The sequence below is a fragment of the Magnolia sinica genome, chromosome 17, assembly GCF_029962835.1.
Source record: "Magnolia sinica isolate HGM2019 chromosome 17, MsV1, whole genome shotgun sequence".
Lineage (NCBI taxonomy): Eukaryota > Viridiplantae > Streptophyta > Magnoliopsida > Magnoliales > Magnoliaceae > Magnolia > Magnolia sinica.
Window position 1 is genome coordinate 22181070 of NC_080589.1, and position 72089 is coordinate 22253158.

At 41.0% G+C, this 72089-nt stretch overlaps 3 protein-coding genes across 3 annotated transcripts; 2 read left to right on the top strand and 1 right to left on the bottom strand.

Annotated features, from left to right (window-relative positions):
• Positions 1–2523: 2523 nt before the first annotated feature.
• LOC131230653 (probable protein S-acyltransferase 17) lies at positions 2524–35104 on the bottom strand. Its single transcript, XM_058226549.1, has 10 exons — positions 34710–35104; positions 30435–30528; positions 28059–28153; positions 27459–27626; positions 27304–27376; positions 26778–26830; positions 4216–4307; positions 4080–4132; positions 3474–3599; positions 2524–3000 (listed from the first exon to the last, which is right to left on the bottom strand). The coding sequence occupies exons 1-10, from the start codon at positions 34856–34858 to the stop codon at positions 2728–2730; spliced, it is 1176 nt and encodes a 391-aa protein (XP_058082532.1). The 5' UTR covers positions 34859–35104; the 3' UTR covers positions 2524–2727.
• Positions 35105–52070: 16966 nt separating this feature from the next.
• On the top strand, positions 52071–53405 carry LOC131230459 (uncharacterized). Its single transcript, XM_058226383.1, has 3 exons — positions 52071–52341; positions 52812–52959; positions 53039–53405. Exons 1-3 carry the CDS (start codon positions 52071–52073, stop codon positions 53403–53405), a joined length of 786 nt encoding a protein of 261 aa, XP_058082366.1.
• Positions 53406–53726: 321 nt separating this feature from the next.
• Positions 53727–54437, top strand: LOC131230460 (uncharacterized). The gene has a single exon (XM_058226384.1). The coding sequence runs from the start codon at positions 53727–53729 to the stop codon at positions 54435–54437; it is 711 nt and encodes a 236-aa protein (XP_058082367.1).
• Positions 54438–72089: the final 17652 nt, after the last annotated feature.

Genomic DNA, 72089 nt, shown 5'->3' on the forward strand with positions numbered 1-72089 from the left:
AGTAGTGTAAAATATAGTGGGACAAATATAGCCATGATTTTGTATATCTGCCTAAACGATATTATCATGATAATATCAGGGTATTTGCAAAATCTGGTTAGCTGGTTTTAATTTTTTGCAATTTTATCACAAAAATATATTCAAAAGTTAAAAATAAATATTTTCTTACCTACACTTTCTCAATATTAAAATCATTTGATAATTTATAATATTTTCAGCGGGATTTTCCGGTAACATTGCGAGACAAACATAAATTTCTTTTTAAATCTCAGAAGAAATTGGCCAAGATTTGTTACAATGATCAGAAATTGCTTTGATTGCCCCAATAACCAAAGCATTATGGGGCCCACTAGGATGTAATTAGGTAACGTGCTCAAAAGTCTCCACAATCCCGACCTTTTAAGGGTTGTTTGGATGTAAAATTATAATTCAAATATAGGTTGTCCTCAATACTAAGCCCATTTACATATAAGAAATGAGAAAAATAAGAATAATCATTGCTAAAAGATGAAATAAATCGAAGATGACATATGCCACGTGCTAATGGGCTGGGGTGGCCCATTTGGCTTAGCCTGCTTTGGGTTAGGTTTGGGCTGAAATTCTAGGCCCAAAGGCCAAATCTAGGCCTAAAGCTTAAGCTGCATCCACGAGCCAGTTGGCCCAATCCAAACCTGTCCCAGCCAACCTATTTAAGGTGTCGAGGGCATTGCCAATATTATGCATGGTTGGGCACACCAAAGAAACAACCTAGAGCTTGCATAAAAGAGGACGGCTGGGGTCAGGCGCAAGCCATCATAATCATCATGGGCCAAGCTCTGGCTTGTTTTTTTGACCCATTATGGCCTGAGACATTAAAAATCATGGGGTGTGTTGCCCTGTTTGTTTTGGTCCATCATGAGTCCAGACCTTGGCCCATTTTGAACTTAGATCATTGACAACCTTATATGTTAATATGTGCATGTGCACCCTAAGTGTTACATGTATCACCATTCATCTTTAAGCTCCCCACATGTGCCACATGTGTCATAGTCCATCTTTACTCCCTATTTCAAGGCATTAGAAAAACTACAACAAAAAAGCTAGTCCATAACAACAAAACCTAGAAAGCTTATCCAAGACAGCAGGACCTAGACTATATCTATGACACAATTCTACATGCATCCAAATGTCATTTATCTTCTTCCTTCTTCTTCTTCTTCTTTAAATTTAAAATTTAAAAAGGGTTATGCAATGCTGTGAGTTTGGAAAGAGTGCAAGAGAAGCTAATGCAATGGAGGTGCAATGTGGATCAAAAATTGAAAAAATAAAGATTGTAGAAAAAACCCCAACAACTCACTAGCCAGGCACTACCGATGACAGCCCTCCTCTTACACCAAGTGGAACTAAAAGAAAATATTAAATCTGATTAAAAAAAAATAAAAAAAATCAGAATATCATTATGGGTTGTTACAAGTAAGGTGACATTTGTATAGACTAATGACAACTAAAGAAAATCCCAAACAATAGAAGATTACCAAAACATCTTCACATCCCATTGCAATCACACATGGCTTCCCTAAATTAGTCATAACTCACTCAAACAACTTTTGAATTGCATTATCTTGGGCTCCTTTAAACTCAATATGCTATTGAACAAGACCAATTTCCTTTCATTTTGACGTTGTTCGATGCCCAAAAATGTCCCAAAAATACAAAAGGCAAACTTGTTAATTCAGTCATGTCTCAATCTAACCATAAAAACCAAGTATTTTTAATGTCTTTTGGATTCCTATGATCGTGGCACACAGATGGGGGCAATTATCTTTAACAATTTTTACTACTAAAAGAAGGTTTTGAGGGTAGTAAGTATGAACCAAATACTGCATTTTGGTGCCTTTGTTGTTTAGTCAATGCATTTCAATCTTAACTGTCCATAGATCAGCTTCCCTTTAGATGAGATGGCCCCTGGTCTACTCATTACACAGGTGAGTGCTCCAAACCTCTATCCACAGAACAGTTATAAATTATAATCACTCGATTGATTGGATTTTTGGAAAAGAAGTATTATAATGCCAAGCTGACAATATGTTTGAAATTTCATCTTGCACAAGTGGAGCCATGCTTCAATGATCCAAAACATTAAGGCTGGTGTCACGTTAGATCCTATATTGTGGCTTTATCTTCTTTCTTAACCATTGTTTCCGATATGTGGACCTTTTCATCTGGGAGACTTTTATTGCATGGACTATTCAGTGTGGCCCATAACAATAGCAGTTTTGATCAGTGGACAATTTTGGCAATTCATCCCCAGCAAACTGAAACCTGGATGGTACTGTACACTTCCATCACCCAAACAATGGAATTCAGCCCATTATAGAATGGTTCAGATCAATGGTTATGCAGAAAAATGGACGATAGAGATGGCATACACATCCATTTTTGTCCATGTTGTTTGTACTGAAGATGATTTTCTATGGACAGTTCCATTCGGCTGAATGGCAATGGTTGAGAAGATCAAACAGAATCAAAGCGCTTCATTGAGAGTAGGCCAATTTCAAAATTTCAAAGGCTTCAAAATCTTTACATGTTCCATACCTCGGCACCCGCTTGCAGGTACCAATATCAGGCACATCTTAAGCAAATATTAAGAGTTGCCAACCAACCCACTTCTGTTCACTGAGATTATACACTACAAGAACTGATATCCGCATACAGACATACCCAAACAAGTAACTGCCTACAATTTTCTCATTTCAATTTCCTGTATAAAGATGACCGTCTCCCTGACAATGGGCACATGATCTCAAGAAGATTGCGGAAGGCTCCTCTATCATATATGTTATCCTTAACAACCACCTCTTTGTTCTTCAACGATGATCTTCGGAAAAACATCCTCCATTTGCTCTCCGGAGGCTTTCCTTCACCATTCATTGCATGAATACTAGCCTTCAAAGCTGCACTGCTAGCCTTCGCTTCATTTAACTTCATTTTCCAGCTTATGTAGTCTTGCCACTTGAAAGTCTGTAGTATCAATGAAAACTGCCATTAGAAAATTACCAAGGCAAGCAGGTCGCTATCAGGAACGACATGATCATCAACCCCAAGATATGCATATTATCCACATGAGTCTGCAAGGGTAGTCCATGGTTTGATGATCTAGATTGTTGATCTGTTGAACCTCATGGTGGATCCACCATGCCAAAATATATCCAAGATCAGAAGATCCTACTATACCATCTTGGGCCTTTTTCCACTGAATGGGGATATTTAATTTATTTTTCTTTTTAATTTTGAACCATCAAAAGGTTAGCATTGTCCCAAAGGGAGATCATTGTGCAGTTGTTTATCAATGGCAGGTTCCATCACATAAGTGGTTTGGATTGTGGATCCACGGGCCTCACTTATACAGTCTTGAGAGAAGAGGATACTTAAGCATATCCTTGGATAGATCATGTAATCCTTCATTCAACAAAGGTGAGGAGAAGGGGATTTACCTCATTTGTAGTCATGTTTGTAAGGCAAAGATGGGTGTGGTATCCAAAGAAGCCCACCAATAGCAGGGAAACTATGGCGAGGAACACCATTAGTAGTATCTGTGTGTTATGCGAACTCAATAGCCACTGGAATGCACAGAGATCATCATACACACATATCATCATTTAGGGAAAGAAGGAAAAAAAAAAGAACAAAGAAAAGATGTGCATTAAGCAACTATGAATATCGAATGCTCAAAGACTGCAGTGTGTGTACATCGCATTTTCTTAAACGAAGGTGACTCATCCACCATATGCATGGCCTGCACGTAAATCAATCCAGATCATCCAAATCATGACCCCTGCTGCGAATGGGAATGTATCTTGAAGTCTCAGTGATATGACACTCCTAACCATCCAACTGGCAGCCATCAATAGATGGCTACAAGAAACTGGTCATCATTCCAAATCCAAGGCCAGCATCAGATGTTCAAGATTGTCTGATCAGTGTGACCCTGGGGTTTCCAGAATCAATGGGGCCCACGACAGTCCAGATTGAAGTACACGTATGCCTTGTCAAAGGGCATGTGGGGGACGAACCAAAAAAATTCAGTGAATATTTCTCACCTGTACAACATGAGGAGATAAACTGTAGAACGAATTTTCGACGCCATAATAAACTGAAAATGAGAAGAAAAGTTTCTAATGATTAGATCTGTAAGCATGTCAGCAATAGATGTAGCCTGACTGCATATTGCATTACCTGTTAGAATTGAAATCACCTGGCGCTCTTTTAATTCACCAGCAAGAACCAACCCAAGGGTGATTGTTCCATATATACAAAGAAAGAAATGCCTGTAGAAAGGAAATCAAATAAATATATGGCTAATAACTGATAAGCCAACATGAACAAATATAGACAACATATGCATAAGAGAAATAAAGAATAACTGCAAAGTAACAAATATTTATGGTCAATAGCAAACATTTAATTTCTATTAAATCAAATAGCTTAAGAAAATATCTAATATATACTAACTAATGAAAGACATCTCTCCACAAAAGTAATAATCTCTGGTGTCTACTAATTAATGAAGGGACAAATACTCCTCCGTCCCTCCCTCCAAGTCATGATGTCCTCCTTCAATTACCCAAGTTGCAAGGAGCATCACTGAATGAGCAAGAAAGGTTTGATTTATCGTCCGAAATCAGTATGTATCAGACAACAAAAAGGGGACTTTAAAAAAGTTACCTCTAAGAAAGGATGATTTAAAGGAATTTAGGGATTTCGTTATGTTTTTGGAGATTATTTTCTAAAAGTGAACTGTTTTGGTAATTGCATTTGTTCATGTATAATATGGTTTTCATGTATCTTATGTCTTTATCATTTTCTGATGCAGTTATGTGGCTTTTGGTTGCACTACTTTGAGTTGCAATTGCTTGGTAACTGGAGTTTTTTTCTTCTTCTGAAGGATGACCAAAAGTTACTAAAAAGAAGATAACGCAAATATAGAAGACAGATTATGAGCGATCATCGGATTAATACAACAAAGATTCCAACCCCCACTAACTATCAATCACTTCCAGAAGACAATTGACAAAAAACCATAGAGGATTTGGCCCATTCAATTACAAGCCTCTTGCCCTTGAGGAAAACTTCGAAATGCCAACAAATGTTCCTGAAGGTTCCGTTGTTCCTTCATTCCAAATTGATGCAATAGTAGTGAGGGGAGGCAGCATCCACAGAGCCATCCTTTTCCTGCCACTGCTGCCAAAATGCTACATCTGGAAGGAGTTGCCAACCTAGCAAGGTATGACCCATTCCATCTGGAATAAGTCGAAAAACCTCCACTAGATCCTCATGGCACAGCAAAAATGAAGAAATAGATTACCAACGTCACATTGCAAAGGCATGAGATGCAGGCATTGGGAATAACACAATTCATTAAATTATCAGAAGTGAGCACTTTGTTTTTCCTCACTAATCAACCTATGTGATAGACCATTACATGGTGCCTGTGGGAGTTTTGTGCTCTGAGTATAGGTCCCAAGTTCTGACAGAGGGTTGCATCAGGTTCGCAGCCAGTGTGAAAGTTTTGCCATATCTTTTATCATGAATCATAATGTATTGTAATAGCATTTGTGTAGCTGACCTCAATTAGTTGGGATAAGGCTTAGATGATGCTGATGATGATGACAAGCCAGCTGAAAGCCAAGACACAAGGTAGGGCCAAGTACTTCAATATATGACAAAGAGAATTCCTAGGACCCTGGGAGGATTCAACACAAGCACATAGTAGAGAGATTTTACCAAAAAAATGTCCCTCCCTCCCTCCCTCTAAAGAAACCCTTTCAAATTGTAACAGATCCATGAGATTCCCCTTCATGAATCTATGGAAGAATTTAGGGCCTTTTAGGTTTCTGGTGTTTTTGGTTTCCACCAGAGAAATTCCCAGCATTTCCCAGGAAAATGTGATTAGCTATGTCTATTTCCTGGTTTTTTGTTTTCCACGGGATTTCCTAGCTTTTCCTGGGAATTCTCTCCCCAGATTTCTATGGAAATTCCCAGGAAAAGTTGGGAAAAGTTAGGGGGTGCTTGGTTGTTGGTGTATTTATTTCTTGGCTTAGCAACTCCCTAGTTTCTACAATTTGGGAGAAATTGATTTATTTTATTTTATTTTATTTTTTAAAATTTTTTTTCCCAAATCGGACCACCTACACTCGAATTTCGAAATTAGAGTGTATGTGATGATCATTTCATCAAATACTCCTAAATACTTCGAAATTAGTCTCAATTGACAGTTGGTTGGAGGAAAATTTCAAAAAAGAAAAGAAAAAAGGAGAACATGAAGAACCAATGGATATTGAAATCAAAGCTCCAACTCCATGATTTTTCATGTAAAACATGAAGAACCAATGGATTTATAATCATTTGACACTGATTTAACATAATTTCAACAAAAAAAAGGGATTGAAAATTGAAAAATGCTCACTGTATCGAACATGTAGGATATATTGGCACTACCTGTGCATTTCGAATCGCACAGGTGGGATACAAGATATATTGTGGGATATATTATCCGATATTGTCGATATTTAAAACATTGGTTATGATCATCTAATCAAAGTCACTTTTAAGAGGCATGTGTAATAAAGGTGGTCCCGCATGATAGACAGTCTGGATCACTAATGGCACTGCCTCTAATATCAATATGTACCATCAGTCTTCCTAGCAATTGATCAAATTGTTTAGAATCATCCAATCTTAGTCCATGGTAAAGCAAACTCTTGTCCCTCTAGGGCAGACTATCTCTGATCAAATCTGCTCACTAGAATCTTCCTTTCTATTTCTTGTCTCTTTTACAATGCCCTAAGTCGGTTCGTTTTATTTATTTATTTATTTTTTATTTTTTTAAAATGATAATAAGTTAACTTTATTGATTAAACTGTTAGACAATTGTCACAACAATTAAGAATACAATTGAGCCAAGCTAGCAACAAATCAAATTTACAATCCAAGCAACATTGCAACATTGAGACTTCATCAGTGTTTACATCCTTAACCCCGAAAATCCATTCTAAAACATTCCTCCTAGATTGCCCCAAAACATCTTCCCAAGGTCCCTATTTGTTGAGGATGCATCTTCGGTTTCATTCTTGCCAAATGTTCCACAAAATGGCAAGGATGAGGAGGCGCCAAGGGAGTTGCCAACTTTTGGGGACGGGGTTGTTGTTCCATGCCCAAAAAAGATCTACGACCAATCAGGGCATCACGCACTCTACTCGGAAGGACTTATGAAAGGTGGACCACACTTAATGCACAAAGGTAGAATGGATGAGTATGTGGTCGACTGACACCGTGTCGCATTTACACAATAAACATATTATGAAGGACCATAGATCTTCGCTGAAGATTGTCTATGGTTAAAATACAATTCCGCCCAACCAGCCATGTGAATGAAGCTACCTTTGGAGGAGCCCCCATAGAACCAGAAAATGTGGAAGTGCATGTCAGACCACATAGTATGGATACCTCCGTGCTGCAGGGATATGAGTGATGAGGAATAGGATGATTTCGTGCGCTTGTTATCTCTTTTGCAAACTGTGGAGCTGGCCTAAAGATCTATCGAATCTTTAGCTAGAGGTCAGACAAGTCCGAGAAGTCTTTGGTGAAGTCATACTAGTTTGCTTGCTCTTCCTCTAGCCTCTTCACTTACCTCTCACCTGGTCTTAAGGAGCTCCCTCAACGCTGGCGGCTTTTGTTTGCTAGTGGGGAAAAATAAGATATTGACGCGCAATATGGTGTTGCCTAATGCGTGCATAACATGCTCGAAGTGGAGGAAATAGTGGATCACCTGTTCATCCACTGTGCTTTTGCTAGGATCATTTGGTTCAGTATTTTTAATGAAGCATCCATTAGTTGGGCCATGAGAGACTGCAACATAATTGGCAGTGATCAAGAACAGAACGAGGAAGGCTATGTTGCATAATACGAATTCTTCTACCAATCGACGAAGAACAAAAATCAACTAATTATTGATATAGCAAATCTTTCATGTTGATTAGACCATGTGAATTTTGCCCCCGTCATAGGGTGATCGATAAGATCATGCTTCTCCACCCAATCGGAGAAATCTTTGTTATATTAACACCATTTAATTTTCATGATGTTATCTAATAACATTGAAATCACCTCCAATACACCACAACTTGGACCATCTGCTTTTAATGCGTCCAATTTCATCCAAAAAATCCATCTCCCTAGAATGTTCGAACTAGACTGAAACAAAGACCTACTGAAATTCATTACTAATTTCTTAAAGAGAATGGCTAACGAGAAGTTGCCCACACAATAGTCCACCTTAATAAAAACATCTGTCCAAGATCACCAATATTCCTCCTGATGCACCAACAATAATGATGGGGACATCAGAGGACCTACTCGGGTGTACCAGAGACGAAGATGACCACCCACATTAGTGTGACTTTCTTTGTGAATGGGAGACGAGTTCCAGATGGGGCCCGCCGGACAATTTTAAAGACCCCACATGCATTGGACGTGCATCAAGAAGATCCCACTTTGGGATGATGCATGTGGGCTGCTTAGGAGATCATTTTAGTCATATGATTTTTATTTCGTGTCTATCAGGCCGCAGAATCTTCATGATCTGGGCCCCTTGGACTCTGATATTGCTTCTTTTATATTTTTTGTTATTTTTAAGATTTATTTGAAGGCTGAGATTGATAATCAGTGTTTTAGTTTTCTTATTTTGGATGATGGGTCATTTCACTTAAATAAGTGGCATAGTTGTAATTATTTTGAATTTTGTTATTATAAAAGCATAAGGGAGTTAGGGGTCCAACCCTAGTGGTGCTATTGAGAAGAAAGAAAAATGAGAGAAGCTCTCTTGTGTGAAGGAATTTTCCTCCTTGTGTTTTAAGATTTGTGAGAAACCCTCCATTCCAATTGAATTGTGGAAGGGTAGAAGCTTTTTTGGTGGTGGATTCCCCGAGGTACATCCTTGCTCTTTTTCTTCTTCAAAAGGCATTCTTCTTATTCTCGTCTTCCTCTTTCCCCTTCCATTACAACCTTCTAAACCCATTAAAACCCCACTCAATCCTCCCTATCTTTCTTCTCCTTTACCTAGACATGCGTGGACTTGCATGTGCACACGCACGCACATGCGTCTGTACAGGCAAACATGTGTGGGCCCCCGTTTGGGTTCTTCCCTCTTTGATTTTCCTCCAAAACTCCATAATCCCTAGATTCTTTGAATCTCTAAAAACCCCATTCATAAATCTCCATTCATTAATACAAAACCCTAATGAAAATTTGTTTTTTTTTTTTGTGGAAGTTTCCCTAATCCAGAATTTTGGTTGCATAATTGTCTATTCATGTGGTTGTTGCACTACCCATGCTAGATTAGAAGTCCCTACTTCAAAGTGGCCCACTCTTAAATTATTTAATATTTTCGTGCACTGTGTATGTGATACCTAGGATCTTCGAGTTATAAATCTGAATTTCCGAATCTATTATGTGGATATGCTTGATTTTACATGTTGATTGTTGAAATTAATGTATAATTGATCTCTCATCTTGCATCCTAAGATAGTTTCTATTATCCTACATCAAATTTGGTATCAGAGACTAGGTCTAGAGTAGGGTAGGTGTTTGACAAAATTCCCTTATCCATAGTAGAGCATATAGGTCGTATATAGCTTGCTGAATTTTCTTATTTGCCTTGTTGAATTTTCTGCTTGGGTATTTTCGAAGTCCTATATTGCTGGAATTTTCAGATTTAGTGACTTTAAGACACCTAGTTGCTGAATTTTCAGTTTTAGCTTGATTAAAATCATTCTAGAGTTGTCTATAGGACTTAAGGTACTAAGGGTCATCATACATAGAACACGTGTTTCATATAGCATCACATTGATCGCCGTCAAATTTGATTTTTTTTTTTTTTTTGCACTGCATTCATCATATAGTACACATTCAGCTAGGTTGTCTCTCATTATGGTCGTTTTGTATATGCAAACACGAATAGATCGTGGTTTTGATCTATTCCCCACCATAAACTCGAATCAGATTGTCGAGGCTCTCGAAAAGATTAACCATCATTTGACGGTCATTAAGACACAATAAGACCACCGCCGTGCAATTGACTGCCAGCAACCAACGTATCATACGACTAGAGGTTACCTCTCACATACCCCTGTTACCAGGGAAGACCACCAATCTCAGGCAAGAGAGCCAGCGGATGAGGACCTAATTGAGCAAAGTCCAGTCCCAGTAGAACCCATTAGGCATCGTAATAGGAACTTTGGTTAGGGAGTAGGTCACGTAGGACCGCATATCCATGTACCCCGTAGAGAGTCGCAGGATTGTTACAACCTTGAGGAAATGGTTATGAAGAGCGTCAAAGTCGATGCTCCCAATTTTGATGGTCGCTTGAACCCGAAACATTTCCTTGACTGGCTAGTTAACATGGACCACTTCTTCGAGTAGCATGATATGTCAGATCGCTGTCGAGCGAGCTTCGCTAAGATGAAGTTCGCGAGTCAAGCCAAGTTGTTCTGGACCAATACAAAACGGAAGGCGGAGCGGCGTAGAGATGAACCCATTACATCATGGGTTGAGATAAAATAACTTCTTAAAGAAAAATGTCCCGCTCTCCTACCATGATCACCTTTTGGACCATTGGCAGTCCTTGAGGCAAGGGTCGATGTCTGTATCGGATTACATTGAGAAATTCGAGGAATACATGATGCGATGTGATGTTGATGAGTCTCCTGCTGTGACCCTATATCGTTTTAGGACAGGCCTTATAACAACCCTAAATTTTGGTGCATTAAAAAATTAAAATAAATATTTAAAGATTTTATTTTTAAATAAAAAATAAAAACAAGTCAATAGTTGAGTTGGTAGAGACATTCTTAATTAAGAGAGAGGTTTAGGGATCGATTCTTGAAGTAGTAATAATAAATTTTTTATCAAATGTCATTAAAAAAAATTCAAATTCAAGATAAAGGAGGATGTGCTCATCCTATCTTATCATGAGAAGTTTCTTTAAAAATGGATACGGAGAGGTTTCTGTTTAATAGAAAAAAAAAAAAATAGGAAGCCCTACAGAAAAAGGGAGAAGAGATTCTAAGAAGGCTTAATCAGGTAAGTGCCAACCTTCAGATCTTTTTAATTTTTTTACTATGTTGTTAATTTCTTCCCGATCTATACAATGGATGGTGTGGATCATCCACACGCCACACCATCCATTGTATAGGTGTGTAGAGAAAATTTTAATAAAATGACGCTTTTATGATTTCAAATCTGGTTAGTAATATTTTAGGAATAAATTGAATGGATGGAATCTGATTATGTTAAGATAGATCTGAACGGTTCATTTGATCTTAAGCACCAACAAATAACAGTGCCTTGAATTTCAGATCGATCTGACCGTCAGATGAGCCACACTAGTCAAATCTATAAATGTTTAATAAAGAAAGCTTAAATTTCTACTCAATTGATTGATATCACTTAGCATAAGAAGTCAAGATGGGCCATTGGTGTATATGTGGTTAGATCCACACAATTCATCCAATGTGTAGAGACAAGATATGCCAAGACCTCAAGAATCTGGATGATCCAATCATCCGGTGGGCCACCCAGATTAATTATTTGACATTTAATTTCAGGATCTTAAAAAGAAAATATAAATCTTGATAATTAAATTTAATAAACATATACTTTTAATTATTTGATCATTTAGGGTTTGGCCACTTAGGATGTATATCAAGGTGGGCCCCACCATGTAATAAAAATAGATGAATAATAATATCGTTGATATAATTGATAGGGCCTCAGAATTCAAACCAACCTAATTACATTGCGGAGCCTATATTACCAGACTCAGGTGAGTAACCTAACTTGTCTCATGATTTATTAAAATTAAAATAAATCGTTTGTGATTGTTTGATTGATTGATATACTAATTTGGGTATTTTGTTATGATAATTGTACGCTAAATTTATATGTGAATATTCTGATCAAGACAACTATGCCAAATATGAAAAATATTCATTTACATATCATCCATCATTCATTACATTTGCATAATGCATGGTCGATCCTAGGGGCATTCCTTGGAAGAAATGTTGATCCTGGTAAAGCGTTACCAGATGCGGGCTATGCTTAAGCCTACCGAAAGGTGGAAGCCTAACCAACGGGTGGATGCGGGTTGATGATCTCCAACCCAAGCAGATGAACGATCATCCCATCTGATGCATTCATACACCATTTGCATCCATATCATTATACATACATTTTTATGTTATTTTAATTGCTATGATTATGAACCATGCTGGGTTATTTCACTAAGCCTGGCTAACTTACCTTTTTATTCATGGAAAAACCGTATAGGAGTCATTAGCAGATGATGTGGCGCAAGAACCTGAAGGATCTACCGTACCTGAACAAAACTCATATGAAACGTGGTCATACTTATCTGAAAATGAAGTAGCAGCATTAGATCATTTCTGATTATGTGATTTATTTGTTAGCATAGTTTGATTAACGTATAATGTATATTGGTATTGATTTTGAGATTTTAAGAAATTATTTAGATTTATTTCATTAAAACAATGTTAGCATGGAATAAACATATTTGTAGTATGATGATATAATAAATGAATGATTTTTGACATTTATATTATTTTTAAGAATCGTCAAGATTTATATATGCCTGATTGATTGATGCTAAGTATTGTGTGTGTGTGATTGGAGTTGGGGTGAAACTTAGACTGAATGTAATTATCACCTCTGATTAAACTGATTATGGAATTAAGTCAGTACACTTTGTGTACGAGTTACGAACTGAAACTCGGGTCCTGAGGGTACACACTCTATACCAAGGTATCCCGTATCGGTATCGGTTGGCGTAACGGTGTCCTCCAAAACCGATACGGATACGGGGGCGTAACGGTGATACGGCGCAAAAAAAAATTTTTGCCAAAAAAATATGAAAAAATATGGATTAAATCCAGAATATTCTAAGCATTCCAAATATGCATTCATTTATAATTTGGAACATGTTTATGGTGGTGTAACGGTCCACTCTTTGGTGAGAAGTTGTATCGGACTGTCTGATGAATTTATGAACCAGATAACCTGAATTTGATCATATATTTAATTTTCTAACTATCTACTATCAATGATAGATATATTAGAATGAATGTAAAATGAAAATATCTTACATCAGGTGTTTGCAATTATTTTTGAGAAATTTCTCGAACATACCTGTGGTCCTGTGCAGTGTGGTGCACCATGCACGTGACTGTGATAGTGTAATTCCTGTCTGACCTGTCATCCATCCTCAAGTCAAGAATATTAAAAAAAATAATTAGTAGTGTCTGATATACTCCCCTGCAACTTGATTAAGGATTACTTGATTGGTTGTCTGGGGAGCTATTTTAAATACAAGTTCGGCAGTGTCAAGTGTGTACTCGCCTTGCAATAATACTGTTGTGAGCTGTCTGCTGCAACAAATACTTACCTTAACACAAATATATACTCACAAGTCACCACCAAAATGAAAATCTGCTTTTTTGTGGTTGCTCGACCTCCACATCATCGTCATCGTCACCATCAGGCTGAGGCTGTCCGATAGGTGTAGGTGCTACATATCCATAATATCCAGTGCCAGAAGGAAATACTAGATCAACGAAACTAGAGGATGACTGATCCTGACTAGGCAACGACTCTGACCCGGAATAAGGATATCTACCAGTGCCCGTCGAATAGCCATACTGGTGCCCATACTTAGGCTGTTGAGAATCTTGAGATTGAGAGTGCGTCTGCTGTGATGAGTAACTTGGATTTGGATCTGGATATCTATAATCATATGGATATTGATCAGGAGGGCTACTCCAACATGAATGTGATGGAACAGGCTCAGTATAACCATCATAATTCAATTCACCATAAGAATATCCATCATAATAACCAAGACCATGAGCTTGCTGATGTTCCCGGACTCAGTGCACCACTAGATGTACCCACCTCCCGTTGGCTGTATCGTGACTCGGTACACTCATAAGTCCGACCTCGTGTACCACCTCGTCTGTTCATCGACATCATGATCTGTAGGCCAGATAGGGCACGAGCAACACCAAGTGCCGGCACCGGGGCGGGGGTCATCGTCTTCATCCGACACGGCACGCTACCACCGCTCGTACTCTTTTGTTGATCTTGAGCCGTATCCATACGTGGCATAAACTGCCCCTCTTACTGGGACCAACACCTCGGCACGACTCTCTTGTTGCGCTCTGCGTATTTCTGGGTCATCAATTTCCAATTCTTCACTATCCTCTTCAATTTGTTTTTCCCTTGTTTCCAACCAAGGTAGAAGTGGGTCATCCTCATCATAAATATTATCCAAGTTTATTGGACAGTAGTCTCCGTCATCGACAGTTGTAATGCTCCTATGATGTCGTCGCATTCTTAGTTTTATATTGTAGTGCATGAAGACAAGTCTATCTAATGTTCTAGTCGATAATCTATTCCTATTCTTTGAATGAATGAGCGCAAAACAACTCCAATTCCTTTCGCAGCTAGAGGAAGATGTTGTCTGGCTCAAAACTTTTACTGTAATTTTTTGGAGAGCCTTCGTACTCTCTCAGAAATTAATCCACCATTCGGCCGGTTGCAATCTAGATACTGCATGATGTGCAAGAGCATCTCCAAAGCTACCAAGGCGATTTCCAAATGTATCTAATTCATTTAATGCCTTTATTTGCAGATCTAAGTCAGGCTCTAATCTCTTTATCACATTTTTTAGCCCGACACGAACTTCATCATCCGCAACAAATGATTGGGCATATCTATACCTAGGATTTAGGTAGTAACCATCTGCATGAAGATCGTGATGGAGTTGGTTTGTCCATCTCTTGTCGATCATCTTCCAATAAGTCTGCCAACTTCTACAATCACGTTGAATTGCAAGCTTTACCTTATCCATGGCATCATATATGAAGCCCATGGTAGGTGCTTCATCGGATTCAACAAGACGGAGTACCCTCATTAGTGGCTCCATCACCTTTAGGATCGCCTTGACCTTCTTCCAATATTTGTTGTCCCGTATGGTGTTCACAACTTCGACCGGTATTCCTGATGTCTTCTTCCCATGTTTTGTGTTGAGCCATTCTCGGGAAGCGAACATCTCACTCAACTCTTCTCTATGCTGGAATAAACTCTCTAATGCTATAAAGTTTGTTGCGAATCTAGTCGCCGCAGGCCTCAACAACTCTCGTCCTTTCGTAAACTTTCTCATTATTGCAACTACTTGATTATGGTTGTAAATAAACGTCGTCACTTCCCTTGCCCTTTCAACCATTTCCTTAACATTCTTTTTCTTCCCAATATCTTCCAATATAAGATCAATACAATGGGCAGCACATGGTGACCAAAAAAGATGTTTTCTCTTATACATCAACATATGTCCTGAAATCTTATATGTTGCTTCATTATCTGTCACAATCTGCACTATATTCTCCTCTCCAATCTTGTCCACAACTTTATCCATTAGTTCATTAATATAAGTAGAATTTTTGGTTGCCTCTGAGGCATCAATTGACTTGTGGTATATAGTTCCTAAGTGGCAGTATACCATGAAGTTGATCATGCTGCATCTAGGTTGGGCCAGTCCAACCATCACACATGATTGTGCATCCTCCGGCTTGCCATACGGGTTTAAAGGTAGCCACGTATGCTTTCACATCCGCATACTCTGCATCCTGTCCATTTTCCCTAATCTCCTTAGCCGTGGGAGCTTTTATTCCTTCCCCTGCTTCTGCTGCTGCATCAGCCAATATGGAGAATTGGCTGCGTTAAGAGGTATGTTGGCATGTATAAATAACTTTTCTTGCTCTACCTAATTTCTCAACGGAAGTTCTACTCCACATTTGTTTTATCTTCTTTTGTTTAGTTGATTCTTTCCTAAATAGGATTGGATCAATAGAGGGTCTTCTAGGCTCATTTACTTCTTCATCCAAACGTATAGGGGCATCATGTGAAGATGTCTGTCGTCGGCTCCCAAACATACGTCGTAACCCACCAAACCGACCCCCCCACTCCCACCCCCACCCCCACCTGCAGAAGCAGTTGCACTTTCAGTTGCACTCCCACTCCCACTCCCACTCCCCCCCCCCTGTATCACGCACTGACCCATGCGTGCCAAACATGCGGCGACGTTCTTCCTCTTCACGAGCTAGACGCAAGCTCTCTCCTAGCTATAGTAAGTTCTCGATCTGAATCTTCGTCAGAATCAATAATATCTTCATCACGAATGCCCATATATTCAGGACCAAACACTTCCTGTCGAGCTGCATCCAAAATATCATCTTTCTTCTTTTGTACAGCAGCACGTTTACCCTTCGACTCATCCAGACTAGCTTGCATCAACACATTTACCCTTCGACTCATCCAGACTAGCTTGCATTAAAAGCATTATCTCTTTCGGTAATTCCACCAATCACTAGTCTATCACAATACTTGCACTTCATTTGGTGCCTAGTACCACCAACCCTCTCACAATGTTGCCATCCAATATCATCACTTACTTGTTGTTGGCCAGACCCAGACATTTCTTTAGGCTTAGGTAGACACTAGATAATTAGATTTGAGTATGAGTGTATCTGTATGACCTATGTTAATAAAGATGATTTTATATTCTAACTAAACCCTAAGAAGCTCCAAGGCAAAACTGTCCAATATAAGCAAATAAAAACATAAAGTCACTAATTCGAAAATAGAAAAAAATTATAAAATGACACCCCAAATCTGTAAAATGCACATTAACATATTCTACCATGATTAACACATCATATGGCATGATTAAAACAGTAATACAACCATTAAAAATTGATTTTTCGAATTTTAAAAAAAGGGGCAAAATTCCTGCGTAAATAGAAAAAAATATTTAAAAAATATAAAATGGGACCCCAAATCTGTAAAATGCACATTAACATGTTCTACTATGATTAACACATCATATGAAGTGATTAAAGCAGCAAAACAATCATTAAAAATTGATTTTTCGAATTTTAAAAAAAGGGGCAAAATTCATGCGTAAATAGAAAAAAATATTTAAAAAATATAAAATGGGACCCCAAATCTGTAAAATGCACATTAACATGTTCTACTATGATTAACACATCATATGGAGTGATTAAAACAGCAAAACAATCATTAAAAATTGATTTTTTGATTTTTAAAAAAGGGGCAAAATTCATGCGTAAATAGAAAAAAATATTTAAAAAATATAAAATGGGACCCCAAATCTGTAAAATGCACATTAACATGTTCTACTATGATTAACACATCATATGGAGTGATTAAAACAGCAAAACAATCATTAAAAATTGATTTTTTGAATTTTAAAAAATTGGGGCAAAATTCATGCGTAAATAGAAAAAAATATTTAAAAATATAAAATGGGACCCCAAATCTGTAAAATGCAAATTAACATTTTCTACTATGATTAACACATCATATGAAGTGATTAAAACAGCAAAACAATCATTAAAAATTGATTTTTTGAATTTTAAAAAAAAGGGGCAAAATTCATGCGTAAATAGAAAAAAATATTAAAAAAATATTAAATGGCACCCCAAATCTGTAAAATGGATATTAACATGTTCTACTATGATTAACACATCATATGAGATAATTAAAACAGCAAAACATATTAAAAAAAGTATAAATACCTATTTTTGATAAATTTATGAAAAATGGCCCACCAAGCTTTGATTCAACAAAATCCGCCAATATAATGTGTTTTTTCCTCAAATACCCAGCCAAGGTTGGTCGAAATTAGCAGTAGAAGGAGTGAGAAGGAGTTTGGAAGCAAGAAGTTTCGAAAAAACATCAAAAACGGACCTTAAAATGCAAAAAAAAATGGCCGTTTTTCGACCGTTACGGGGCTGACCGTTACGGGTGACCGTTACGCCCGTATCGGCCGATACGGGTACAAAAATTGGTATCGGCCGATACGGCCCCGAATCGGGTAACGGTGCGTACCGTTACCGTTACGTATCGGCCGTATCGGCCGATACGTAACCGATTTGGCATTCCTTGCTCTATACTCGAATTTTGGGGCATGACAGGCTGACGCCCTGAGATTAGGCGTGAGCTCATCCCTTATGATGTTGGTACACTAGAGGAGGCCTACCTTAGAGTAGAGGAGCTTGAACGATACCTAGTGCAACTGACAATGAAGCGGTTTGGGTCTCGTGATTCCAGTGGCAGGGTTGCTCCTCAGGGAGCCAAACCTAACCTTGGAAGCCATACCGAAGCCCCAACTGGTGCTTCCACCTATAACAGAGATGTTAAACGTAAGTGTCTAGTCAGCACTAGTTGAAGGGAAGTGAGCACATGCGGTGTTTCCATTTCAATGGTTATGGTCACCTCGCAAAGGAATGCCCAAACAAAGAAATAGGTAAGGCTTTTATGATAGATGAGGCAAATGAGGATGACGAGGACAATTGCAACGTAGAGAAATATGAGCCTGATATTAGTGCCAGTGATGAGGAGTTTGATGATCAGGAGACCCACACTCTTGCAGTAGTCAGATGCGCCTTTGTCCAAGCTAAAGAAAATGATAATTGGCGCAGGAACACGATCTTTTACATTTATACCAAGTGTGGAGAAAAGAATTGTAAAGTGATCGTGGATAGTGGCAGTTGTGCCAACATGGTCTCTATTAGCACCGTGAGTTGACTGGGCTTGAAAGTAGAGTCTCACCCTCAGCCCTACAGAGTATCGTGGGTTGATGACTCCTCCATTCCGGTCTCATAGCGATGTTGTATCCCCATCCAGTTTGGGTCCTCATAAAAACAATCCTTTTGGTAGTTTGCATTAGATTTGAGTTGGGGAAGGGAAAAGTCATTTCCAAGTGTGCCCCTGGTATGTTGCACCTCCTCTCATTAACTGCCCTTAGTTTTTGCCCTTAAGTTCATTGGAATTACCTGACTACCCTCTGAAACTGCCGGATCACAAGACAGCTGACCCATCAGCTTTGCATTGGTCTCCATGATATTAGACACCTGCCCACGTCTTGAATGGAGTTTAAGAATTTGTTAATAGAACATGCTGCATGAACCAAACATAGCTAATTATAGTTGCATGATCACATCCAAGGTTTTGTTTTGTTTTGTTTTTTTTTGTTGTTTTTAAATTTTTTTTTTTTTTTTTTTATACGTGCACTCGCACCCCACAGACACCCACACACTCACACCCCACAGACACCCACGCACTCACACCACAGTGGGATTTCACCACAATGGGTACTCGAACCCATGACCTCATGTTGAAACTCTTGTGAGTCTACCACCGAGGCATGAGTAAGGACCCAACATCACATCCGGGGTCACTACTCAAAGAGCAGTTGTTAGCTCAGATGAATTGAGATCTCATTCAGTCATTCTCAATTGAGAGATGAAATCACCAAGGCTGTGTTGCTGCTTGCAAATTGCAACCAATGGTTGAGAAAATTGATTAACGTAACATAATGGAATGCAGAAACTGGAACTCATACATCACTTGTGAGATTTATGTCACAGACTCACAAGTAAATGAAAGCTACAAGCAAGACTTTAGGAACAAACTCAGTTAGTCCCAACTCGAAAATTCTTGTGCTTAATTGAGATGTTACATGTAAAAATACTGAGCTACATGCCAAACAGAAAAACAAAAAAAGAGCAAACGCAGACAAAAGAGGGGCTGCTGAGGAGGCAGACCGCCATTACACCCCTAAAAATGAAAAATCCTGGCTTAAAAGATCCTTGACATTAGAGGACAACTCAATCATAAGACGCTTGGCCCTAGAAGCTACAAAACCGGTCGGCGAGGAGTAATTCCTGAAACATCTGTTATTCCTTTCTCCCCAAACTGACCAGCAGACAACAAGAATAGACATCCTCCAAATGACTGTCTTCACCTTTCCTAGTTGAACGTCGTGCCACGCTTGAAGGAATTGAGTAACTTCACCTAGGAAATACCAAGAAAGATTAAAGTTGTTCATGATGTCAGCCCAAATGGCTTGGGTGAAGCGACAATGCAGTGGCAGATGATCGATAGTCTCTTCAAATTGCATGCAGCATAAGCAAATATTGGGGATGATCATCCCTCTCTTCCTCAGAGTGTCTACCGTTAATATTTTCTTTTTCCCTACTAGTCATCCAAAGGCAACGATTTTGGGAGGAGCAACATAATTCCACAGGAAAGAAAGATTTGGCTTAGGATCGGCCTGTTGAAAGTGAATATGGTTGTAAAGGGATCGAACCGAGAAGAGGGAAGATTTGTCTGGTTTCCAGAAAATGTTATCATCTGACGAAAGTGAGGGGGCTGCAGAGTAGAGAGTTTGAAGGAGATTAGTAAACTCTGGGATCTCCTAATCCTGAAACGCTCTTTTGCACGTAACATTCCAGATGATTTGCCCACCAACTTCAGAATAGTGATTAGCGACGAAAGATTTTTTGAAAGAGGCAATGTGGTAGGAGGTGGGGATTCTGATTTTAGGCGGGTGATCTCCGATCCATGTCTTCCCAAAAATGAATTTTAGTACCGTTGCCAAGCACAAAACTAACATTAGGAAGAACTTTCTGTTCCATTTTCATGATTCCCTGCCAGATATAAGAAACTTTATGTGAAGCCAAATGTTTAACCCACCAGCCCCCAATGGATGTGCCTACTTTCCTTTGATCATGGAGCTCCATAGACTGTCTTGATCTGCCGCTATACGCCAAATCCATTTTCCAAGAAGAGCTTGATTCATAACTTTCAAATCTTTAACTCCCGCTCCCCCATCAGCGAACCGAAGGCATACCTCTGACCATTTTAAAAGGTGAAACTTTTTCCGAACTTCCTTACCTTGCCATAAGAAATCCCGCCTCGCTTTATCAATAGCTTCTCTAACTGGGGTCGGACAAATGAGGAGTGACATGAAGTAAATCGGAAGATTGGAGAGGGTAGATTTTATCAGTGTTAGACGGCCGCCTAAGGAGAGGTATCGACTCTTCCATCTAGAGAGGTACGATTGGACTCTAAAAATCACTTTGTCCCAAATGGATATTGGGGGATGACCAGGACAAAGCGGTAAGCCGACAAAATAAGACGGCAATGAATCCACTGCACAACCGAATAATTGAGCGAAACTTTCGACTTCCGATCTTTCCATGTTTATCCCGAAAATTTTGGATTTAGCCAAATTCACCTTTAAACCGGAAATAGCTTGGAAGCAACGGATAGAAGTTCGAAGATTGGCCACCTTCTCGACCGAGGCTTCAGAAAAAATTAGAGAATCATCAGCATACTGTATGTGTGTGATAGGCCTTGGCATCCCTTTGATGTGAATCCCTTGAAGAATGCCCTCATCTTGCCCTCTTTGAAGCATTTTGGACAAAGCCTCGCCTACCATGAGAAATAAGAAGGGACAGAGAGGATCTCCCTGTCTCAAACCTCTAGAACTTTTGAAGAATCCTTTTGGGGAGCCGTTTAATAGTATGGAAAAGTAGGCTGATCCGGTGCACTGACGTATCCACCCTCTCCATTTCTCTCCAAATCCCATCCGCTGTAGCATATATTGTAAGAAGTCCCAGTCCACATGATCATAGGCTTTTTCGATGTCCAGATTACAAATAATATGATTCCGACCCGATTTGATGCTCGCATCCAGAACTTCGTTCGCACTGAGGGCTGCATCTACGATCTGCCTGCCTGCAATAAACGCACTCTGGTTTTCTGAAATAAGCTGCCCCATTACCTTTGACAGACGTGAAGCCAGAACCTTGGCCAGGATCTTGTAAGGCCCCCCTAGTAAGCTAATGGGCCTGAAATCTTTAGGAGCAGCTGCACCCGTCATTTTAGGAATCAAGGCTATAAAGGTAGCTCCTAAGCTAATTGAGATTCTGCTTCTGTTGTGAAATTCATTGAACCATTCCAAAATATCAGCCTTGATGACCTCCCAAAAGTGAGAAAAGAAAGAGATCGGGAAGCCATCCGGGCCCGGGGCTTTGTCCGCCCCTAAGGAATCGACAGCCTGTTTAATTTCTTCAACAGAAAAAGGAGCCTCCAAAGATACCGATTCCTCCGCTGAGATAGCATTAAATTGGATACCATTGAGCTTAGGCCTGCACCATTCTTCTCCCTTGAGAAGGGACCTAAAATAGGCAATCATTTCCTTTGCAATTTCATCTTTGTCTTCTTTTCGAATTCCGTTCACCAAAATACTGAAAATTCTGTTATTTGAAGCATGCATATTAGCCATTGAATGGAAGAATCGAGTGTTCCTGTCGCCTTCCTTTAACCACTTCAGACGAGCCTTTTGTTTCCACGAGATTTCTTTTTGAAGGGGACTATTAGAAATGCCTTGAATCAGCTGAATTCTTCTGGCCTGTAACTCAGGAGCAAGAGGGCAATTTTCCGCCTGGGCATTGAGGACCGACAATTCTGCTATTAGCCTGTCTGTAACCTGATCCTGATTCCGAGATTCTCTAATATGCCATTGTTTTATCTCTTTCTTTAGCAACTTTAATTTAGATGACAATCTGAAGTTTGCTGAGCCGTTGACTTGGAAATTTGTCCACCAATCAACAACCATTTCGGAGAAACCCTTTGTTTTCAACCACGATAGATCAAAACAGAAGGGCTTTGGCCCCCAATTTTGCTCCTCCACAGTAAGTAATATGGGGCAATGGTCTGACGTAGTTCTGGGGAGAATAGATTGAGAATTAAGAGGAAATTGATGTATCCAATCTGAAGAGATTAAAAACCTGTCCAATCTACTCATCGAAGGAATCTCTCCCGTTAGACCAAGTGAATCGTGCCCCCAGGAGAGGAAGATCCACCAGTTCCTCTTCTTCAATCCAAGAAGAGAAGATTTTCATGGCTGGGGAAACTATTCTGCCGTGTGATTTTTCATTGACATTTCTGATGATGTTGAAATCCTCTGCAATACAGCAGGCTCCTAAGAATTTCTGCCTCGAGTTTGAAAGTTCTTTCCAGAAAGACGCCCTGTCCCCTTCCTAATTAGGCCCATAGACTGAGGAGAAAAGGCAGACAAAACCTGAAGAAATATGTTGAAGAACAACTGAAACCGAGAAATTACCGCTCCAACTGTTAAGGGCTTGCCAACATGACGACTTCCTAGCTATAAGGATACCACCAGCATTGCCGAGAGAATTTTTTGCCGCCCATTTCACATCTACCTACCTCCAAAGAGTTCCCATCAAACTATCGTCCCACTTGCTACACTTGGTTTCCTGAAAACAGAGAATCTCAGGTTTGTATCTGGAGTAGGAATCCCTAATAATTCTTCTTTTTTGTTTAGACCCCACCCCCCTCACATTCCATGAAATCAACTTCATTTAGAAACAGAACTTCCCCAAACGCCCTGGTTGGAGGTCCTTTTTGAAGGAGTATCTGTGAATCTTTGGCCTGATAGAAGTCTTTGCAATTCCCTGTTTGAGCGGGGAGTTGATTTGAAACCTCTGGGAGATTTGTGTGTTGCGAGGGGTCTTCCGCTGGCCTCGACACATTGGAATAGAGCTATAAAATCCTCCGGACGATCTCCAAAGGAGAGCCCAAGAGATCTGCCCACACAACCCAAAGCGTCTCTGATCCATTTCTTACTGTGAATCTCGTCTACTAGGTGTATATTTCCCGGGTCTGATATCTGTTGAGGGTTAATTCCGTCTGAAACCTGTTCCACTCCCGCACAAGATCGCAGAGGTTCAGCTTCTATGATCTCTAGATCTGGGTGCTCTTGGAATAAGTCGAGAAGACCATGGTCTGACCAGTTACAGGGTGAAGAAGGAGGAGAGGATCTGACCGAAATCTAAGAAGGCGGGTTGTCGGAGCAGTACGATCCTTGTTCTAGTTCAGGGTAATCGAATCTATATGTCGACTTCGTCGGAGAAGATCGGGAAGTGGAAGGGGAACGTTGGGAGTGATCGTTGAAAGGGATGATGGCATCTGTGGGGACTGGACGAATTAGTAAAAGGCTTTCTTGTGCAAGCGGGTATGAAATGGTGGGGAGATTAAGGTTTAACAACTTCGGGTGTAATAAAGTAGACCCAGAGAAGTGAGGACCTGACACTGAAATACCCGTTATCGGTGTAGCTGTATCGGATTCGGCTCTGATACCTGAATGAAGGAGAGAATTATCCGCAGACCCCGCTAACCGTGAAACGGGTTCTGGTCCATTACCCGAATCCGGGTGCACAATATCCGCACTGTTGCCCGAATGAGGCTTAACATTTAACGCTAAATCGCCACGCGCTGCAACAACTGAATGAGCACTGCGAGATGGATGGTGTAGATTAATTCCCGAAGTCGAGGCAGCTACTCTCTCTGAACAAGTAGCTGAGGTACCGCCACCTGTCGCGAGATCAGGGATTTCGACTATCCCGCGATTGCTGTTCTGACGAGAAACACTGTCCCGGGCGGCTGGCAATAACTCTTCCTGACAGAGCCCTATTGCTAGCTCTGGTGGTCTGTGGGAGCATGGCAACTGTGCATCTCCGTTCTCAGCTCCGGCCTGTATAGACCTATCTGAATCACAAGGAAGATCTCTGGTACGCCATGGATCACCCCGTGTCGGGATGGGGATCCTCTAACCTCTTGTTGGACTGGGGGTAAGATTTCCCGGTTTTTGACGATCACACCTGGGGGGACGGAAGAGATTCTACCCCGCCATAGATCTCCCCACCGCGGTTGAAGTGATTCTTGACTTTTGGATCGGAAGGTCGATTGAAATTTCTCCCACGATGATAGAGATGTGGTTGGGAAGAGGCGTACCTTTCCTTCTATTAATGCAAACTCAAATCACTCCCATTTCTACTCCCCGTTTTGTTTTTAGGTCTAATTCCACAAGGGAGCCGAGGCTGGCTGCAACCGCGTGGAAGAACTCTTCATTCCACAGTTCGATAGGGACTCCCCAAACCAGGACCCAAACGTCCTCAGTTCTGAATGAGCTGAAATTATTCCAGGGTTTCACCTCCTTCACAGGCCCGTCCCTATGGATCGCATGTGTCATGTAAATGGTAGGAATAGCCTTAAAAAATGTTCTAACACTAGCTTCCATGGCATAGACAGCTCACTGTTTGACATGTAAGTAGGGAAGACATTACATCCATCGTTGATTTGGGATAAACAAACCTGCCATTTTTTTGAGTGATAAGACATTTCTCATTTTAGGTTTTGAAAAGCTTGGGCTTGCCTATGCTAATAGATAGAAGGGGCCTTGTTTTCTGCTGTTACTTCTTTTGATCGGAGAAGAATATCTTTGAACAATGAGTTTTGTAATTGACGAGTGCGGCCTAGAGAATTCTCTTTAATTGGCAATGGATTTAATGGAGGGGCTTTTGCTACAGATCGCCGATCAGGGTCAAATCTGGCTCTTTGAACCAGCATCTTTTCCCCTCCGAAGCTCTGTCCATGCAACATCTCAACTGCCCGAGACATTTCAGCTTCGGATCCCATCCTGATTAAGGCGAATCCTCTATATTCGCCGGTTTTCTTGTTTCGGGGCATGATTACGTCCATGACTGCGCCTGCCCTTCCAAACACTCTCTCGAGGTTGAGGGGATACCAACCGATCGGATAACCTTTTACAAAGAGAGTGGGGAAAATTGATTAACGTAACATAATGGAATGCAGAAACTGGAACTCATACATCACTTGTGAGATTTATGTCACAGACTCACAAGTAAATGAAAGCTACAAGCAAGACTTTAGGAACAAACTCAGTTAGTCCCAACTCGAAAATTCTTGTGCTTAATTGAGATGTTACATGTAAAAATACTGAGCTACATGCCAAACACTCAGTAGCTAAGTTGGTAGGGGCAAACCCTTGTCATAGGTCTCAAGTTCCGCTGATGCACTGCTCTTGGTACGGCAGAAGTGATATATGATCCACTAAAAATAATAATAACAAGCTGTTCACTTCCTATCATGGTTCTGTTTGCATTACTGGGACCATCATCATAAGCATCATTCATGAACCTTTTTCTAGTGATTAACATTAGAGGTTGGTTTTGATTCATGGCCAGGCTTTGGCATGCACATGCTTTCAAATATCAGCTGTAAGAGGAACATTCACTTCCAAAGTCAAAGAAAATAGCAGTACAAACCTGTAAGCACTGCTAGTGATTTTGGATGGTCAATAAGTTGCGATGGGCAGGGACTGGGCCTAGGCCTAGGTCAAAGAAAATCAAATTTTTGAATAGCACTGGCCTGAAGACCTGGTCTGACTAGGTCAAATTCAGACCCAGGCACATTGCCAGGCCTAACCAATTTCAAGAAACCAAAACTGGCAATATGCTTTTGCTCACAAAATACTTTGGGATATTGCATAAGTTGCAGAGAAATAGAAAATGGAAGTAAGAATATGTAATATGAGGTGACAATGATATGAAAGAATTGCAGCCATGTCCATTTGTGTCATTTCTAAATGATACAAGCACATCATCATCTTACAATTAATTGGGGTCAACTACCTGAATCCCATTCCGTCTACATGAATGCAAGTACATCAAATTTTATTTTATTTTATTTAAAAAGAAAAAGGGAAAAAGAAAAGAAAACACCTTACTGTTTAAACTCAGATACCATAGATTTGTTTTTCCTGCTGAAGGTTAACTATAGGGCAATGGATATAGCCACTCACGGAATAATGTTCTCTTGCTCATAAAAGATATAGGTAAAAGAAATTTCAATTGAAACATAGAATCGTTGATACAAAACGAATGCTATCTAAGGAAAAAAACAGTACTCACCAGAGAAGAAAAGCCATGAAATATCGGATATTTTTCTCCCCAATGCAATTATTCTGCAATAATGAATAATAAGTTGGATAATATGACAAGAAGTCTTGCCAATTCCACATATGCCTTCACATACAGGTGAATGTGCCAACATGCACTGGATGTGCAACATCCAACTCACTCACAGGTGTGCCCAGAGTATAGCTTTGGCCCAAATTCAGCCCAGTCCGCACATCACATGGATCACACAAGTATGTCAAATTTGGATGATTGGTCCTTTTTAAACTGTCCATTTTTCTTCCTAAATGTGTGGTCCACCTGGTGAAGAGAATGCCTGATTTCTGAACAATATAACTACCCAGTGGGACCAACCAAACCAGCAGCTTGGATCTCACACATGCATGTCCTCTTATGTGTCCAGGTGCAGGTAGAAAGGTACACATGGAATTAGCAAACTCTTAACAGAGCCCACCAATTGCCTAGATGGGGTTCAGCAGGAACCTACTAAAAGAAACAAATACAAAGGAAAGAGGCCAACCATCCATCCGCAGTGGTGGTCAAATCGAGCAACACAACGATCACATATGCGGCAGTGTTTGGACCTAGCAGGTCTAAATTTAACACAAGTCCATTAGAAAATGAGAATATGAGAGTTCGAAGAGAACTGTATAACTTGCAAAAGTAATAGAACACCTCAGAATCTTGCAAGTTGAACATTCTTTCTCCGTAAATATGATATTGTCATAGGGATAAGCAGAGAGGTATTCAGAAACATTCTCGGCCTTAACAGTTCCTGGATCAGAAAAGCTAGTCAATAGAAAGAGGAGAACACCCACACCAACTGCCAAGAAGCTTGTGTACCTGCAACAACGTATTATGCCTAAGGAAATTCTGAAAGATATTGATTAAATGATTGTAATGGTTTTGACTGTTAAGAAGAGGTGAGTTTGCATGCGATTGACGCTTGAGAAATATGATAATTACCAGGGAGAGTGCTCTCCCCAAACGTGCCAATGTGGTATGTGTTTGGGTAATCTGGATCATTCATCTGGTGGGCCCCACAATGTATGTTCCATGGCTGAAAAGCCAGGCTCTTTTCTCATCAGGTGGCCATACGTGGATGAAAAAATCGGCAATTAATAAAATTGACAATGGTTCATGTTGTGGTACACGTGATCCACCTGATTACCAGGTTGAATTTCAGGCCCCAGAGGGTGGGCCAAATCTAATAAGCAGCCCAAAAAGTGCATACATGTGCCATATTCAAAATCCTATTCATGATTAATACAGTACCTGTGCACTCCACTAAGATAATAACCAGGAATATAGCTGAAGGATGACTTCACAATTAAAAAATAAGTAACTCCAATTATGGCCAGATATATGATCTGTGAAGAAAAAAAAATAAAAATCAGAATAAGGTCCACTAGGGAAATAGTTTGATTCTGACTAGGAATAAGCAAGAATATTAGTAATGAAACCACAAGTACTGTAGAGAGATGAATTCATGTGTATTAGTGTGTCTATGTGTGTATATATGTCGTCATGTGGAGTACCATACTCCTCTATTCCTAATGCTCTAGTGCTAGTCTCTCTTAGGGCTAACAAGAGTGTTCTTGCCTTAATCCTCTCTCTTTCTTCTCCTTTTTGGATTCTCTTTCTCTTCCTAACATCAAAATTTCCTCCCTCCTTCCTTTCTACTTGGTATCATGTCCAAGTTTCCATGCTGACCACAACCGGCTGAATGCTGACATCATCAGGCCATGTGGATGATGTCATCTCCTTAGGGCCAAGGGTTCCCTTGATGGGGGGAAATTTCTATACCATCTGGTAGAGTATAATTTTACAAGACTTCTGGTTTTTTTTTTTTTTTTATTCCACAAAATTTGGAGAGTTTTCTCAGATTTACAGAAAAGTTTGTAAAAAAAATAATCCCAGATTCCTAGTTCAAAGGTTATTTGTGGAAGTTAGATTTGCAACACTGATCTGGTCCATATGACTTCTTACAACAAGTCAGAAGTAATTTCACCTCAATCCGTTGGGGTTTGAGAACTTTGGAGTTTTTCTCCTCTATGTAGCCACCTAGCCCATTTCTGCATGTGTTTTTTTTTTTTTTTTTTTTTTTTTTTTTTGGTTAACAGAATGGTCAATTACAATGTGTTTTTGAAGGTGGCCTATTACGACCCCAGATCGCATAACAGGTCACGTTGTTACCATTATGTAACAACCGTAATTAATTTTGCATACCTTGCTCGAAGGGGTGGCAATGGCTAGGATTAGTCTGCCCCAGGCTAGGCCCAAGCTCTGCCCAACACTTAAGACCTAAGGCCAAAGCCTATCATGGGCCCGGTATGCCCATGCTCAAGCTCGAAAAAAATTGGTTAGGATTGGGCCCGACTAGACCCGAAAATTAATAAAATCCCTATTCTCCACTTGCATGCTCCTAATATATCCATTGATCAATTGGGTCACACATGCTCAAAGAAATAGAAATTTTAGAGGAATGAAATCAATGGTCTACTTTCAAGATGGATGGATTGCCTAACCAAGGATTGGAATGGCATATTCTTGGGATATAACACATGTACAAATACAGCTGGGTTGGGCTAAAATGACTTGAGCAAAAGCCCAACACATAAAATGTTTGGGTGCCCAAGTCCAACCCACGAGCCAAGATGGGGCCGGGTTGAGCTCCTCGGGTCAGGTGGGCATCCCAGTCCATTGCCACCCCAACACCAGTGCCACTTGCCAGGGACCCACTATCAAGAAAAATAGTTCCAAGGGTCTTTTAAGTTCCAGTTACATCACATATCAGCACATGACATGACTCTGAAACTCATTTCATGTTTTACAACTACTACTCTTGCAAGCAATTCATCTCCTAAACATAATTTCTCAGAACATAAACAATACATGCCAGCCCATAGCATACATGTGAGAAAAATAGAATAAAATGAGAAGCACATGACGATACAATGACAAACTCCACAGAGTTGAGCAAAATCAAACGGCTACTTAACCACAGAGTCTGCCATCATGGAGAAGGGCGTGTAAAGTGTTATTTGGTGCAAAACAAGGATCCAACTGTCAGACGCTAGTGAGCCAAAAAACAATAAATAAGAAAAAGTGACATGCTAGTTATCTAAGCAAATTGGCAACAGCTACAGCTCTGGCCAGATAGAGCTTCTCTTTCACAGAACTCACAATTTAACAGGTTCCCAAAGTAAGTTTTTGAAACAAAACATGAGCAAACAACTTGTTTGAATAATATGTTTCCATATCAAACCAGGGTAACTAGACATATTGGATCGCACTCACCAACACGTAGTAGCATTGCATACAAGCTTATAACACAGTACTATGCAGATGTATCCGGCACTCCCCATTCAAAATCATTTAACCCTTCATTCTCCTATTAGATATTTGCTGGAAGTTTTCATCTACAATGCGCTAGCATTTACTTAAAAAACAAAAGAAATCCATAGTTTTTATATCATATAGAACAAAATGATTTTAAAAAAATAAATGAACAAAAAGGATAGTTGTAATAGTACAGGCCATTAAACTGTCAAGGACAGAGAAAAGCAACACCACCGGAATATTTAAATGGATGTTCTACAATATCTTCTAGAAAGCAATATAGAAATGCATGACTTGTTCATTACACACCTGTAAGATTGGATTCGGCCGATCACAACAATAATTCTCAACAGAGAGGATTGCATTTCTGCCTTTGGAACCACATATAACCACTGCAAATCGTCTGTACCAATGAGAAGGAGAATTAAGGCATGCACCACCATACACAAACTTGCAAAGGAAACAAAATAATATAACATAACAAATATAGAATTCATGCCCCATTGTAGTTACAGAGAAACACGACAAACCTGAGAGGCAAGTCTTTAGGCTTCTACATACATGATAAAAAGAGAGCCATAGTTTGCATTCAACAAAAAACACGCTTGCGCACATACACGTGTGTGTACACACACAAGGGGACTGATAAAAACAGACCAGACTGGATGAGGACAGAAATTTGAAGGGACTTATTGTGACCTGCAGCAGGGAACCGCCATATGCAAACAAAACAGCTAAAACTCATGCAACTGGTTCCAGCCGTACAGCCCAACTGAACAACCTAATGAATTTTTCAGTTCAGACAGCTTCTAACAAATAAAAGAGGATGCCCTATCAATTAAGGAAATCTATAGGAGTCAACCCACATAAAAAGATTGTCTACTTACACCTTTGACTGCAAAGTTTGCCTCTCTACGAATTAAACTAAATCATGACCATTGTTGTCATATGCGACCACATATGCGCATATCCAGATGCAAATCGCATATGTGATCATGACACATATGCAATTGCATACGTGGCATGAGCGAAAATATGCGATTGCATATGCGATGTATGCAATCGCATACAGCATATGCAATCGCATATTGGCCATGGCACGTTGAATTTTTATTTTTATTTTTTTGCCAAAAAAAAAAAAACAACATTTTGCCTATAAAAAGGCTTCCAAATCTCCTCAATTTGCAATATTCTCACGCCAAAACTCTCTTACTCTATTTTTCTCTTACATTTCTTAATTACTAGTGGTCTTAATCTCTCTCTCTCTCTCTCTCTCTCTCTCTCTCTCTCTCTCTCTCTCTTGTATTTCCTACTTCCAAGTGATGTTAATCTCTCTCTCCTACATTCCCTCTCTCTTGGAAGTTGGGAGATCAAGATTCAAGCACTTCCAAGTTTCAAGGAAGATAGCTTGTTGATTTTCTACAATAATAAATAAATTGCTTGTTGATTTTGTTGTTACTTCTTGTTAACTATATTGTTAAATGTGGATGACTTGATGTTTAATTGATTTTATCTCTCTCAAATGTATTTTAAATATGTAAAATTAGTTATCTATTAACTTAGAAAAGTTCTCCTTAGTTTTTTTTATATTTTTTTACATTTTTTGATCTATATATATATATATATATATTTATTTATTTTTTTCAAAAAAAATAATAATATGCGATTGCATATGTGCATAGGCATATGCGATTGCACATGATTGCATATGTGATTCGACAACATTGATCATGACAACAAGGACAAGAACCCTTCAACCTCATTCACTCTGAAATAACGCTTCCAAAGGCATTGCTTAGATCCTGCAACCCACGAAAGGGCACTTTTTGAGTCGCCTTCAATGATAACCCTTTCCAAGGATTCAAGAGAGGCAAACAACTACTGCTACCCAGTTTCTTCCGCCAGGTTGGACTCCCCCACCACAGGGGGTGGAGAAGACAAGCCTAGGATGCCCATGGTCATCTTTAACAATAACCCCCAAACCCAAGCACCCTGGATTCCCACTGAACTTGCATTAACATTAAGCTTCCATCAACCTGCAGTGGAAGCACCCAACTAGAATCTAGATAGATGCCTCATATATATATATATATATATATATATATATATATATAGAGAGAGAGAGAGAGAGAGAGAGAGAGAGAGAGATATATTCATTCAAATTTTCACTCTAGAATCTATCTAGATCTGTCATGTGGAGACGTCTGCTTCTAAATATTTTTGAAATTTGGCCCCCATCAATGTGGAGAGACTTTATCTTCTCCTTGATGCTAATCACAAAAGAAAACAAAGCCTTGCAAGTTTTTATTTCCTCTCCTTCCAAATACCCAGAGGATAGCATGGGGAAGCATCACAAAATTCTGCCTCTGGCCTTGAACAGGCCAGCACCTCCAACCTTTAGAAAGGTTGGGTATTTTTCTCAAATGTACCCATGTATAATTTTAAAAAGATTCAGGAAAATTTGATGTGTGTCATGAGCCATCACACAATGGAGGAAAAGATGGACAGCTGTTTCTTCATCATTTCATTCCATATTCCCGAAGGACCAGTTGTTTTATTCAGCTGCCAAACAAACTCCCCAATGTTGATGCACATTCAGGAAGAGCCAAACACTTAGTGTGCGACTCCTTGAGGAAGCCTTCAGCAGAGAATCTCCATTCAAAGAAGAAGCCGAAAGCCATTTATCCATTTCGCAAGCTGGCATCCAGATTTCATTAAGAATCTCAAGAGCTCCTCAACTATCAGAATTACATGATCCCAAAGGTTCCTTCTAAATTGAAGCCTCCACACTACTTTACCCCCACTAGAAGCGAATCCTTTCCCTATTTCCAACCCAAAAGCTGTAGCAATCTTTTAACATATTCCCAACCACTCGTTACTTAGATGACAATAATGAATTGCCGAAAGATCATATCACTCCAATAAATACCACAACAAATATTAAAGCATATTGATCCATAATGCCACATTAACATAAGTACATAGAATTGGCAAAACTGAAAATAATTTATTCTGACATTGGAATGAGTCCTAACTTTGTCAGCACTCAGCACAGCATACCATAGAAAACAGAGAAAAAAAATTATCTTAGAATTAAATCACCAGCAACAATTGCATGTAATGGCATATAAGTAAAACACTAGATAAAACTGGTGTCTAACCATCGAGTTACAATACAGTCTCAGATGCATTTGGGCACTAAAGAGACAAAAATAACATGGAATTATGTATAAGTAAAACAACAAATGAAACCGTATTTTAGCTATTGATTTATCACAAAATACAAGCCCTTGGAATCATTCTATACATCAATCTAGTATAGCCAACTCCAAAATATTGAAAATAACAATTTAGGTAATCCACTACAAACTGTATACTATAGATTCCCGAAAAACAGCTTTAATGAGTATAACCATGGAAAGAGCAATGATCTGACAATCCACACCCCCTTAATTGAAGCCAAACCCACTCTTCCCAAACCCATAAAAGATTTCACGGAAAGTTATGTAAAAAAATGAAAAGAAAAGAAAGAAAGGGGCCAATTCAGAACAAATGTTCAAAAATTAGGAGTCATTTTCAAATTCTATGAATTTTAAGGTTAAAAAAACACACAACTTTTACAAGCAAACTCACTTAATATGACCTTCAAAACCCATAAAAAGTTGCATCAAGATATAAAATAAATAAATACTTTCAGAGACAGTAATTCTGTCCACAAGTTCTATGAGTTTTGAGGTAAAAATGAAAAATCATTTCCAAGCCAAGCCCACTCCATATCTCCTTGAAACAGACAAAAATCCCATCAAAATTTAAACAATAAAAATAAATTGGAAAACTCAGAAATGAACTCCGCACACTATAATTTGTCCACTAATTTTGTGAATTTTCAGGTAAATTAGAAAAAACAAATCCGTAATAACTGACATTCACAAACAATAAACAACCTAAAATTCTGCAAGTTTTCAGGTGAAACAAAAAAACAAAAAAGGCATATCGAATTACCTCTAAGCTAACCAACTACAATTTCTACATACCAACCATCAAAAATTGCATGGGCACACAATCCAATCAATCAATCTGGACCGTTCATTAGGTCCAGCACACGCTTCATGCACTGCCATGCAAAAAGCACACCAACTGATACCCTTATCCGTCCAAAAGTTGGCCTACCTTTTTATAAACATGGATGGGGTGGTTAGGATCGTCTGATCAGAGTCATTCATTGGAACCATAGGCAACTCATGATGGGCCCCATCAAATGAATGGTCTAAATTATTGATTACACATTTCCCCATAAACAATCTTTGACCATCCATTTTGTAGGCTATCGATCAAACGGTTATAATCGCCTTTTCGCTGTGATTTTTGCATGGTCACCACCTAATGCACAATCCAGATCAACTAAGAGGACCATCCTTTTCCCCCCTATAAGAACTGTACAGTTTCTCAAAAAAACAGAAACCAGAAAAAGAAAAAAAGAAAATCCAATAAAGAAAACAAACAAACCCATTTCAGAATTCACATTTACAAACTACAATTCAGACTCAAATTCTACAAATTTTCAGAGAAAGAGAGAGATGTTACAGGAAATAGTCATAGGCGCCGAAGGTGATGAAGTGATGGATTCGCTCGATGATGGTCCCTTGGAAGATAGGCCATTGCCCGCACAGGAACGAGATCACGACCAGCAGTGTCAGCAGGCCATGGCCCACCAGCACCCACTGTACCGCCATCTCTCTCTTCCTCTCAACGCGTCAACGGATTATCGGATCGCGTTTCGGTCTATATTATCTCAGGAAGAGAGAGAGAGAGAAAAAGAGAGGGCGGGTTTTTGGAGTCATCTGGTTGGGAAATGCTTTCGCGCGAGGAGAAATTGAAGATGCGATTCGTCTCGCCCGTCGCTAAACAGGAAAGGACGAGGGGAGGGCTCCAAGGGGCCACCGTGATGTATGGGTTTTATCCACACCGTCTATCCATTCCGCCGTATCATTTTAGGAAATAAGGTATTTCCAAGGCTCAAGTGGACCACACCACACGAAGGGTCCACCGTGATGGGCTTGATCCAAAAACTTCCGTAGCCACCAACAATTTTCAATCGTAGTTGTTTAATCCTCACTGTCTGGTCCACTTGAGCCGTGGAATTTCACCATTTTCGGGCTGATAAGGCAAAAGGGATGGACGATGTCCACCCTTGAGCCCTTGTCCGTTCGTAGCGTTCCGTGGGTCCCACTGTAATAATTCAACGGCTCAAAACTTAGGCTGGTACGGTCATCCGGAGGGCTGAAGCGGATTGGCTGGTGTACCACACACCAGCTGTATAGCTGGTGTATTGACGTCAGCAAGTTATGTGGGCCCCATAATAAGGTATGTATTATATCCAAACTGTCCATCCATTTGGCGAGCTCGTCGTAAGGCTTGAGACGAAAAATAAGATATATCTAACTATTAAGTGAACCACACTGCAAAAGGCAGTGGGGGGATTGAACTTCTACCATTGAATATAATAAGTACAATTCAGAGCTCGAGGAGCGTCAGCGCTCGTCCTCGCACGACACGTACCTGCGTCAGCTATATAGCTGGTGTGTTGTACACCAGCCAATCCGCTTCCCGGGAGGGTCACGTGAATAATGTTCATTTGGTCGACCAATGTTTCGTGGACGGCATGATGGACAGACAGGCCTCCTGATGGACAGCTCAGATGTTCTAAGTACCAGCAAGACTTAAATTTATGTAACTAGTTCGAGACCATCATCATGTTGGACATGGCCCGTAGGGCCTACTTCAGGACAACCACTAATGGGTGCATCCCACTCTATATATATTTTGGTTTATCAAATATATTTAAGTTAATTTCTAAAATTTAAATTTAGAAATAAGTTCAAAATTAAATTATAGGAGAGATAGCACATGCTACTCCAAAAGATTAGAAGAGAAAAGAGAGATGGAATATCATAAATTCTATCCATCTAGTCCACCTGTACATGATCATATGTGATCTGTGTCATTGGTTTTAATACAAGGTTATGTTAACCCTAGAATCATAGGAGTGATCAAACCTTTTTAAGTGAATAGTGGTTAAGTGGACCACTGAATGTGTATCATGTTGGGGGTCCCTCCTCATGTGGAGATGGTGTTCATCCCATTATCGCCATTCCCTACAAGAACCAATTATGGAGAACTACGTGTGATCTGTATGGATCCACATAATGCATTTGAAGATTTGCAGATATTTATGGAGAAGATTTTTCGATAATCGCAGTTGGAGCGTATCATATGGTGCCATGTATTACATAAACGACCGATGAAGAAGCAATCGTGTAAAAGCAGTTATAGGACAGGTGGTAAGAGGAGAAATAGAGAAGTTCAAAGTAATGACGAACAGTTATATCAACCGTTAAAACGTGAGAAAGATCTAGATGGTTGGATCAAAGATATAAATAGCAAAGGAAAGAAGCAGGGAAATTCGTCTCATACCAACCCAGTCAAACCAAAATCCATCTTTCAATTTACCAATCAAATTACATTCGTAGTGTAATCCTTTACTTTTCCTGTCAAGCAAATTACATTTCTTATTGTAATCTTTTACTTTTCCGCATGCTGTTTATATTCCGTAGTGTAATTCGTAGCTAGTAATCTTTAGTTGTAATTTGATTATAAGCTCATGCGTTGGATTCAGTTCCTCAATCGGAAAGTTATTTTGTATTTAATCTTTACGACCGACTACAAGAATTCCTTCCTCATTTTCATTTATCTGTGTTGAAAAAGTCATTTCATACGGAATGCAAAGGTGCAACCCGTCGTCAGAGGATAACCCCCACCCTCTGAATATCGTCTGATCCAATTTTACACGTTGAGCGAGTGACTGAATAGGTGTCCGATCTCACCAGATCTCAGTCACACACAATGTGTTGACCTATCTTGGCGCTTGGGTCATTGTTGTTCAGTTTGAATTGAAGCCGCAATTTCAATTCTGGCACGCCCGCGCACCTAGTGCAGAAAACAACAGCAACGAATGAGACCCTCATGTATGGTTAATTAGCCTCTTATTGCTACATGTGTGCATGAGTATATTTTGATCTTTGGGCCAAGAAACTAAAAGGAGAAAAAAATGTCCTTGCCTTGAGAGAGTTTTGGCAACAACATTAGGGTTTTCTTTATTGGAGAAAAATGGAGAAAGAAAAGAGAAGAGAGAGTTTGTATAAGAAAATCAAGAGTCTTCTACCACCGAAATCTTCACATCCGGGTTTGTGAGGGTCCATATATACAACGACAATTTCTTCAATTGTTTTATCAAATGGTTATATTGGGGGTTTTTACAATCCCTGTTGGTGAGAAATTCATTTCTTTTATTGTTGCTTGTAATCTACCTTTAGGTAAAGTAGTTGGGATATCCAAGAGAGATCTCTTGATGATTGTACTTCCATTATTTTTATTATACTAGATTTGTGTCGGACTAGATCATGTGAATTTCCCTTCACATATGAGGGTTTTTCACGTAAAAAAATTTGTGGTGTCTCTTTTATCCTACATGTTTGATGATTTGTTTGTTTGTGTTAAAAGTAATTTTTTTCACTAAATATGTTATATTGTTAATCCCATTGATTTGCACATATAAAGGAAAGTTGTGTAATTTCTCAATAAGTGATATTAAAGCTCTAGATTTTTTTCCTAATTAATTTGTGTACGAATGATGGAGGTAAGCACAAATCGAATGGTTATTTTGAATAGAAATAATTGAATGATTTGGAAAGCTAAGATGATAGATTTATTATATTACAAGGATTTATACGCACCCGTTGAAGGTATTAGGGCAAAACCGAGAGATATAACTAATGATGAATGGAAGAAACTAGACCAGAAAGCCATTGGGTTTATTCGGCAATGGTTGGATGATAGTGCCTTTCATCATGTGTCTACGGAAACTTTGGCACAATCACTTTGGAAGAAATTCGAAGGGTTGTATGAGAGAAAGACTGCGGGCAACAAGACTTTCTTGATTAGGAAGTTTGTGAATTTGAAATATAAATAAATAAGTTCAATTGCAGAACACTTGAATGAAATTCAAAATATTGTGAATCAACTCTCTTTTACGGAGATGATGCTAGATGATGAGTTGCAAGCTTTGCTACTAAGTTATTTGGCCAACAATTGCGAGACATTTGTAGTGTCTTTAAGTAACTCCGCTCCAAATGGAGTCGGTACCACGAGTCAAGTAAGGGGAGGCTCGTTGAATGAGGAAACAAGAAGAAAATCATTGGGTCCACTCAATCAGAAGTATTTGCCAGTAAAAATTTGTGGGAGAAACAAAAGTAAGAAACCTCACTACCATAAGAAGCCAATAGACAAATCCAAGTTAAGAAAGGATGTTAACGTTATAATTGCAGCAAGTTAAGATATTACCAAAATGAGTAACGAAAGCCCAAAAAGGAGGAGAAGAAATAAAAGGAAAGGAAAAGCAAAAAAGAGAATGATACAATTGCGATTGTCTCAAACAACGATATTATTATCTTCTCGTTTTGTGAACAAGCATGTCTCAGTTTCACATGTCAAGACACAGAGTGGGTCATTGACACTGGCGCTTCATATCACGCTATTTCTCGTAATGACTTCTTCACATCTTACAGGCTAAGAGACCTTGGTGCTGTGAGGATGGGTAATAGTGGCTCTTCAAAAATTGTGGGGATGGGTGATGCGCATGTTGAGACTAATGTTGGTTCTTTAAGATGTGAGACATGTATCTGATCTTCACCTTAATTTAATTTATAGGTGACGATTGGATGAAGAATGCTACAATAATCATTTTGGTGGCGGATATTGAAAGCTTACAAAATCGTTTCTTGTGGTAGCAAGAGGCAAGAAGTGCTGCACTTTATACACACAAGCACAACTATGCAGGGCCGAGGTGAATACAATAGAGAATGATTTTTCTATTGATATATGGCACAAGCGGTTGGGTCACATGAGCGAGAAGGGCTTACAAATCCTCACTAAGAAGTATGTCCTTTCCGACATAAAAGGTACGCCTTTAAATAGTTGCGTTCATTACTTGGTTAAAAAAAACATAGAGTTTCATTTCATAAAAATCTTCCCCAAAAGAAAATAGATATTTTAGAATTGATTTATTATGACGTTTGTGGTCTTAAGAAAGTGAAAACTCTAGGTGGTGCTCTTTACTTTGTTACCTTCATAGATGATAATTTTAGAAAGGTGTAAGCATATGCGTTGAAGTTTAAAGACCAAGTCTTGGATCTGTTTAAGCATTTTCATAATATGGTAGTGTTTCGACAAGAAACGAATGTATTTTGATAGGGAATTATTATTTAATATTGACAAAGAAAAAATAGAAGAACAATCATCATGAGACATTTTATTGATTCTATAGTTCATTTACATCCTCACATCTCCCTTGATTCTAAGGTGAAATGTACAATTATAACAGAATATTATAACAAGGTTTATTCAAATATCAATTTCGACAACATTTCGATTCATGATATGATCTTCCTAATGGAGAAGTTGTTGTGCGGATTTGATGATCCCTTGACAATCCCTTCCGTCCTTCAGAAGTTCTTTTGCTTTGAAGTTGATCAGATCTCCATAAGAATTGTCAAGCTGTAAATCATGAATATAGCCTCATTGTGCACGCAACAAAGCTATTGCGCCCAACACAGTGGACAATAGGTCCCTCATTGCGCACGGTGCAATAGGTGTCTTCAGACACTTCCTATTTCTCCTTTCTCCTGGGAAAGTTCTTGATCTTCTGTTGACTCTTCTGGAATTCTGGAGTTTGTGAATGATGTAAATGAAGGGAGAGAATGGGTATTTATAGGCAACCACACATGTGAAACCTTATTTCTGCACAATAACTCCTTGCTGTGCGGGGGACCGAATCCCATTGCGCCCTGCGCAATGGACCACTATCATGTTCATTTGTGTGAGCAATACATTCCCATTGCACCCGGTGCAATGAACCTTTATCTAATTCTATTGTGAGCCGCACAATTAAAGTATAATGATTTGCAATTTCTTTTTCCTTCTTGATTTATACTCCAACAGATGCCCCATTGGCTCTTCATTTAATCCTTACTTTTAAGTTAAATGGAGGATCAACTCATACTTCAAAATTTGCTTCGTATAATCCATTGTGCGCCCGATGTGTCCATTGCGCTGTCGGGTCCGCGCAACAGACTGCGGGTTCGGCCTACTATTAAGGGTCAAATATTGCATATTAGACCTCAGTTATTACTTGGTTTTATATACATGATAATGTTTAATGTTCTATTTTAGTCATGTTTGTATTGCAGGGTAAATTTAAGAGCTTGGATTGAAAAGGGAACTAAAAGCATGAATTTGATGCTCAAGAATCACCAAGGCAAGGGACGGATCTTAGGAGACCAAGCTTAAATAATTCACATGCCAAAGATCCAAGGAAACCAAGTGATGAAAAAAGAAAATCGAAGAATTGAAGATAAGGAAGCCTGAAAATCATCCTGAATTCAAGATCACAGGGTTCCCACCATTCATTTGGCATGAAACTTTATATTCGACCTGAGTATAATAAAGTACCCGTACACGTAAAATTTCAACCCTTAGATCTTTGTGAAAGTGTTCCAACGGAAAGATCAGCCATAAACCCTTGATCCTGAGGGCCACCTGATCTTTGGATAGTCCTCAACTTTGGGAGCGACCCTTTAAATTAGATGGAAAAATGGATGGACGGAATAGATTTCTCACAAACAGTGAGGCGAGCCCCACTTCATGTGGCCGGTGTACACAGCAGGAGTATGCCCGCTGTGTACCGAACCGGCAAAAAGGGTCAGCCAGCGCTAACCTGCAGGGATTCAAAAATCCTTCTTTTTTTGTCTCCCGCTGCGAAACGGCCGAGCAGAGGTTTGCAGACGATTGTAGATGGGCCACCATCCTGACTCCTAGAGCCGATCCAGACCGTCCATTAAAAGCCCATGGGCTGTCCGATCTAGACCTATGAGAGGAATTGGTGAAAGGACAGCAAGATCAATTTTCAACTGTGCAAGCGGAAGATGGATTGTGTCAAGAAAGATTTTGCAAACCACCACAGATCCGATCGAAACCACACTTTCTTGGGCCAAGATTCCAAGGGGAATCCAATGGACGAAGTGGATTTCCTTGCCTGCACTGATCATGGGCCCACCAAACATCACAGCGTAAGAAATTGCGCAGAGAAGTGCGAACGTGAATTGTGAACGCCGCCCGGCCCGCTGCGGGCCATTGGACGATCATGGTCAGGATCGGAGCCATGATCCAGACTGTCCAAACTTCAAGAAAGGGGATAGCGACCCTTCCTATGTGGTCAGATTGAGCAGACTGGATGATTTTTCTTCCCAAAATCGGATCAAACGCAACCTGTTTTTGCATTGTCGTTGCGCAGGAGCAGGGGTGCGAAAACAGGGTCGGTTCTCCGACTCCAGCCAACCTACGGACAACACTCCTATAAAGGAAAGAAAGAGAGACAGCAAGGGGAGTTCTTCTCTTTGGTCAGACGCACTAGTAAGAAAAGGAAAGAGAGACGCAAGAGGAGGAGCAGAGAGCAAGCGTGGGGCCATCTTCAAGAGTTTTTCCATTCCCTTTCCTTGATTTTCCTTTTTTAAAGTGATTCTAGTTCAATCATGTCTATGGTTAGCTAAACCTCTTAGCTAGGGCCAAGAGGTGAAGCTTGTAGCGTGATAAGATATTCTCTATGACTTTAATTCATGTTTATATAGAACTCGTTTTTATTCTAGTTTGATTATAAGAAATACTTTCAATTATTAATATTTGGTAAACAATACATTTATCATCTAAAAAAATTAGAAAAATATATTTAGCTTCTAACATCATAAACAATTATCCCATAAGTCTATTTGGTCCCCCTCACATCCACCATCTATCATGTGGAGCCAACCTTTTGTAAAGTCCAAGATTTTTGCTATTTTGGATTTCCAAAGATCCTTGAAAGTTTTTGATATAACTAGCTTATGTTGTCACTTATTGATCTTTAACACTCGAAGTGAGCCTACACATGGGCGGTACCAGTAAAGAATTGCACAAATCCGATTAATCAACCGTAGGAAGCCAACAAATCCACCCGATCACTTAAACCTCGAATCTAACCTCATGATTTCTTCATCCAAGGCCCAAACCTAACCGACTTATCGGTGATTAATCAAGACGACCGTAACTAAATAAAGACCTAACAAAAGATGAGACAACTAGGGATCAAATCTTAATTAATAAACTAGACTGACCCATTTATTCCTTTAGCCTAATAACCAACGGTTTAGGGTGATTAGGATTGAATCGTCGTTTTTGTTAATTACAAATATGTCACATTATGAACTCAGCTAATCTAAACCCTAATAATTGCACACAAAAAATCTCACTACCCAATTCATTTAAGATCTGCGTTGATTATCCAAACTAATTCTACATTGCTCATTAGTGGGCCACTAAACCCGACACTATATAAAGACATTCGTCTTAACGAGCTTGACGTCCATCGCGGGACATTGAGCAGAGATCGTGCCTCGAATTGCTCAACTTGGACTTGAAAGGTCAGTGCATGAGATGTGCGAATATTCCTAAAATTAATCAAGAACTTAAGTTAGTTGTCTATGTCCGGTATTTGCCCAATTTGTGGCTTTTGGGCCATTAGATCGCTACCAAATTTAGGACAATAACCTAGAGTAATGTCTTACGCAAATCCGTATAGTCGCGGGCTCAATCGATGGTTGGTGATCGTTGAACTGACTTCTGATTATACCCGTTGATTGATACATCCAAATGGCGGGCCGATCATGTCCATGCGTAGATCATCAATAGGGTTAACTATCTTATAGTGGGAGTCGACCCCTACGCCCCGTAATAGCCCTCAAAGGTTAAAAGTATTCTCCCATAGGACTAGTATAATGAAAACATAGGCCTTAGTACCATTTACACCACATATGACACTATAAATACCCATTTATTTCACTCCCCTTCTCACCATATGAATTTGCCCTAGCAAATGAGAGAAAGAGAGAAGGAGGGGAAGAGAGAAAGAGGAAGAGAAGGAGAGTGAGAGAGAATTGGATTCATGGTATTACTTTCACCAAATTCCTCTCGACGAAAACCCTTGAAGCTACCGTTTCTTCCAACGAATCCACTTCCACTCATGATCCCAAGTAAGATTTGCATCCCACCTTTTGATTCAAGCTTTTTGGTGATGAATTCCATGTATCTTACATAGATTCTTTTATTTGATCTAGGAATCGGTGTTTTCCTCTAAAATCCTAACTTTAGGGTTTGTTCATTTAAGATTTGGGGTCTCGATAATTGATTATGAGTAACTCATGTTATTACGAAAGTCGTATTTAGGTGTGAATGCCGTTGTATGCCAATTTTGGGTCTTGACTCGTCAAATCGAGTTTGGGTTTGGTCAAACTAAGTTAGGTGAAACCCCTAACGCTTAATTAAAATATAATTAGATTAGAATTCATGATACTGATGAGGAAATTGCCGATGGATTAGGATTTGGAGCATTTTCTCCAAATTCCATGCGCTAAGGCTGCATCCGAGTCAGGGATTTCGATCTAATGTGAAAATCTATCATTAAGTTTCTACCTGGCATTTTAGAATAACTAAATGTGTCTATTTGCTATTTGGTTGATAACATACTCTATGAAATGTTTGAATGACATGAAATTCTTAATATTAGAATTCTTCGATGTCGAATGCTAAGAAATGTTAATATGATTGAATTATCTTATGGCGGTGAATCGAGTTCACAAATTATTTAAATATACGGATAACCCGCTTTAGGGAGGATATCTCAGACTTATACGGCCGAACGAAGTGAACACGGACGATCAACAGTAGTTGGAGCTACACGGGATGCTTTGCACCCAATGTTGGTTTACTTGAGGTCATCCGTAGTCGATCGCAGCAGTGTAATGCAAGCTCGATTATTCTTATGCTTGGTGATTATATAACATTCAGTAGAATCTGGGATACTACTATTACTATCGATTTAGTCTACTCATAAGCACTAGTGCGTTACGATCCTACAAAGACTCATGAACTGAGCATGGTGGTATGAGACACCGTGTTTGAGCTGTCAGCCTATGTTAGGATGACGAGCCTACCCGTAGTGACTAGTGATCACTGATAAAGATGATAAATTGTTATTCAAACGACTCCGGTCAAATTATCCACCCAATAGTTCCGTGCCAAAGTACCGTTCGAACGACCGGGCGTGAATGAGATTGAGTAATGAATCATTCCCTCTGTATTGATTTAGTTTTGAGTGATAAGCCCACACTTCTGAATTGATTATTTATACTCGGTGTTGGGTGACGGCTCGTACTATGTTGATCCCTTAATTTGGATCAAGGGACATTGGTAAGGAGCCGTCATATGCTGTAATGAGTCATATGATCTAGATAATGACTTGTGATATGACGCCGATTTCTTAGGTTCGCCAACCTGCTGTATGAACTGGAACTAATAATCACTTGACTAATCATGCATATCGTAGGAGATGTTGCGATTTGATATTGGAGTCGCTTGTAATGGAGTGTTGGCATTTGTGAAATAGGCATTAAAGTTACTTAATGTAAAACTTAAGAAATTTAGAGGTAGGAAACTAAAGATTCAAAGGATCCACTTGTAGAGATCAAAGAGATCTTATCCCTGTTTCAAGAACTCAACTAGACTTAGAGTCCCATCTTCATGAAAATCAAGACTGAACTTCCTTTGATATAGTTTTTAAGAGATGAAAGGTGTATGAATTAGAATGGATTCCATCACCAAACCATGCCTATGAGACAAAGTAAACAACAGAATTAACTAATTACTAACCAATCAACAATTTATGAAGGTTAGGAAGGTTACCGACATCCAACCATGCCCAGGAGACGATGGTGAACAATAGGGCTTCCTGACGTCATAATCAAAATACAGAAAAAGAAATACTCAAAGCCATTGCAGATCCATTGTAATTTCAGTCACAACAGACCATTAAAAACTAAAAATATTCTCATAATAAAATTAAATCAAAATCCATTTAATCTAAACAAAAGGCACACGCATAAATTCTCTCATCACGCTACAAGCTTCACCTCTTAGCCCTAGCTAAGAGGTTTAGCCTGACATGATCTAGCTAAAATATCTTTAAAACATAAAAGGGAATGGAAGAAAAAGACTAGAAGAAAGAGGGAGAAAACTCCATGTTGTTCACGGCTGATCACACGTCCAATCTTAGATTCAATCCCCGCTTCTCTCTTCTCTCTTCTCTTTTATACATGTCAGGGGCGGTGGTGGAGTGCGTAACAACTTACGCAGCAAGAGGTCGGTGCGAAAGGGAGAGAAATCGGTGGGTTACTTACGCAGCAGAAAACCAACGCAACTGATCTGCGTTGGGCCCAGTTTTTGTAAAAAGAAAACGTCCCTATGGACGATTTTTGCATGGCTTTCAGATAAACGGTCTGGATTGTTGAAAAGAGCCGTCCGTGATGGCCCACCTGGAACGTCAGTTCTGGTTGCGAAAAAGAGCGTGCGCAACAGAGCTTGCGCAAGAATGCGCTGTGACGTTGGTGGGGCCCATTGTTGATTTTGACAGAAAAATCCAAGCCGTCCATTAGATTCAGGTCGCAAAACTGGTTAAGCATGGACGGTTTTGACTGTCTTTTGATGTGGCCCATAGGATTCCCTTTCTTGCCATCTATTCTACGTTTTAAACCTTCATATACATGTAATGTTTGAGAGAATCAAGCCACAAAGCAATGTACAGTCAGTTTGACCCTCTCAATCCAATTAACGGTGTGGATCATTGAATAGGTTGTGATGGTGGCCCACCAGAGTCGAACGCAACTCCCTGTATGCATAAATCTTGGTTTCCAGATTCGGTCGGGTCAGCACATGCTAACCGCATTCATCAGTTCAGTGCACCTCCTGTGCACGTGAGATGTGCATACTCACGTTATGTAAGGTGGGTCCCACCTTGATGTTTCAAGAAATCCGCTTCGTCCATCTGCTTTTCCAACTCATTTAATGGGTTGAAACCAAAATTGAAGCATATCCAAAGATCAGGTGGGCCCCAAATTGACGATTTGTGGGCTGATCTGTCCGTTGGGCATTTCTACAAAGATCCAATGGTTGATTTTTGACTTGTACAATTAATTTAAGGTCCTCGGGCTAGATATCAAGTTTCGAGCCGAATGGATGGTGGAAACCCTGTGATTTTACATTCTGGCTGACTTTCAGGCCCGTTTAACGTGAGTGGTGTGATTTTCTCAGGTCTCTGGCGTGTAAATTCTTCGATCTCGGTCATATGGGGCCCGTCCCTTGCCTTGGTGATTCCTGAGTGTTAAATTCATGTTTTTCGCCCCAGCGCTGCTATGGGTGGGCTCTAAGAGGGACCGTGGAAAAGGGACTTGTAGACACCCCACCCAGGATAACATCTTGAAAAAGGCTAAGACAAGCCAGGAACCATGATCACATCTTAAACCAAACCCTAATCCTAGCCTAAACTTAACCCTGTTACAAAAACCTCAAAACTTTCAAACTGAGACCCAAAACCTTGATCCAAATGTTCAATCCACACACAGCCCCCGCCTATACCTTATACCATGACTAGAACCCGTTACCCAAGCCCCAGCCAACCTGGTCGAGTCATAAAACCCCAGAAGGAAGCCACCGTTTGAACCAGCACATCAGACAAAGCCCGCACGCGCGAACCCTGCCCGAACAGAGCCCAGGCGGTAGTCTGACTACCGCCGGCAGTACTCGAAGTGCCACCACATGCGGCTCGCGCGTGGACAGCTGTCCTAGTGTCGAAAAGTTAACTTTCTCTGGTATTTACCCTCCCCATCTTCACTATTTACCATTTTACCAGCCCCCAAAGCCAATGGGAATGCGCCACGTGGCACTCCTCTCCCCCTAGCCAATCACAAGCCTCCATTTCCTAATTTTAACCCTTAGCTACCCCCTATTTACAACAATGTCATTGGAGAAGGATATAAATAGGCCTCTCCTCTTCTCATTTGATCCATCCCCAACAAGTCATTTCACATTTTCAAGGCTAAGTGAGAAAGAAAGGGAGAGAGTGAGGAAGAGAGTGAAGGAAAGGGAAGGAACTCCCAAGCCTTCAACAATCTGAAATTTCCAGCCACCCCCTAGCCTTCCTCTCAACCTTTCCAATCCATAAATCTAGCCTAGATTGATAATGGTTCACTCCATACCTTAGCTCACTCAAAGATCAAGCCAAAGATCCATTCATTTACATACAAGCATTCACCATGACATCTATTCCCTTCTCAACCCCCCTGCTCTTCTAGATCTCTAGTGAACATATGCTCTGTGACTTGCCGTACACCGGATCCTGTCACATCAGAAATTCCTAGTGTTCTAGTCTATTCTTCTTTACCTTTTTACATAAGCATCATTACATCCGCCTTCTAGACACGCCGTTGGACGTATGCTCCATGGCTTGCCAAAGTATTGGATCTTGCTACATCAGAAATTCGCTTGTGTGCCTAGTCCCATCTCGACCACAGCATACATCATCCCTTGGGATTGTTTTACTACACTGAGTAGAGACCATACATTTGTACGGGTACCTAACACCGTCCCTCTTTGTAACCGAGGTCCCTTACTCATAATCTTAGATAACAAACCAGGAGTCAATCTAAAAGAGGGAAGTCTTCAGATTTCTCCGACTTTACGTATTCTGCAGTTCTAGCCGACTGTGGGATTCTGAGATTATTTGGCTAGTGGCGACTCCAACATCCATAATCACCCATATTAAAAATACAACAACACTAATCAGCATGGGCGCCGTTTTTCAGTGTCTACACATTTATATCATAGTCTGTTCCATTCTCTTCCTGCTCTTTTTGTGCTTGCCACTGGATAATTCAAATCAAAGTAATTAGATGTCCAATGCATAAGGGAAATGCACTTTGGCTTGCACTTTCTTGGGCATAGATTCGAACCATGACCACTCGATGCCGCGCAGCCATGACCTCTCAAGCTACCCATAAAGAAGAACCAGCAGCTCAGCTAGCTCTCGAAACATCAGCACCCGCACCTACATTCGTGTCGCTACCAGTGGCTCTAGCAAACCCACAAACCAACACCACCATGCAAGAGATGGCCCATAGTCTCCGAACAGTGCAAGAACTGTTACTTCGCTTAGTGTCAAATGCTACACCAAACACACAGGCAACCCAGCTAGTGTACAAAACAGTTCACTCCCTTAAACCCCTTTTGCCTTCTCCCTCATTCCTCCAGCAAATCCCGTGCTCCCTCTCCCAGAAGAGTCAGTACAAGATCAACGACAACCAGCAATTGGAAGCAACCCTCCCACACATCACTATTGAGCAAATCACAACAATCAGGTTACAACATAAGTTCCTCCTCATGGAAACCACAGACAAGAGCTGGCGGATGCCCATGAAGAGGGCCAGTTCCAACTCACTCCCCCTAACGGGAGTAACATTCCAGAATTGGCAGATACCCCAGGCGGGAGCCATTTTCGAACATCACACCCTCCTTCGAAAGGGAGCAACGTTCAATTCCAGCTACCCCTCGCCACCAGGAGTCCACCATTCTTCTAACAACCCCTCGTCCTCGATCCATATGAAGAGGAAGCACAAGCCCTACAACAAGGGGCAAGATATCCGCAGCAAGGCAAGTCAAAAATCGAGGAATTACGAGAACAATTGCAAATGGTGCAAAATCGCTTCAGAGATAGCAAGGAGTGGATCACCCATCCACCAAATTCAGGGACCTGTCTCCCTTCCCTGATGCCGGGATACCTCCAAACTTTGAGGTACTAAAATTCAAAAGGTATGGCGGTAGTGGGTGTCCCCCACAGCACACCTAAAAGTATTTTGTGGGGAACTCAATGTGATAGCAGGGAATGATGGAGCCTTGATACGACTCTTCCAGGAAATCCCTTAAGGGTGACGCTTTGGATTGGTACACCTCACCGGACAGCCATCAAATCAAAACCTGGGAAAAACTCTCCCGGGCATTCATTAACATGTTCTCATACAACCTGAATATGGCTCCGAGAAGATCGACCTGGTTGCCTTGAGACAAAAAGCGACAAATCCTTATCAGCATATGTGGGACGATGGCAAGCCATGACCGCCCGAATAAGAAACCCCATCGATGACAAGGAGCAGATATCCATGATTATACATTCAAGAAAGGTCAGCATTTCAGGATATCTAATCTCGTATCTATACGTAAATTTCTCCCAGCTCTGCGCTGGAGAACAAGTGGAAGCCGAGAACAGAGCCGGAACCATTTCCCCATTGCCACCCCTACAATTAGAAGAAACAAAGTCGAGGGAAACCCGTTGGATACGGAAATGGAAATGGCACTACTCCCGTGTAACGCATGACAGAGGTTAATAATATCGTTGCTAACACTTGAGGCAATCGTATGCTCCACAACCGAGCACAATAAGATAGCGATGATCCCACAATCAAATAGGCAGTACCAACCACAGCAAACCCAACAGGGATATCAGACACAGCCATCTCAACAACAATTACAACCGCCCAGGGGGAATGCACAAGGACCATATAAGCAAGCAATGTTGGGAAGGAAGTTCACCCCTTTAGCACAAACATACAGTCAGGTTCTGACAATGCTAATGCAAAAGCAACTCTTGACACCACTCCAACCGCGACTTCCACCTAATCCCTTGTTGCTCGATTACAACGAAAATCAATGCTGCGCATACCATCAGGCTCCTGGCCACTTAACGGACCGCTGCTTTGCTTTAAAACATATGGTCCAAGATTTAATCGAAAGCCAGAAGATTGCGATCACCCCGCAGGCCAATAATACAGCTTAGGCTAACATTCTCCAAAATCTCCTGCCATCGTATCAAGCAGGACCCAGCACATCCAGCACATCTATCGTCAACCATATTGAAGGAGGGCAACCCATACACTCCTCTCCACATCATTCCATATAAGCAATCATGCCTGGTACAACAAATCGGACATGGGGATACCAACAGGCGTCATCGCCTGGGCCACAGGTATTCCTTGAAGTAGTACCAATCACAGAACCTCTTGTCTTCCTTGAAGCAACACTAACAACACAGCCTCTTGTCTTCCTTGAAGCAGCATCAACAACTCCACCTCTCGTCTTGCAAGGGGCATCCCCAGTATCCACCAGGTCATATCCTCAACATCACACTCCCCAAGGGGCACGTCCCGCCCTAAATTCAGCAAATCCAAGGTCAAATTCTGAACCCGTTGTTCTCCCGATAGGTCTCCCTAATCTAACTCCGCTAACCTTGCAAGGGGCACCCCCGGTTCAAGCCCCAAAATTTTTGATGCCACACCAACTGGCACATGCCCAGAGGACCTCTCCCACACAGCAAATGGAGGAAGAGAATCCTAATGTCAAATCTCACCAAGACTTGGCAGCACCTCAAGATCACCAAGTCTCTCACAAATGATTCCCGCCACAACCCCTCAACTTTAAGAACCAATGATATACCTGGAAGGAAGAACGGTTCCCTCCTGGAAGGAAGAGTGGCACTGCCCAGAATGCATTGAAGTGGGCAACAACGGAAGATATTTCAGGAGAGAATCAAAACCCAAAGGAAACCCGAGGAATTTTGCTGGGAACCACCCAGAAAACCGATCTCGCCTACGATATAGTAGCACAACTCAAATCCATTCCCACACAAATTTTCATCTGAGAACTCCTATGCACATCACGATCGCATCGAGAAATCTTTGCAAAACCATTGAATGATGCCCATATCTCTCCTGATGTACTTCCCGAAATGGTGGCAAGTATGATCGGACAACTCCTCGCGCCACGAGCCATAACTTTCTCTGATGAGGAATTGCCACCTGAAGGTCGTAAACATGGGCGCTCACTAAATATAGTTGTCCATTATGAGAATTTCAAAGTTTCACTTGTACTCATAGACAATGGATCAAGCTTAAATGTTTGCCCCTTTGAGAACTGCCGAACGATTAGGGATAGAACCGTCTTCTTTCGGGTCCAGCACCATGAGCGTTAGAGCCTTCAATAACTCTCGAAGACAGGTTAAGGCAGAAATTGACCTCGAACTACAAATCAGACCAGATATGACCCTTGTCACATTTCAGGTCATTGACATTCCTGCCTCTTTAACCTTCTGTTGGGGCGGCCATGGCTCCATGCTATTGGAGCCATCCCATCTACCCTCCATCAAAGGGTTAAATTTCATTTGGGAAATCGAATCATTACAGTATTGGCCGAGCCAGAAACCATCCTACTGGTGACGGTCAATATCGCCGAAATCGACATCCCATTGATTGATATTCAGCATGCAGAGGGTGACATACCGTATCACAGCTTTGAATTCGAAAATGTGAATGCAATCGCCAACCCACACCCTCTTGCTGCTGAATATGTCATTCCCCTTGCTGAACGATTAATCCTGAACTACCGCACTGAGTTCCATGAAAAAGGTATGGTAGTAAAGACAGCACGCGCCAACGTACAGAGGCGAGGACTGGGATATCAACCGACACCAGAAGATCAAGCTGAAAGGCCAAGAAAGGGTCAAACGTTTAGGTGCACACCCATTAAATTCATCAAGGCTGGGGCAGTTTGTGGAGACACGATGACTTCCCTTGAGGATCATCTTCGGCGACTCAAACTCTCAGAGCTTGCCAATCAAGAGTCCATCTGGCCACCGATAAGGTGAGATAAAATTCTAAGACATCAAAAGCACATCTGATGTCAGGAGCAGAACCCTGAGACTCACCGCATGGGGCTAGGGGCATGGATAAGGATTCACCCACAAAGGACCTAGATCCAGGAATGCCCCTTGGAAGGGACAAAAGCAAGAACAGGGAGACACCCGTTTCCACCCACAATCAATAGGACCTATCCTCGCCACCAGCTCAGCGACACAAGGGGCAAATGCAGCTCATCCATTGGATTGATAAAGGGAAGTGGCCTTTCCTTGACTGGACGGACATCAAAATCCCATCGCAAGATGAACCTGAAGAGCCAGAAGAACTTCAATTATTAGGCGAAGAAGTTGAATCAGATTCCGATTCTGAGCCCAGCCCAGCAGACATCATGGTCATTGGGACAGGTGACTCACAGGAACAGACAGAGCAGAACCATGGGATCGAAAGGGGGAAAGAACCACCTTGGTCAGCCATCCCCCTAACGATCGAATCAACCTGTAAACCATCCACGGATGCCGGTCCCAAAAAAAGGCCAATGTAAATAGTAGTTGGTACCCCGAACTAGGACAAGATCAATCATGGTTCGCAACACCGTCCTGTTCGAGATCCTTTGGCGACACAAAAAAATCAGAAAATTTTCAAAACACAAAAACATCACATATTCTCAAAAATATAAAAAAATCAAATATTCCTCAAAATCACAAAACATCAGAAAGTTTTCAAAATACAAAAACAATAGAAAAACCTTCTAAAATCATTGTGCCAAATACTTTAGATACAACGCAAGAGTTTGAGGTCGCCTTTTATGATTTCGATCTAGAGTTGGACTTCGAGCTCATGGGTTTGGATGAAGCCCTGGATGAGAGAAATGATGATATCGCTCACGAATTTGAGGACTCTCTCAAAAAATTCGAAACAAAGGCCAATGTTGTAGCAAATGATTTCGAAATTGTGAACTTAAGATCAGCGGAGCTTCCCAGAGAGGTGCGCATCGGGAGATCACTCTCCCTGGAAAACAAGCAAAGAATGGTGAAGTTTCTGAAACCGAGGTTGTCCAACTTTGCCTTCTCTTATGAGGACATGCCAGGGCTCGATGAAGACTTGGTGGTGCTCTGGTTACAATCAGATCAGGATGGCTATCGAAGATCGCAAGAAGAGTTCCTTCATCACACCATGGGGAACTTTCTGCTACAGGGTTATGCCCTTTGGGCTGAAGAATGTAGGAGCTACATATCAGCGAGCCATGACTGCCTTGTTTCATGACATGATAAATAAGGAAATGAAAGTCTATGTGGACGACATGATCGTCAAATCTCGCACGATCGAAGGACACTTCAAGGATCTCAAAAAGCTCTTAGATAGGCTAAAAAAGTTCAAGCTCCGACTCAACCCACAAAAATGTGTTTTCCCTGCAATCGAAGGCAAACTGTTAGGCTTCATCGTCAGCGAAGATGGTATTCGGGTGGATGAAACTAAGACCAGGGCAATCATCGAAATGCCACCACCCAAAACTGAAAAAGAAATTTGGGGCTTCCTTGGGCGAATCCAGTATATCAGCTGATTCATCGCACAACTCACCCCGGTCTGCGAGCCCATATTCAAGCTCCTGCGGAAGAACTCGCCAAAGGAATGGAATGAAGATTGTCAAGCGGCCTTCGAAAAAATCAAGAAGTACCTGCTGAATCTCCCAGTGCTCATGCCACCTATTCCAGGTAGGCCATTGCTACTATATATCTTCGTCGCAGTAGAAGCAATCAGATGCGTTCTTAGCCAACACGACGATACAGGAAGAAGCTTAAAGAAAACATGTCTCGCTCTAGTCTGGGCGACACGACGACTAAGACAGTATATGATCGCTCACCCAATCCTTCTGCGTACTCGCATGGACCCGTTGAAGTACTTGTTCGAAAAGCCGGCACTAACGGGGAGGATCACAAAATGGCAGTTACTGCTTTCTGAGTTTGACATCACTTATGTCACCCAGAAGGCAATCAAGGGGCAAGCACTGGCCGATCATCTAGCGGGGCACTCTCTGCCCTACTATCAACCATTGAAGACCTTCTTCCCTGACGAGGACGTCCTCCTGATCGAGGAAGAAGAAAGGAAGGCTGGAGAGTGGACGCTCTTCTTTGATGGAGCTGTAAATTCGAAGGGAAGTAGAGTAGGCGCCATACTCTACTCTCCCGATGACGTCCCAATTCCCATATCCAAGAGGCTGGCATTCCAATGTACTAACAATGTGACTGAATATGAAGCATGCATTGCAGGTCTAAGAGAAGCCAATATCCTCAATATAAAAAAGTTACTAGTCTTCGGAGATTCACAATTCATCATCAATCAAATAAATGGCGATTGGAAGACCAAAGATGAAAAGCTGATCCCATATCACGTCTACCTAGAAATTTTAATTGAGGAATTCGACGAAATCACATTCTCCTACATGCCCCGAGCCAAGAATCAATTTGCAGACGCTCTAGCTACCCTCACTTCAATGCTAGAGATCCCAAAAGGAGTTGCAGAATGGGAACTCATCGTCGAACTCCAGGAGGAACCACGTTCTGCCTACAGATCAATGAAGCTGAACATCCCTTAAATGATCGGCTATGGTACACAGATATCAAAGAATATCTCGAACATCAGAAGTATCCGGAAGGAGCAACACTGATCGATCGTTGCACTATCTAACGGTTAGCGGCACAATTCGTGATCACTGGGGGGCATCCTCTACAAGCAATCCTTCAACTAAGTCCTTCTCCGTTGTGTGGATGAAACAGAAGTAACTCAAATCATGTCAGAGATCCACGAAGGACTATGTGGCCCACATATGAACGGGCATATGATGGCGAAGAAGATCCTACAACTCGGCTACTATTGGCTTACGATGGAGACAGATTGCTGCAAACACGTCAGGAAATGCATCAAGTATCAGGAGCATGCGAACTAGATCCATGTGCCCGGTTCCGAACTCTGCAACCTGACGGCACCATGACCCTTCTCCGTATGGGGACTGGTCATCATCAGCAAGATCAGCCCCAAAGCTTCAAACGGGCATGAATATATCCTAGTGGCAGTAGATTACTTCACCAAATGGATAGAGGTAGCGTCCTACACCACCATCGCAGCATCTCATATGGTCAAGTTTATGAAGAACAACATCATTAGCCGTTATGGGGTCCCTCAGGCCATTATTACTGACAACGAAACTTCGTTCGTTAATAAAAGGATGGGCGATTTCCTCGACAGATTCAAAATTCAACGCCATCGGTCAAGCCCCTACCGTCCCTAAATGAATGTTGGGGTCGAAGCTGCAAACAAGACTATCATCCGCATACTGGAGAAAATGGTGAAAACATATCGTGATTGGTTGAAAATGCTTCCTTACGCACTTTGAGCCTATCGAACATCTGTACGATCTGCTACAGGCGTCACCCCATATGAGCTTACATACGGAATGGAGGCGGTACTACCAGTTGAAATTGAAATCCCATCACTGTGAATACTACTGGAAAGCGAAGTCGAGGAAGGCGAGTGGCAACAAGCAAGGTATGATCAACTGCACCTGAAGGATGAAAAGTGCATGCAGGCGCTAAGCTACTCCCAATGTTATCAAAGGAGGATCGCCCGAGCCTACAACAAGAGGGTCCGCAAGAGAAGCTTCAAAGTGGGTGACATGGTCATGAAGCGCATCCTACCGCCTCACTTACCAGATCCCAGAGGAAAATTCAAACCCTCGTGGGACGGACCGCCGATTATTCGAGAAGTACTCCGGGAGGTGCTCTTCGGCTCACCAGTCTGAAAGGAGAAGATCTTCTTGATCTTATCAATGCCGACAACGTGAAAATCTATCATGGGTAACCATACCTGACCCTATTAATGATTACAATCACAAAGTTGTACCCATCACATTTCCCACCAAAAACTAAAAAATATGTATATATCTACCACCTGTCCCATCTGGAAACACTTGCCATTTCTCCCACAAAAAGAAGAAAACCAAAAAAAGAAGAAAAAAAAAGAAGAAAGAGAAAACCAAAACAAAAAAAAATGGAGAAAGCAAAAAGAAGAAAATTCCAAATAGAAGAAAACCTCAAAAAGAATGAAAGAGAGGAAGTCCATCCCACATCCACCCAAAAAGCAGCTTACGATTGTACTCAAAGACAAAGGCAGGAAGGTAACCAGTTGGCCGACCATGAAGGAAGTCCATCCATCACCTCGGCACTCCAAAAAAAAAAAAAAAAAAAAGAGAAAGAAAACATGTCTAAGCAAAAGGGCGAGTTGAAGACCCGAAAGGGCAACTCAAATAAAAACAGTGGGCATGTAGCGGACTTGGTGAAAACCTAAAAAGGCGCCAAGGGTAAAAATAGCACTGCTGCCAAGGGGCAGGTAAGATCAAAAACCCGGGACGTAGTGAAAATCTGAAAGGATACTACGGGCAAAAATGACGGGAAGAGCCGGACATAGTGAAAACCTTAAAAGGCGCTACGAGTAAAATGGCAGGAAATAAAATATATATATATATATATATATATAATAAAAATAAAAGTGCAGGTACAGAAAAAGCCAAGGTAGTAGGCGCCGCAACAAGATACATGGGAAGAACAACTTCGGATCAGTACTTTACCAAACTCTGTTCAAATTCACGGAATGCGATCCCGGACACCCTCTTAGGGAACCAAGATCCTAAGAACACGATCTAGACTACTGCGCACAACGTGGGCTAAGCCCAAAGTTTTGATCCCAATAATCCAAAGCATAAATCCAAACACCAGTGAATTGGCACAAAACAAAATCTTTCTTTCCTTTAGAAACATTTACATTGCTTTTTCTTTCCTTTTAGTCTCAAAAACAAAACTATGCATGTATACAAAATAAGCAGTCAATCACAACCAAGGATCACAGGAGAGCTCCTATCCCTCATACGTCAATAATCTCTGCCTAAACCTCTCTATCTCCATGCGTAAGTAAAAGATCTCATCCCTGTCCAAACGATGCACCGCAAACATACTCTCATCATATCGTTGCCCCATTGTCAGCTGACGGGCCATGTCTTCACATGCATGACGGAGGACAGCAATCTCGCTGATCAGGTGACCATGTGTGGCCAGCAAGAAGGAAGGATCAATGAAGGGTCGCTCCTCAAAAGCCTCGAACGGGTTAACGACACATGAAGAGGATGAAGCAGTATTACCCACCATGTCTTGATCAGCAGCCTCGTCTGTCAAATGCCAGCCAAGGACCTGTCGATAAAGTGATTGCTCTGCCACCCATCGCTGATACGGTATTGTTGCCAGAGGAGGGGCCCAAGACTAGAGATCCAGAGCTATCGCATCCAAAGAGCCCTGCCAGGAAATCCAGACTCGTCTATACAAGGCAATCAAATTAGAAGGAAAAGGGGTATGCCCAAATCCAGAGAAGGCGAACTCCGAAATATCCTGCCAGAAACCAAACTAACGAAGGAATCACACTAGATGGTAAGAGCAGTATCCCCGAAGACCTAGCAGTAACGAAGGGTCGGTTAGATTTGGGCCCTATGTGAGTAAATCATGGGGCTAAACTTGATGTTCAAGTGATCGGAGATTATGTGGTGTAACGCCCTGAAAATCGGGGGTCAAGTAAAAGTCCAACTCCCGAGTTCCAACGCATCACTTATTCAACATATTTAATGATGATTAAATGTTGTCTGTATTAGTGCATAAAACATGAATAAGATTAAGCCAAATCAGTAAAACATAATCCAAGGATAGTTGTAATACGCAAGCGGAAGACTGAAATGAATATATATAAGTTTACAAATAAGTATAAGTCCCCAACGTATGTGTGCATTGCCCTGTTAATAATTACATGTTTGGTTTCAAAATACAAAATGCCAAAATGTAATAGTCCACTACAAGTATAACCCTGAAGCCCCGCCGATCAGAGTGGTCTATGTAAACCCGCCTGAATAGTGCATATATGAGAATGCCTCCTCATCATCCTCGAAGTCCGGCTCTACCTCGCAGGCTACGCCATCGTCTTAACCCACAACAGGGTCTGGTTGGTGTTTAAAACACCGTCCCGTAACGTGGGAGTGAGTGATCAACTCAGTGGAACAATAAAGCAAAGGTTAACATGTTATCAATTCAGTCAAGCAGTAATGATAAAGCAATACAATCGAACATCCCTAGATACTCTAATTAATGCAGGATGGTATGAATAAATGATGCATGCTCTCGCCTACACTCCCTCAGCGATCTTCATCTAACGGTCGTGCATGTCAGTCACTTCCTCGTGCTCTCTGCACATCGCCAAACGGCACATGCAATGTGGTGCATGAGCGTGATTTTCAAGTTCTTATTAGTCCTTTTTATACAGCAGGATTGGAAAGCTAAGGTACCTCTCTTATATCAATTCCCAAACGATGATCCAATCTAGGGTCATCAATCTTAGTAAATCTCATACGATGTTATGGTTTTAGGTCGCTGCAAAGGGCTCGTCACCTTATCAGTGCAGGCCTAGTGTTCTCCTATTGCTACGTAAGGGCTCGTCACCTCTACGCAGTCTAAGCGTACGCTCGAGGTCACTATAAAGGGCTCGTCACCTTATCAGTGTATGTCGACAGCTCGAATACAGTGTCCCATACCACCGTATTCAGCTCACGAGTCTGGGTTGCTCACCGGTCACTACGGGAGGCTCGTCACCCCAGAGGCCGACGGCTCGACCACGGTGTCCCATACCACCATGCTTGGCTCATGAGTTTTAGCGGATCGAGGTACCAAGGTTTTAAGGGATTTTTACTAGTGAGTTTGGTACTTTAGATTCAAACAAGAGTGTCCATACATGGTGAACATACATCGGGTCAATCGGGTTACTTGACGAGCTCGACTAGTACGAGCGCACGTTGAATTGACCGACATGAAGTGCATAAGCACTCCGTGTGGCCTAACTACTCGACAACCAAGGTACGACTTGGGTTCATCGAACACGTCCCTATGTGGCGAGACAACCTCGGCCACCTATTCAATGCTTGTTGCCAATTGCCGTAGTCCCAGACACATTCAATTATAACAGATAATTATACAAGCTAATCAAAACAGTAATGGATTAACAATTCCAATCATACAAGCATGTGAGCATTTGATGGATTTCAACTAAAACATGAATTCACACATATGCATTGTCTAAATAAAGCAGACAAGGAATACAAATTACATGGAGGAAATCATACATATCGTTAAGGTAGTTGAGAATCTTATCTCAACACCCATGTCAAGTACAAATACTACATGCCTGATCATTCAGACATTTCTACAAACACTTAGACTACATATTCCAATATACATAGATTTATTTACTTAAAATGCATATTATAGCAAATCCCTTTGCATAGGAGTTGCGACACATACAACAATCATGTATTAACAAACATCTATCATAACAAGTATTAATCCTGATTCCATGTTCACTCAGACATTTCGACAACACTTAGTCTACACACTTCAACATACATGACGTATGTTGGCCGTAACACATACTAGCCAAATCCTTTCACTGAGGAGTTGTTACATATACAACTAGCATAACCACATGACAATTAACATGGCAAACGTAATTTCAAATTCCATACATATACAGTCTTTTTTACAAATACATAGAATACACTAAACTCCACATAATTCATACATATGTGAAACGCGAAACAAACATCGCATTTGGCATGTGAAATAGCACCCACATCAGTAATAAGCCATTAACCAACATTGAAAGTCTTAAAAACCATAACCTAAACATTTATCATCCGCACCTTCGCCAATAGACTCATAACGAACTCAGTTTTAAAGCTAAGTCTTTGTTTACGGCAGATTAACAACCTATAACATAAATTAGGTTAGCTATTTCATAACTTACACTATCTAAAACCCTAAAACAAATTAGAGTTAGATTTTCTTACCTAAGAACGAAATCGAAATCGCCCGTATGCGATACAGAAGGGGTGGTTAAGTGCGTGGAGTGACGAGATCGAATCCCAGGAAGAACTTCCAACTCTCACTCTTACTTTCTCTCTTTTCCTTTCTCTTTTCTCTTCTCTCTCTCCTAGGGTTTCTCAAATTCATATGGGATATGAGAGAGGGGGTTTAAGGTCCTTATATAGGCCCAGGTTTGATGGAAATGGCCCCAGGGCCAAGGTATACTTAGGTTATCTCCAAATACGAACTATTCCGGCCCAACGGAGCACTTCTGGTGGCCCATTTTCCACGTGCGGTCGGACTTAAGCTCCGTGACCATGTCAGGCTGAGTTTTCGTTTTGATCGGGTTTGTAAATCAGCCGTGGCGGACACTCGATCAGGGTCACAAGTACCCCGACATGTGTGGGACATTTCTCCCGATCAGGGTGTATTTGGGTCGGTCGATCAATCCTTATATTTGGAAACAGCGACCGAGTTACTTAAATTGAATTTTTATTTCTAAATATTTTCACGTTTCTCACCTCTTCGCTCCAAGCTCAAGTTGTGCATTTCTAGACACGATTAGGTTTATTTTTAAAGGGGTTGTCAAGTCCAGTGCGGTCATATCCGTATAGTTTCGGTGTAATCGGACCATGCGGTCTCAGTCCGATATGGAGTTTCAAGATGCTCCCGAGCAATTGGGTTTTGAGATGGATTTTAGATTTCAGTAACATCAATGATTCTGCACATTTTTAGTCTTGAGATCATATTTAAAGTGATTAGTGCTAATTTCACGGGTGCTCTGTTCAGCATTTGCTAACTTTAACCTAATTTTTAAAGGTTTTGGTCTGTGATGATATAGTGACTTAGTGGCCTCAGCGCCGAGGGGAAGGCCATCAAGCAACAAACACAGCACGTCAACGTGGTGGGAATTAGGCCACACAAGCATAGGGGTCATGTACAGGTGTTCCCGTAACCACACCTGGGAGAGGAATAAATCAAGCTCAAGTTGCAAGCAAAAAATGAAGGAAAAGAAAGGAGTAGAGCAAAGAGTACCTAAAGGAATGAGCAGCAGTCCCGGAGGATACGCGTATGTCCAAGAGAGCACTCGGTCAGCCCCAAGAAGAGCTCCGCCAACACCACAGAAGTAATGCTCTTGCGATGCAAGATACGGCGGAAGACATCCAGTAAAACTGCCAGCGATGACTGTCTTCACCCTGAGAAAAGCAACTCAGCCAAGACAGAAAAAATCAGTGCATTCAAGCACTGAAGCTGGCGATCTAACCCAAGACCCCCTCGGGCAGTAGAACAGTGATCATATAGGACCTCGAGCGTAAACTCACCAGCCCCACCCTCCGTAGCAGGGAGAGTAGTAAGAAATCTGAACCAGGAAATCATATCAGTAGAACGGATGGGCTCGGACGAGAGAACATAAGGCTCCCGGGTCAGGGAAAGCCTAGACAAATGTGAGAACTCCTCCAATGATGGGCCCAGCTCCAGATCATTGAAGGAAAATAGATTCCGAGAGGGAACCCAATCGTACAAAGCTGCGCTCAATAACCGCCAATCTAGGTGAATCCGGTGGAAGTGAAGAACCTCTCGAAAGCCCAGGGAGCTCAACTCAAAAATCTCCGATTGGGTCAGGCTCTCAATCCAGATATGCTACTTCTCATAACAGGTGTCGCGTGGCTGTAAACGGCAGGTCTGAACAGGCACTCCCTCTACGATCTAAAGCCCCGGGTCCACAGGTGAATCGTCAAGGATAGGTATTCCCTCATCTAACAGGTCTATCTCATGATGATGGAAGAAGCCAGCCTCACCCATCGCATCCCGTAAAGTGTCCTAAAAAGCTGCAATAGACGGGCCCGAGCCACCAATGATCGCTACCTCAGGAGCAGTCTGAAATGAACAAGCCCCGAAAGCTGCAATGCCTAGTGCATCCCAATAGCTGACAAGATCTATACCCTGGAGCCCGACAGAAGCCGACTGTCCCATCATTGCCTCGAAATCCGCACCAAAGATCTGACTTAGGCCATCTACAAGAAATCTATCACCTGCCAGATCCAAGCCACCCAAACCACTGAGATGGGACCCGCCACCCATCCAGGCCTGATCCACCACATTCGCACCGTCCATCATCGTCGTACTACTATTCACACCACCCATAACCATCCCTCCATCAATCAAACCATCAGTCGCCACCATCGAGCCATCCTCACCATCCAAACCATCCATCCTCACCATGCTAACATCTCCAAATCCTGGTGGTACATCTGATATGGACCCATCAAAACCATCTAAACCATCCAACCCAACCTCATATCCTCCATTAATGGTGGTAGGGATCATGTCATAAATGGCATTGATCTCTCTAAAAGAACTCATTACACCACCATCAACCTCCATTAATCCATCCATAAATGAATCTTCTCCACCATTTATGGGCCCACCTACCTCTTCACCATTAATAAATCCATCAACCCCCTCATCATGATCACCCATAACAGCCACCAACAGGAAAGAAAAGACAAAAGAAGAAAAGGAAAAGGGAAAGAAGGGGCAAAAGAGAAGGATTGGACAGCCTAGGCAAAAGGAATAAACAGAAAGGGATAGCAAGGAATGAACAGAGAAGAAGAGGGCTTGCTGGAAGAAAAGATGAACTGAGGCGGTAATCGGATTACCGCTAGCGGCATTCGGAGTACCGTTGCAGGAATTGTCATCATTGAATCACTACAGCACCTGACAGAACAAGCAGAACGGGCGAAAGTCAACGGGCGGTAGTCAGACTACCGCCCGGGCCCAGTTTCAAGCAAAATTTCTGGCAGGGCCCACTCAAAAGGGATGAGACCAAGTAATGCACCTCCACGTGCTCAGTTGGATAAAACCAAGAGAAAAAATAAAAAAATAAAAAATAAATATATACATATATATAACAAAAATATATATAATAAAAGATTCTTCACAAAATCTCATGATAAATTCGAATTCTCACGGGAAATCGAAAATCTCAAAAAAATAAAAAATAATAAAATAAAATAATAAATAAAAATAGAAATAAAGTAAATCCCCAGGGAGTATAACCTCAAAGAAAGGATGATCCTTCTAAAACCAGCAGCCCCATTAATTTATTAAAGGAGGCCATCTAAATCTTTAGCAAATAAAAACTGGACAATGATGCCCACCCGCGAAGTCGAATAGATATTTTCTAAAAAATATATTTTCAAACAAAATCCCCAAGGAATTTAGGTCCAAAGGGAATAGCTTTCAAATAAAATTTTCAAAAAAAAAAACGCGGCGCGCGATACACTGAGGAATCTTCCATATTCTACAGTTGCTTCCGAAATAAATAAGATTCAATCTCTCCCGGTTTCCTGGAGGATGATCGAATCGTACATGATACATGTATGCAGCCCGATCCCTATATCCGGTTGTACGAATGCGAAGAAGTGAATGGATCTATCTTCCGGGAAGAATAATCGAAACTCAAAGTGACAACAATCTATTGTAACCAAAGTATCGAATCAAGAACCGCATGACAAAGGATTACCGCACATATCTAGTCCGGATGTTTGAAAATTTTGATTAAGTCCAAGTCGGCGTAGTGAGTTCCCCGTAAGGCCGCACCAACGCCAAGGCAACTAACCACTTTGACAATCAAACGGAACAAATACTCCTAGGGCGATTATATAGCAAAGGAAACAATAGATCAAACAGTACGGAATCCTCGTAAAGCCGCACCAACGCACAGAGGCCCACCTTTCAGACTTATCCTCCAATGCTATTAACAATCAACGTGAAAGGGTTGTGATTGGTGACGCGTAACCGACGAATGCACAAGGGACAATCACAATATTTTCCTCAACCCTTATGATATGTGCAAGTCATCTTTTTACAGTGACAACAGATTCGAATCACTATCTTTTCTAACCAGAAGGGTGGGGTGTCCACTTGCTTTGCCCTTCGGTTGCTCGCAACTTTGGCCAAAGAGGGGCATCTGTAAACACCCCACCCAGGATAACATCTTTAAAAAGGCTAAGACTGGCCAGGAACTATGATCACACCTTAAACCAAACCCTAATCCTAGCCTAAACTTAACCCTGTTACAAAAACCTCTAAACTTCCAAACCAAGACCCAAAACCTTGATCCAAATGTTCAATCCACACACAGCCCCCACCTATACCTTATACCACGACTAGAACCCGTTACCCAAGCCCCAACCAACCTGGCCCAGTCATCGGAAGCCACCATTCGAACCAACACATCAGACAAAGCCCGCACACGAGAACTCGGCCCAAACAGAGCCCGGGCGGTAGTCTTCCTACCGTCGGCGGTACTCAGAGTGCAGCCACATGCGGCTCGCGTGTGGACAGCTGTCCCAGCGTCCAAAAGTCAACTTTCTCTGGTATTTACCCTCCCCATCTTCACTATTTACCATTTTACCGGCCCCCAAAGCCAATGGGAACACGTCACGTGGTACTCCTCTCCCCCTAGCCAATCGCAAGCCTCCATTTCCTAATTTTAACCCTTACCTACCCCCTATTTACAACAGTGTCATTGGAGAAGGCTATAAATAGCTCTCTCCTCTTCTCATTTGAGTCATCCTCAATAAGCCACTTCACATTTCTAAGGCTAAGTGAGAAGGAAAGGGAGAGAGTGAGGAAGAGAGTGAAGGAAAGGGAAGGAGCTCCCAAGCCTTCAGCGATCCAAAATTTCCAGCCATCCCGTAGCCTTCCTCTCAACCTTTCCAATCCATAAATCTAGCCTAGATTGATCATGGTTCAATCCATACCTTAGCTCACTTAAAGATCAAACCAAAGATCCATTCATTTTACATACAAGCATTCACCATGACATCTATTCCCTTCTCAACCCCCCTGCTCCTTTAGATTTCTAGTGAACGTATGCTCTATAACTTGCCGTACACCGGATCCTGTCACATCAGAAATTCCTAGTGTTCTAGTCTATTCTTCTTTACCTTTTTACATAAGCATCATTACATCCGCCTTCTAGACACGCCGTTGGACGTATGCTCTGTGGCTTGCTGAAGTCTTGGATCTTGCTACATCAGAAATTCGCTTGTGTGCCTAGTCCCATCTCGACCACAGCATACATCATCCCTTGGGATTGTTTTACTACACTGAGTAGAGACCATACATTTGTACGGGCAGAGAGGGTGCCTAAGACCTTCCCTCTTTGTAACCGAGGTCCCTTACCCATAATCCCGGATAGCAAACCAGGAGTCAAATCTAAAGGAGGGAAGTCTTCAGATTTCTCCGACTTTACGTATTCTGCAGTTTATACTCGGTGTTGGGTGACGGCTCGTACTATGTTGATCCCTTAATTTGGATCAAGGGACATTGGTAAGGAGCCGTCATATGCTGTAATGAGTCATATGATCTAGATAATGACTTGTGATATGACGCCGATTTCTTAGGTTCGCCAACCTGCTGTATGAACTGGAACTAATAATCACTTGACTAATCATGCATATCGTAGGAGATGTTGCGATTTGATATTGGAGTCGCTTGTAATGGAGTGTTGGCATTTGTGAAATAGGCATTAAAGTTACTTGTTAGGGAGTGTTGAATTTTAAGGAGCATGCATCACTTCATTATAACATTAATATACTTACTAACTATATTAGAAAATTATTTGTTTGTTATACCATCATTACTTGCGCTTAATTTTGTTGGTAACATGTGTAACTTGCTTAGTACTTGTGCGTTAAAGGTAACAAGTTTAAGTGCATTACATGTATGAATATGTATTTGTTGTGAACTTTTTATTTACTGAAATATCCCAAGTAACAATCTTGGGGATATGTCTTTACTATGTTGGCATTTGACGCATCTTATTTGACACATGTAGATAATTCAGGAATATGACCAGTCGGTAGTGTGCTCGGGGCACCCAGTAAATCTCTAGCTTCTCCCCTCTTAGTAATTGTTTTTCTATTCCTATTGTAATTATTGTGGTTTATATAATTCTCACATGGGTAGTTACTACTTTTGGAACTGTAACTTTTGAGTGTTAGCCCTATATTTTCGAACTTTGTTATCTCTACCATGTTTTAGTTCCGCTAAGTTGAAATGCGTTACTTTGATTATTTGTGTGTGAAATGAATGTGAATCTGAATGAGGACACATGAGTATTTTATTTAGTTAACACTCAGAAACTTCGGATTAGAGTTTATGTACTCGAGTGCCAATTTTTGGGACGTTACACCTTTGATGTGGATCGTTTATTGTGTCGGCCCCATCTTTAATGTGGGCCGTTCATCATGCAGAGCCCACCTTAATTGTGTGTCATTCATCATTAGGGGCCCACCTTTAATGTGCACAATTCATTAGGTAGGGCCCACTTTTGATGTTAGTCATCCATCATGTGGGGGCCATCTTCAATATCCACTGCGTATGATGTGGAGCCCACCTTTGATGTGGACTGTCCATCATGTGGGCCCACCTCTGACGCGGGACCCACCTTGGATATGGGCCACTCACTATTAGGCCAACCTTTGATGTGGATATTCCATAATGCCGGGCCCACCTTGATGTGGATCATCCATCATGTGGGACCCACCATTATTAATTGTCCATCATGTGGGTCCCACCTTCAATGTGGTTGCCCCTCTCGTGGGGGTTCGCCTTGGATGTGGGTCATTCATCATTAGAGGCAAACCTTTGATGTGGATCGTTCATCATATGGGGCCACCTCGATGTGGCCATCATCGTGTGGGGCCTATTAAATCATTTACCCATTCATTAAATGAATTTCTAATTTTATGAACTTCAAAAGGGTTTGTGGCCACATAAAGGATATTCCCTTAAATAATTTACTTTGTTGCTATGTCACCAATGCAAATGAAGGAAATAAGTTACTCTTGGAAGTTGAAAAGCAATAAAAAATAAGTTACTTAAAAAAACAACTTAAATTTAATAACAAACTAATTTATTTAAGAAAAGTAACTTATTTAAGTTTAAAAAGTTATTTGATAGCATCCAAGCAGGTTCTTATTAGGGCCCATTTGGGTGGTAACTTACTTCAAATAAACTATTTATGACTCTGAGTAGCTTATCTTGATTTTTAATTATTAAATAGATGTTTGTTAAACAACATGCTTATTAACTAAGAAATAGATAAGCATGCTTGGTTCCCAACATTAATTAGTAGCTTCTCCATTACTCTATTTTTTTTTAAAAAAAAATCCTTTTTCTTTTGAAAAACAAGTTATGTAACCTACAATGAATAAAAGCTAACATGTGCATCAATTCCAACTGTATAGATTGTGCAACCATCACCCGGTTGCTTTGATAGGCAGCCCTCCATGCATAGGCCATAAATTAAAAGGTTGAGATTGTTCTATTAAGATTTTTATTTGAGGCAACGTGGAAAAATATATCAATGGTCTTGATTACCCAACAACCGAAAACCCATGTATATTGTGCAAAGATGCCGGCACGTAACATATGTTTCCTCGTACAATGAGAAACCATAGGACATCGATTGGAGGATACAGAGAATATACACAGGCTTCTTTGAGCAAATGGGGCCATAGACGGTTAGACGTACAAAAATGTCCATTTGCTTTTGGCATTATACACCGCATAGGCATATATTTCAATTATTTTTTAAAAACTATAATACATATTTTCAAAATCTTTTTCATTTTTGACAGTATTTTTCAGATAATACTTGGCAAAAAACCTCATATTCTAAAATTCTCCCCAAAAATTTGCTTGCCAAAGAAACTGAAAAGGAGATGTTACATGTGTGACATGTGACACAAATGTGACATACCAAAGTCAAGCACTATACATGTGCAAATGGGCCGCACTCAAAACATTCTATATGCATTAATGTGGACGTGCATCATAAATTCTACAAATGCTCCTATCCATGTTAAGCTCTTTACACACACCCCAAGTTATCCTTACTTCCCTCTTCATGAATAGAATAATACTCCAAGATAACATGATCTAAATAGCATATATGTTATTTATAGTAAATTAGGTATGAAGCCCACTATGATATATGTGTTTAGTGCCATCTATCCATTTTTTCAGCTCATTTTATGACATGTGTCCTGTAGACACCCCACCCCAGGCTGATAAACTGATTGAGTTTGAACTGATGGATAGTAAACCAAACCCCAATCCTAAACCCTAAATTCAACCCATTCAACCTAGTAAACCCAGTCAATCCAGTCATTCTAACCTTAAACCTTAAGAATCTAAAATCCTAGAACCTTGAGTCAGCTGAGCGAGTCAACTCACCTTGTCAACCTACCCAATCCAACAACCCAATCAACTTACCTAGTTAAGCCCAAAACCAAACCCAATTGAAGAAATAGGCAAAACCTCAAAGTAGCAACTTTCACAGTAAAACTTCCACACACTTGGAGGAGGTTGCATGCCAAAGCAATGAGTCCAAATGGGGATTGGCAGCAACCAGATTACCGCCAGCCGTGTGACACTCCCCTTTTTGGGGTGGCATCCCTCAAGCATGTGCAATCACTCCTTTTCAGACCTTAAGTGTGCGATTGAGGTGTATTTATTCCGATGCCCATCTCATTACCTAAAATTACACTTTTATCACCTCATCCAACCCATGCGATGATGCCATATAGTAATCTCCAATCCTAACCCTTCAAACACCTTTTGCCCTTAGTATTACCAGCAATTACCAGAAAATCAAGTTTGAAGACTATAAATAGCCCCCTCTCTCTTCTTCTCATTTCAAGCATTAGGAATTCAGAGGGAGTCCCCCATTACATCTAGTAGGTCCTGATCCATTACTCCGCCAAGGAGAGTAAGAGTGAAAGTGAGAGACTCCAGCCCTGGTTTAGCCTACCGTAGCTAGAGTCCAACCCTCCTGAGCCACTCGATCTAGCTTTACGATATTACCGTCCATCCAACCATTTAAGCTTTAATCAATTTCATCAAATCGGAGCATTAGTATTGTGCAATATCTATTCCCTTCTCAATCCTTTTCTCCATATATACATCAACATTACATTGCATTTCATTCAATTTTGGGCTCATGCCCTAAAATGACTGAGAAAAATGGATGGACGAGGATAATGACACATATCATGGTGGCCCCCACAGTTTAACTCAACATGCTTAGCACACAATCTGTCGTACGGATAGCAAAAAGAAAGAATGAAAATTTTAAAAAAAAGAAGACAAGTTGACCCAGCACGTTGGTCACAACTTTTAAGAAAAACGGGTGAGTAAGATAAAAAAGAGTAAAGCCTGTATTTAACATACACCTGTGGCTAACCTGATTAGCGACCGGCCTTTACATCAGGGAATTTCATGATGAGACCCACCTGTTGAATGGTTAAGATTACCACAGGTGTGCACATGAACCATGAATCACCTGTTGAATCTGCCTTTTCAGGCACTCTAACAAAACAGGAAAACAAGTAGGACTGTTCTCGAGGTGACCCAGACCATTCATCTGATGGGCCTCGCATGTTATAAATGAAAATTCAATTTTTCAAAATTTTGGGATTTTTCCGCCAAAATACCTTTTTGAATTTTTAAATTAAAAAGTGCGGTGTGTGTGCTTTGTCCCACATCGGAAATACAGAGAAAACTTTTGTGGTTTATATGAGATGTTGAGAAGGGTATTCTTACTTGGAGCTTTTTTGGAAGAGATGAAACCTGGTTGCGTGTTCCAGTTGCATGTTCCAGTGCGCCGCGCTCGGGCACGGGCATGGGCGTGGGCGGTGAGGCAGTGTAGTTGTAGTGGCGCTAGATGGGGTACTTTGCACTTCGCACGTGCGCATCGTGTCGCAGAGTGGTCGCTCCTCACGAATCGGGCGCGAACTCGTGCGATCTCGGTGAGCCGAGTTTTATAGGTGATCGAGAACGGTAGGATCTTAAATCCGAAACGCCGGCCGTTTCTTAAACGGATAACTACCTTAAAAGCCACAACGGTCCGAAAACGGACGCCAGGATGATCCAACTATCGGATCTACGATCTAATGACCAAACGCCTCGAGATTAATGGACAACGGCGAGAAATGTTTTCAAACGTTCCGGACCATTGAATACCACACAACAACGGGTCTAAACCTGAAGCCTATATAAACCGGACCATTCCACGATTTCATCATCTCCACACACCATCTCCCCATCAAATCGATACGGTCCATAGCTTCATATTAGAATACTTTGTCATCTCCATAGTCTAAGTCTGCGTCAGAATAAATCGATTGCGTTAGAATTGTTCCATAGTGGACCTATCGTGATTGCTGCACGGATCCGGATAAGGCTTGTCTTATCCTGGAAGCAATTCCCCTATAACCATCAGCGATTGATAAGGGGGCGAATCACGCTTTAAGGACGGCGTATTTTATACGTGATTCACCCTAGTGATAATTTTATTTTATTATTTATTTTCGGTGTATCCAAAAGTAGTTTTTATAACAATCTTAAAGCGTGATTATGGACACCGAAAGTGTTGCATCAATCAAACCGATGAACCAGGATCTGGATCCGATTGGACCCATTCGATGGTTCAAATTTCACTAGATGGTAGGACAAGTTGAAATTCTGACCACTCGAAGATCTTCTACATCTTGGACCCGACTCTCCAACCTCTGCTTGAAGCAAAGGACACCGACACTCGAGCAGATCGCTGCTAGGATCAAGCGACAAGAAGATGAACTTACCGTGTCGTGGCCACATCCTCAATGCTTTTCTCTGATCGTTTGTATGATTTGTACATGGGGACCACATTAGTGAAAGAAATTTGGAGCGCGCTGGAATACAAATACAAGGCTGAAGAGGAAGGTACACAGAAATTTCTAATTGCCAGGTATTTTGACTTCACGATGGTAGACAATATACCGCTGCTTGCCCAAATCCAAGAACTGCAACTTATTGTAAACAAAATAAAGGCCATAAAAATTGATCTTCTTGAATCCTTTCAAGTCGGAGCTATAATCCCAAAATTGCCTCCGAGTTGGAAAGACTACAGGAAGAAACTACTATATAAATCTGAAAAGTTCACCCTAGAACAAATCCAGAAGCATCTTCGTATTGAAGAAGAATCTCGTAACCGAGACAAAAAGGATGACGCTAATGGTGCATCCTCATCCAAGGTGAACGCAGTAGAAAAGACATCCCAAAATAATACCTATGAGAAAGCTGATTCCCTTAAACCTAACAAAGATCAAGGGAAATTCAAGAAAACCCAAAAGAAGAAAAACGGCAAACCTAAGGGAGCTTGCTATGTCTGTGGCAAGACCGGACATTTCGCCCGAGTCTGTAGGGACCGAAAAAAGCCTAAGAAAGAGGCTAATGCAGTAGACGATGAAATTGTAGCCATGGTCACAGAAGTGAACCTAGTTCAAGAGAAAATCCCTGGTTGGTGGTACGATACAGGTGCCACAGTCCATGTATGCAATGATCGATCTGCTTTCAAAACCTATGAAAATGAGACCAATGGTCAAGAGGTTCAAATGGGAAATGAAGGACGATCGAAAGTTGTAGGCAAAGGAACCGTGGAATTACTCTTTACCTCTGGAAAGAAGGTAATCCTGACCAACGTACTGCATGTCCCAGACATAAGGAGGAATCTTGTCTCAGGGGATCTCTTGAGCAAGCCTGGGATTAGGGTTGTGTTTGAATCAGGCAAGCTGATCTTGTCTAAGAATGAGAACTTTGTGGGTAAGGGATACGCTTGTAATGGGATGATCAAACTCTCTTTAAATGAAAAGAATTCTTCTGCTTACATGATTGAGTCTGTAACACTATGACATGGTAGACTAGCCCATATTGGCTACAGTACCATAAAACTCATGGCTAAGAACGGCCTAATATCATACAATGATAGTGACAAAGATAAATGTGAAGTATACATACGGTCTAAAATAATAAAGAAACCATTCCCTAGCGTTGAGAGATCCTCTCAAATATTAGACCTAGTGCATACTGACATATGTGAACTAAACGGCGTTCTTACCCGTGGAGGTAAAAGGTACTTTATAACATTTATAGATGATTGTTCAAGATATGTATATATATATATATATATATATATATATATATATATATATCTGTTAAAATCGAAAGATGAAGCATTTAATGCATTCAAAATCTATAAAGTTGAAGTAGAAAATCAATTAGATAAAAATATTAAAATCCTTCGTAGTGATCGAGGAGGAGAATATTTCTCTAATGAATTTTCTAACTATTGTGAAGAACACGGCATAATACATCAGTGCACAGCACCTTATACACCACAACAAAATGGTGTAGCAGAGAGAAAAAATAGGACGTTAGTAGAAATGGTCAACTCAATGCTAATA

Bases quoted from the DNA above. Each gene is read 5' to 3' on its own strand.
- LOC131230460 (XM_058226384.1), top strand. From the start codon at position 53,727: ATGGACCCGTTGAAGTACTTGTTCGAAAAGCCGGCACTAACGGGGAGG.
- LOC131230459 (XM_058226383.1), top strand. From the start codon at position 52,071: ATGCAGCTCATCCATTGGATTGATAAAGGGAAGTGGCCTTTCCTTGAC. The intron at 52,342-52,811 runs GTAAACCATCCA...ACTTAAGATCAG, and splicing joins CCTAACGATCGAATCAACCT to CGGAGCTTCCCAGAGAGGTG. The intron at 52,960-53,038 runs GTTACAATCAGA...TTTCTGCTACAG, and splicing joins GAAGACTTGGTGGTGCTCTG to GGTTATGCCCTTTGGGCTGA.
- LOC131230653 (XM_058226549.1), bottom strand. From the start codon at position 34,858: ATGGCGGTACAGTGGGTGCTGGTGGGCCATGGCCTGCTGACACTGCTG. The intron at 27,627-28,058 runs GTACTGTATTAA...ACGTTGTTGCAG, and splicing joins TATCTTAGTGGAGTGCACAG to GTACACAAGCTTCTTGGCAG. The intron at 26,831-27,303 runs GTTGGCCTCTTT...TCATTATTGCAG, and splicing joins ACCACCACTGCGGATGGATG to AATAATTGCATTGGGGAGAA.